The sequence below is a fragment of the Hordeum vulgare genome, chromosome 4H, assembly GCF_904849725.1.
Source record: "Hordeum vulgare subsp. vulgare chromosome 4H, MorexV3_pseudomolecules_assembly, whole genome shotgun sequence".
Classification (NCBI taxonomy): domain Eukaryota; kingdom Viridiplantae; phylum Streptophyta; class Magnoliopsida; order Poales; family Poaceae; genus Hordeum; species Hordeum vulgare.
Window position 1 is genome coordinate 604,169,011 of NC_058521.1, and position 72,089 is coordinate 604,241,099.

Consider the following 72,089-nt stretch of genomic DNA (forward strand, 5'->3'; position numbering starts at 1 on the left):
AAGGAGGAGAGGGAGACGATCTATCTTTTGATTGGAACAACACTCAAAGGGACTCACAAATGCTCTTGGGATCTAGGATTTGGTGTAGACAAGAGTGAGTGAGAAGAAAGGTGTTCTTGGATGTATTCTAGCTGTGTTGAACACCCTCTCACGAGGTGGGAGAAGAGTATATATAGTGGGGAGTGAAAAACAACCGTTGGGGACACTTTAAGTCACACAGGGTCCGGACGTCCGACAGTTTCTGGAAGTCCGGGCGTCCTCGAGGGGTCGGACGTCCGACAGGGGTCGGTCGTCCGAGGCCTATATATATGACTGAAAATACTGTGAATTGAACAGCGACCGGACGTCCGGAGAGGACCGGAAATCCGAGTTATTCGACTCAACTTCTTCTGGTGGGAGGTTCCGGATTTCCGAAGGGGGGCGGACGTCCGGCCCTCGGACGTCCGGAGGGAGCCGGAAATCCGAGTTATAGAGCTCATGTTCTTCTGGTGCAGGGCTCCGGATTTCCGAGGCTGGTCGGACGTCCGGCCCTCGGATGTCCGGAGGGAGCCAGAAATCCGAGTTATATGACTCAAATACTTCTGGTGGAGGGCTCCGGATTTCCGAAGCCTGCCGGTCGTCCGGCCCTCGGACGTCCGGAGGGAGCCGGATGTCCGAGGCAATAGACCTGTTTTGAGATAGGAACAGAGTGGAGAATATGTGGTATTGGGTATGATAGTGAAGATGTGGTATGAGCAAGTTCATCGCAAAACCTGTGATCCCCTCTTAATAGTGCGGATCCCTATACTCAATATCAGTAAACTCAAAAGAATAGTCTAGATCATCTTTTCTTAATCCCGACCCTTCTCGAAATATAAATCCCGATCTTTTCAGACCACCTTTGACACATAATTCTCAATCTACTAAAGTACTTGCCATCCTGAGATACACTCAACAAATAGGATTAGTTTCCTATGTATGTGTTGTCATTAACACCAAAAGTCGATTAGGGGCATAGCATGCACTTTCACTTAGTCACCAAACAACTTCAATGCATCATCAAGTCTAAGTAAGAGCTCCACATACTCAATTATCATATAGTCTTCTATGATTGGTAATACTCAAGGCATATTTTTAGAACAAACAACATCCATTGAGTACAGAAATATACGGGCTTAAAGTTTTGCCTCACAACATACTTATCATAAAGATAATTGTCAATAATAATGAATCACAATCAATATATTTGACTGGTTATATATGTTTGGATGCTTGCCAACAAATAGGTTGAGGTTGGAATAGAAAGTTGATTCAACATGGAAAGTAAATAACACAAAAATAAATAGATTGTCCCTTCACACAGGGGAAGCAGGGATTTACAGAGGTGCCAGAGCTCATTGTTATAAAACAGAGATAAATATGTAATTTTGGGTGGTGTGTGATTCCTCACAATGTTATGACAACAGATTTCAATATCTTCCATACTAATCACATTATTGGCGTTCCCAAACTGAATTGAATTTTACCCCCCCTTCACCATTCAAACACATTCCATGGCTAGCCGTATCCACGGGTACCATGCAAACAATCAACTTTCTAGGAGGAGTTCTTGTTTATTTATTTTTGTATTATGCATGATCGTGCATTGTTTTTACCAGTCACTCTCGTACAATGACAAGTGAATAAATACTCATCTTCAGAATAACTCGCTTAGCATGGAAGATAATGATTGCGTCGTCGTTCCATGAGCGGTAAGAGCACACAAAACATATGTTTATTTGAATGTTTAAAGGTGGCACATGCAAATTTACTTGGAATGACAGTGAAATACCATATATAGGTAGGTATGGTGGACTCTCATGGAAAAAACTTGGCTCAAGGATTTGAATGCACAAGTAGTATCTCTACTTAGTACGAAGTTTTGGCTAGGAAAATGTTCTAAATAAGCACCACATGTTGGACATGTTGGAGGATCCTTAACAATATAACTTCTATGTAAATATACCCAAACACAACCATTATGTTGTCTTCCTTGTCCAACTTCAACTATTTAATCAAGGTTGAAAATAATTATAAAGGATGTCCAAGATACTATATTTGTATGTCAAAGTTCTCTTGCTTATACTAATCATTCACGAATTGCTTGTATGACCAATATTGTGAGTGTCAAACTTTAATAGTTTTTAGTTTTTAAACAAATGCGAAACTACTACTAAGGATATAGCACATCGGTAATTTCATATTTATGATATTTAATTCAATCATAATTTACTCTTAGGATAAAAGTGAAGCACAAGAGTAAACAACAAACTACTCTCAAAAGATACAAATGAGTAATCAAACAATTAAGTAGTTATGTGAGGATTCTCTCTTAATAAAGACTTTAAGATCTGAGATTTATTCAAACAACAAAGAAAACAAAATATTCTCCAAGAATTGCACACATCATGTGAACAAAATAAAACTCACGACCAACATAGGCTAACTGATATTTGTCGATAAAAAAAGGTGGAATGCTAGCATCCCCAAGCTTAGATGCTTGGGACTTCTTGTAATATTTGTTTGGGGTGACTTTTACAACTTATTTACCATTTTTTAATGAATTTACTGTTTATCTTGGTCCATCTGTGCTCGCAAGCAGATAGCCCGCACCCTGACACGAATAGTTAGTTTCAAACAGTGTAGAGAGTTGCAATTTGGTACGTTTCCTCATGGTGATTTTCGATATGCATCTGCCTAGGAAATAGGATTCCTGAATACACCATCTTGCATTCAAATCTTTCATGTTTCGGATAAATTTTCTAGCGGTACCAGTAAAATGTTACTTGAAATTCAGACCATGACATCTTCCTCAAGCTCTCTGAACTACCTGCATTCCCGAAAAATAAATTCCATTTCCAGCACGAAATGCAAACTCTAAACCGGAAAAAACAGCTACTCCTACAGTGCAACTAAACCAGCTCTACGCTTGGCCCCATCGACCAATGGCTTCTCCTACCCTAATCCTATCACCAGCCTTGACGCAGAAGCCGAAATCTGGAGAGAACGTTCCGTTCCCACTGGCCTTGGACAGAGGCGCTTCAAATACGATGACCACAGTCGACCCCATGTTGAATCCTGCTACCTGGGAAAGGCGGGGATGGACATCAGCACTTGCTCTTGAGATGCAGCACATCAGTAAACAGCTCAAGTAACAAGCAATTTATCAAGTATGGCATCAGTAAAACTAGGGCTTCGGTTACCTCTTGTCCCTTTTTAACCATCATGCCACTGCCTTCGGGTTCATAAACTCGCTCATCGTAAGGCTGGGAATGAAGCATCATTGACCCTGGACCATTTGTCCTCAGCTCTGGTTCAATGAGCAGCTGAAAACAGGAAAATCGTTAGTAATATATATAGAAATCCATTTGATGCATAATTCAAACTGGTACAGATTTAAATAGATGTTGTACAGAAGAGATACTTTGATAGAGCCAACATTAGTAGCACCAACTGCTGCAATTGCAACAAATCCTTCTTTCCATTGACCTTCGAGTACCACCTATCGTTAACAGTGACAGGTTCAGTAAGAACAGTAGTGTCAATGAAAGATTGAAAATAAACAGCTCTGCTATAGTTCGCCAGCATTTATGACATAATGCTAAAATAAGTAAGATAGTGATATCACCCTTTCATTTTCGACATATAGGTTTCTGATGGTCCGCACAGCACGTTCATTTGTTGGGAAAAGATTACCTGAAAGTGCAACATGTTTGTAATATTCAAGTTCTACAAAGTTTCACAGGTACATTGCAGAACAAAATAAACGCAAACCTGAGAAATGTCGACGTTTGAAAATATTCCAATCAACAGGAGAGTGAACTCGATGATAGTCACCAGGGTGTAAATACAGGACACAATAAAAGATTCCTCTCTTTGGGCTGACAAGCAGGAGTTGAAGTTAATATCTACTATTAGTTGAAATGAGCACGTTCCAGTAACATGTGCTGAGAGACATTTAAAAGAAACACATCAACTTGAAGACACAAAGAGTACACAAAAGAGAAATAAGTTTTGTAAAAAAAATCTGAACAATGACAGAAAAAATTTCTTGTTAGTGAGACTCTGGAAAAGAACAATGCTGGTACTAGGATTGCAGCTTTAGAGCAGTATGTTGCATTACTTGCAGGTAGATTTCTCTTCAAAAATGTCATGGGCAATCCCACAAGAACAGACCCCATGCATGTACTAAAGCAAATTTCAAAATGAAAAGGGTATTACTGGAACATAAGTACATGACAGTAAATCAAACATGACTTCATATATGTACTTGGAAGCATCAATTAACAGGGCAGCAAATACATCTCAGATACAATAATCATTATTTACTTTGTGAGGACGCAAGTGTGCCAGACTGCTAAATTGTTTTATTATTCCCACAATATAAACTAGGGGATATAGGGGGTAACACTGTCCCTATAAATTCCTTTTTTCCTTTTCTTTTTTGTCCAGAATTAAATTATTTTTCCTTAAATGGGAGCAGAGCAGGTTTGAAAAAGGATCTTAGAGTGTCTAGGGTTGGGCCAGGAGGGTCTCTTAACGCCTTCCTTTTTCTGTGCACTTGTAAAAGGGCTTGTACTAGGGCTAAAGCAGGCCTGGTAGTTGCAATACTCAGGATGCCAAAATATCCAAAAGGTAGGCAAAACATCCCTATAAACCGAAGGGTTTCTATGATGCTTGCCTTTCCTAAACCAGCTTATACAATTATCTCAGATATTTCACTTTTAAATCTAATTATGAATACCTCAGCAGTGTTCGATCTCGTAGTTTAGGTGAAGCCACAGATACTCGCCACCATGATTTCGCACTCGAGTTCTCAGACACATTTTGTTCTGTTTGCTCTCCAGAAATATCTTTTTCTGCGGTATCATGCAGCGATGAAGTAGCACCCAGAAGAGAAGAAACAGGATAAGAAAAGCCTTTGACTTGCTCAATCATGGTTCCTGGACCCCTGAGTTGTCCAAGCCGCAGCACTTTCCCATCGACAGGACTCACCTAATTACAGAATTACACACACAGATCAGATAAGTGTCGACTCTATAACCCATCACAACATTAGACATATAGCCATACAGAATAATATCTTGTTACCAGTTACCAGGCAGTTTGGATCTGGATCGATAGGCCTTGATCCTTGTTTGAGACTGCGGATGAAGAATGCCTGTAAAGAAGGATATTCTTCCAGGGGCAGAGCAGGTTCTTGCAAATCTACAGTATGGAACAGTCAATATCCGATTTCAAAGATGAAAATGAAGTTTCTCAAATATAAGCATAATAAATATCAAGACTTCATACACAGTACAGAAGAGAGAAGAAAAGCAGATATATGCTATATAGGCATTAATAAATGTCAAGATTTCATACACAGCACAGACGAGAGAAGAAAACCAGATAAATGCCATTAAGCGCTAGTAGTTGCTTAAAGTTTTCTGAAGAACTTGTTTTGTTGGAACTGCTACATATCAGGCTCCTTGTACATTATTCATTTGAGCAAAACAAACTAATATTGGATGATATATTGCAAGAACCATATGCTTGCTAAGTCAACTCAACCAGAGGCTGGAGAACTAAATTTTCCTAAAAGCCTGTAGAATTAAGTATTCATCAAGCATGAAGATACATACTAGAGTGAAATGCTCTGGCCCATGCTTTATAGATAGCAGGACGCATGAACACCGGAACCTCCTGCAAGAAATTGAATCAAATCATCAATCGAGCAGCGAAAGAATATAGAAACAACTTCTGTAGCCACAGAGAATACACACCACTTCCATCAAGGATCCCCAGACGCGCGACATGGAACGCAGTGGCAGAAGCCTCAGAAACGAAGCCTGGATTAAAAACGGCGTCAGTTCGCAGCCACACGTCAAATTTCCAGACAAAAACAACCAGTTCTAGCATAACAATAACTAGAGTGCCTTAAGATCTGGCGAGAATTCCGGTTCGATTCCTTGCTCCTTCCTTTCGACAAGCTAAGTCATGAAAGAAAGAAAGCGTCACAAGCATTGAACAAATATGCTGTGTTAAAGCTTGGCTTGCATACATCAACCAACAGCCCGCGCACATTTCGAAGCCCGCGCAGGTTACCTACCTGTTTGTCGTCGTACATTCGCTTGGCGTGTAGGACGCCAAGCATGAGAAGGACCGCCGCCGAGGCGCCGGGCAGAAGGAACTTGCCTGAAAACCGACAGGGGCAAAGCAGAAGCAATTTCACACGCTGATATGGAGGGGGAAACAAAAGGAGCACAAGTGCTTGTGTGCAGAGCAAGAAAATAAACAAGGGCAGTACGCAGATTACAAACGATGGTTAGCATACATCCCGATGTCAAACATGAGAAGATGAGCATCAGAGAGATAGATAGACTAACGAGCATGCGTGTTTCAGTTGTAATAGGCAATTACTAGAACGCAGTAGCAGATCAGTGATGCAGAAGTTGGCCGCCCAAACCACTGTCCAAGCCCAAAAAAAAGGCAAATGAGAGGCTATAGAAGAGCAGGGCTGGTGGTGGAGCAGGAGCGCGGTGGGGCAGCGGCAGCGCAGAATCCGCGGGAGGCGTCCAGCCCAGTGGAACATGGCCCGCCCGCCCGAGCACTAGCACTAGCACTAGCAGCGGCGTCGCATTCGTGGGTGCCCCGAATCGGCGGCGGCAGTGCAGAATCCGCGGAGAGCATGAGAAGTTGTGGGTGGGGGGGTGGACGGATGGATACCTTGGCCGGCGCCGGCGCCGGAGTTGGCGGCGGAGGCGTGGAGGCGGCGGGAGAGGTGGAGGAGGCGGTTGGGGTCGGGGAGCCGCCATGGGAGCTGAACTCTAAACCTCCGCATCTTCTCTTCTTCCCTTACCCAGATTGTGGGGGTGGGGGAGGGAGCGGCTGCTTTCTCTCTTGTTTCTTTCGTGCAGAGGAAGAAGAAGAAAGGGGGTAGGTGTGAACAAAATCCAAAACCCCGTCCATTTTTCTTTTAAAACATAAAGTCCAAATCCATGGCGGGTCACATGAAAAATACTAAATAAACAAATAAAAAAACTTCGGTTTTGCTAAAATTGTATTCACGTCATAGTCACTATTCTAGTTCATCCCATCCCCTTTCCTCGACGGTCCTGAGCTATCCACCCCCGCCGCCAGATTCAGTGCATTCGACGGCCAGATTAGGAACGGATTCGATCGGATTTTAGCTCACACAGGATGCCGGAGGCCGCGTCGTGCCATGGACTGGTCGGGTATCGGTCCACACATCCCCGGCAACGCCCCAGGCTGCATGCAGGTACTGACTCCCTCTTTAGCCGTTCGGATCTACCTCGTCGCCGTTCACCGGCAAATACACCAACAGCCGTCGTCCGGACTCGGTGCTGGTCCAAATGCTCGTCGGCGCGTCGATGCCGTTCATAAAGTGCGACAACTGTCCATGGAAGGTCTTGCCCGCTAGTCTACAATGTCGGAACATCCCAGATGGGTGTTTATCAATTGCAAAAATGATGGGGTATATGCTAGTTTAGCTTCGGTTGTGCTCCCAGATGGGTGTTTGTCAAGTGAAAAAAAAGATGAGGTATGTGGTAGTTTAGCTTCGGTTACGCTCCCGGATTCGGCTCGTTTTTGCTTACGCTCAAATATTTATTGTGTAGGATGGATGCAACTTTTGGTTTTAGAAACAAGAATACATTGATCTATTGACAGTGTGTTTTAATAGATGTTCGTGCACTTCTCGTCGATGAGACTAGATGTGAAGAAGCAAGGTCTACTTCTTTTGACTCGAAGAAGAAAGAAGCATGCAAGATCGAGACTCAACAAATCAACATAAATGCATCGAAAAGGCACTAATCCAACTTAAACAGTTATGAAAGTTGGATATATTTTTTTTTATAGTTCTTATTTTTTAATCTTGTTATTCTAGTAAAAATTTGATGATGTGCTCCAATATATATAAAAAATTTATTGATGAAAATAATAAAAGACGTGTTGCAAAAATTGTATGCGAACGAGATGCGTCTAAAATGCGGTTGCACGTTGGACAGATGGCCCACGCATCTATAAATTCAAATGAACGCGGCTTTATTGCCATCCTCAAACGAACGAAAAATGGGCCAAACGATCATTCGTTTGTGATCGTGCATTGGAGTTGACCTTAGAAATAGGGAAGGGTGGGTCAGAGTTAGCCTTAGACCGTGCTTGGGATTGTTGTATTTCAATACCGGGATGTTTAATTTATAGTTGTATCTTGCTGTCAGCTAAACAATTTCCGATAGGAAACAAAACGATCATCCGAGGTCCGTATCTTTACAGTGGTAGTATTTGGTAAGGGAATGACAATCCAAACAAGACCTTAGGGATAGGAAAGGGTGCAAGGGATCGTCAGATGTTTTCTCTACGGCCTTGTTTGGTTAATCCCTCCCACAAGGGGATTGAAGTGGATTGAAAGGGATTAAGGTAAATTTTGACTTGTAGAAGATTTCAATCCCCTTTAAATTTTGAAAAACCAAACAAGACCTAATGGGGTGGGGCTTAGAGGGATTGGCAGTGGCCAGCAACGACGGTGGTTGAGGGGAGGGCGGGGCGGTGTGCGGTAGCGCTCGCCGGCCACAGGGCGCGGAGGCAAGCGGATGGGACGGAGTAGGCTGCGGGGAGAGGATCTGCCACCAGGAGGAAGAAGATGAACAATCCACATCATGATGGAGACCGTTGGATGTTGGATCAGGATCCAACGGTCAGGAAATAAAGTGACTGATGAAAACGCTTTTTTTTTTTGTTCAGGCACCAGTTAAATAGACGGCCCCATCATCTCTAAATTGGATCTCACCGGCCTATGCTCATTTCTTCAGCAACAAGATGGAGATTTACACAACAACGAGCAAAACGCCGGCAGCTCAAGATGCTTGTAACCAAACAGCACCCGCAGCAAAATGCTCACCGTAGCATTTTTGCACAGTGTTCCGTCAGTCAGTCAGTCGGAGGAAGATCCGCGGCCGCATTCTTGGTTTTCTCCACCTCTTCATTTGCTAAGCCTCCTCGCGCTACCCCGCGTAGTCGGAATCATCGTCGTCGTCGTCCGTGTCGCTGCTGAGGTCCTGCTGCAGAGGAGTGGAGACCGGGGACGCAGCCTCATCCTCCTCATCGCAGGGCATGAAGTGATCAGCATTCTCCTCAAACTGCTGCGCGCAAGAGAAGCAAAAAATTTCATGAATCAGGCATCAGGAAGCACACACATTTGGCATACAAGGAAAGAAAGAGCAGAGTCAATGTTCATATATATACATGCCACCAAACTGACCTCATCTGCAGGCGTCTCCATTCCTCTTCCACTTCCTTGAGCAGCAGCAGCTTCTTCCTCCTCCATCTGCATGGTGAACGATTTCGCCTCGTCTTCGTAAGGCCTGCACCGGTCATCCTGCACGCTCTTAAAAAGAGCGAACGAAGAGCGGAGGTGGAACGTGGCCTTCTGCAGATGGTCGAGGAGCGCCGCTTCCTTCGAGAGGCCCTCCTTTGCGGCCTCGGCATCAAAACCATGTCCGGGCGGAAGGATGCCCTCAGTATGGCTGAGCCGGGCGCTTGTGGTGGGCACCTGGCGTGATAAATCGCATGCCCTTGCCAGCAGCACGTCGATCTGACTCAAGGCTGTGGCTGCGACATTCTCGTTGCTTCTTTCGGACTCAGGAGCGACCCCGTTGCTGCTGCCCGCCACGGCTGGAGCTGGATCATCATCAGCCACTGCCCCATGGGGGTCCATGGCATTCTTTGGCGTTGAACGCCGGAGCCGGGCACTTCTTGCAATTGGCGGGACAGAATAGATTGGCTCGACAAAAAGTTCATAGTACACTATGTCCTTATGAGCCTTCCACTGCAAAAAAAAAAAGAAACAATATAAGGTTACTTAGAACCAAACAAAACAAAAGGATGATGATGAACAAGGGAAGCACAGACTGCTAATACGAGAAGAAGTCCAAAAGCACATCAAGTAAGTAAACTCACGGGTAATTTCCCGTAAAGCCAGGTCTGGGGGTCAGGACCCCCCTTTTGAATCAAGTCAGCGATGGCTATCTTCCTAAGGTTATCAGCAGTCATGAAATGGGTTCGGGGGGTCCGCGTATCCAACTCAGAAACTTTCCTCAAGTTGCAGCAATCAAGGTAGATCAAGAGGGGCGCAACAGCGCAGCCCGTGATACCCTGCCACAAAGAATTGCCGCTTTGACACCTCACCACCGCTCTCTGCAGCTCATCGACAAGCAGCTGGCAGAAATCCATGTCCGCCATCTTATCAAAATCCAGATCTTCCAGCATTGCCGCCTCCCTAGAGACGCGCGCGGAGGCCCCCGGGCAGATCACCTTCATGAAAACAACCAAGAAAAAAACCTTGAGCGCCAGCTCGTCTTTCTCCTCGTCCTCCACCAGCCGCTTAAGCAGACCCCGCAGATCCCTCGTCATGATGATATCAGACCTTTTAAACCCGAGCTCTTGCTTCAGCTTCATCACCGCCTCGTCGTAGCCGCTTTCTGAGGGCCTCGGCGCCGTGTGCCCTCCTTGAGGCAGGCCGAAAAGGTGGTGAATTGCGTCGCTAGTGATAGTGATGACCTTTGATTCCCCGAGCTTCATTGTCATGGTTGCTGGGTCTATCTTGCCCATGAGGAAGCCCATGAGAGGCCGGCTAATGAGCCCCCTGACCTTGCCGTCCAACATGGCGCCGAACCCCGCCTTGCGGACCCTCGCCAGGTGCCGGTCCTTGAGCAGCTCCGCGCACTCAAAAAACTCCTTGAGCGAGCACCTGACGGTCTTGTTGAATCCCCGTTTAAGCTTCGTATCAGCTTCATTTTCATATGCAGTACTACGAGCTCTCTTCCTCTTGGTGGATCTCTTCACGAACTTGTACTGCAAAAACAAGAGCGGTCACAAGAGGAAGTTCAGGACCTGTACATGTGAAAGTGCGAGGAAAGCCAATGCAACACTGTAGCCAGACCCAATCATGTTTTTATGAGAAATGTATCTTATTGATGTGCTTTGAACATGAAAACACGCTCCAGGTAGAGACGGTCCACCATCAGGAATCCGCGAAGATTTGCAGCCAAACTAGTGATGTGTGAGTACAGAGGTTTGACCGTTCGACTAGTAGCATACCTGTGTGGCCGCCGGCGCCTCCAGCCGCCGCAGGCGCGCACTCGAACGGCGCTGGGGGTACGGGGGCGTCCCCAGCTCACCGCATGCCCGCGCGAGCTCCATCATCCTGTCCTCTGCCTCCGGTCGCCGGCGGTCGACGTCCTCCTCCCCCACCGTCTCCGAGCTCAGAGACGGCATCCTCTCGGCGGCGCGGGGATCCGGCGAGGCCTCGGTGCCTGGGTAGAGAAGTGCTGCTTCCTTCGAGAGGCCCTCCTTCACGGCTTCATCATCAAAACCGTGCCCGGGTGGAAGAATGCCCTCAGTGTGGCTGAGTCGGGCACTTGAAATAGACACTTGGGGTGATAAATCGCACGCCCTTGCCAGCAGCACGTCGATCTGATTCAGGGCGGCACCTGCAACATTACCATTGCTCCTCTCGGACTCGGGACTGATGCCATTACTGCTGCCCGCCACGGCTGGAACTGGAGCGTCATCAGCTACTTCCCCTTGGGGGTTAATGGCATTCTTCGACGGCGAACGTCGGAGCTGGGCACCTCTTGCAATTGGTGGCACCAAACAAATTGGTTCGGCAATTAATTCATAGTACACTATGTCCTTATGAGCCTTCCACTGAGAAAACAGCAACGATATAAGGTTACTTATAACCAAACAAAACAAAAAGGGAAGTATAAGGCTGCCAATGATAGAAGTCCACCAGCATATCAAGTAAACTCACTGGTAATTTGCCGTAAAGCCAGGTTTGGGTATCAGGAGAGCCCTTTTGAACCAAGTCAGCGCTGGCTATCTTCTTAAGGTTATCAACAGTCATGAAATGGGTTCGAGGGGTCCGCGTATCCAACTCAGAAACTTCCATCAAGTTGCAGCAATCAAGGTAGATCAAGAGGGGCGCGACGGCGCAGCCCGTGATACCCTGCCACAAAGAATTGCCGCTTTGATACCTCACCACCCCTCTCTGCAGCTCATCGACAAGCAGCTGGCAGAAATCCATGTCCGCCATCTTATCGAAATCCAGATCTTCCAGCATTGCCGCTTCCCTAGAGACGCGTGCGGAGGCCCCTGGGCAAATCACCTTCATGAAGACAACCAAGAAAAAAACCTTGAGCGCCAGCTCATCTTTCTCCTCGTCCTCCACTAGCCGCTTAAGCAGACCCCGCAGACCCCTCGTCATGATGATATCAGACCTTTTAAACCCGAGCTCTTGCTTCAGCTTCATCACCGCCTTGTCGTAGCCGCTTTCCGAGGGCCTCGGAGCCGTGTGCCTTCCTTGAGGCAGGCCGAAAAGGTGGTGAATTGCGTTGCTAGTGATAGTGACGACCTTTGATTCCCCGAGCTTCATTGTCATGGTTGTTGGGTCTATCTGGCCCATGAGGAAGCCCATGAGAGGCCGGCTAACGAGCCCTCTGACCTTGCCGTCCAACATGGCGCCGAACCCCGCCTTGCGGACCCTTGCCAGGTGCCGGTCCTTGAGAAGCTCCGCGCACTCAAAAAATTCTTTGAGCGAGCACCTGACGGCCTTGTTGAATCCCCGTTTAAGCTTCGTATCGGCTTCGTTTTCATATGCAGTACTACGAGCTCTCTTCCTCTTGGTGGATCTCTTCACGAACTTGTACTGCAAAAACAAGAGCGATCACAAGAGGAAATTCAGGACCTGTACATGTGAAAGTGCGAGGAAAACCAATGCAACACTGTAGCCAGCCCCAATCATGTTTTTATGAGAAATATATCTTATCGATGTGCATTGAACATGAAAACACGCTCCAGGTAGAGACGGTCCACCGTCAGGCTAGCGATGTGTGAGTACAGAGGTTTGACCGTTCGAGTAGTAGCATACCTGTGTGGCCGCCGGCGGCTCCGGCCGCCGCAGCTGCGCACTCGAACTGCGCTGGGGGTACGGGGGCGTCCCCAGCTCGCCGCATGCCCGCGCGAGCTCCATCATCCTGTCCTCCGCCTCCGGTCGCCGGCGGTCGACCTCCTCCTCCCCCACCATCTCCGAGCTCAAAGATGACATCCTCTCGACGGTGCGTGGATGCGGCGAGGCCTCGGTGCCTGGATAGAGAAGTGTCGCTTCCTTCGAGAGGCCCTCCTTCACGGCTTCAGCATCAAAACCGTGCCCTGGTGGAAGAATGCCCTTGGTGTGGCTGAGTCGGGCACTTGAAATAGACACTTGGGGTGATAAATCGCATGCCCTTGCAAGAAGCACGTCCATCTGATTCAGGGCGGTACATGCAACATTACCATTGCTCCTCTCGGACTCGGGACCGATGCCATTACTGCTGCCCGCCACGTCTGGAACTGGAGCGTCATCAGCCACTGCTCCTTGGGGGTTAATGGTCTTCTTCGACGGCGGACGTCGGAGCGGGGCACCTCTTGCAATTGGTGGCACCAAACAAATTGGTTCGACAATTAATTCGTAGTACACTATGTCCTTGTGAGCCTTCCACTTCAAAAAAAAACCATAATGTTACTTAGAACCAAATAAAATAAAAAGGGAAGTACAACAACATATCAAATAAACTCACAGGTAATTTGCCGTAAAGCCGGGTCCGGGTATCAGGACCCCCCTTTTGAATCAAGTCAGCGCTGGCTATCTTCTTAAGGTTATCATCAGTCATGAAATGGGTTCGAGGGATCCGTGTATCCAACTCAGAAACTGTCCTCAAGTTACAGCAATCAAGGTAGATCAAGAGGGGCGCGGCGGCGCAGCCCGTGATAGCCTGCCACAAAGCCTTGCCGCTTTGATACCTCACCACCCCTCTCTGCAGCTCATCGACAAGCAGCTGGCAGAAATCCATGTCCGCCATCTCATCAAAATCCAGATCTTCTAGCATTGCCGCCTCCCTAGAGACCCGCGCGGAGGCCCCCGGGCAGATCACCTTCATGAAAACAACCAGGAAGAAAACCTTGAGTGCCAGCTCGTCTTTCTCCTCGTCCTCCACCAGTCGCTTAAGCAGACCCCGCAGATCCGTCGTCATGACGTTATCAGACCTTTTAAACCCGAGCTCTTGCTTCAGCTTCATCACCGCCCTGTCGTGGCCGCTTTCCGAGGGCCTCGGGGCCGTGCGCCCTCCTTTAGGCAGGCCGAAAAGGTGGTGGATGGCATCGCTGGTGATAGCGACGACCTTTGATTCCCCGAGCTTCATTGTCATGGTCGCCGGGTCTATCCTGCCCATGAGGAAGCCGATGAGAGGCCGGCTAATGAGCCCCCTGACCTTGCTGTCCAGCATGGCGCCGAACCCCGCCTTGCGGACCCTCGCGACGTGCCGGTCCTTGAGAAGCTCCGCGCACTCGAAGAACTCCTTGAGCGAGCACCTGACGGTCTGGTTGAATTCCCGCTTGGGCTTCCCATCAGGTCTCTTCCTCTTGGCGGGTCTCTTGACCAACTCGTACTGCAAAAACATTGGAGCGGTCAGGAGAGGAAGTTCAGGGCCTGCACAGATGGAAGTTCAGATGAGGAAACACCAATGCAACCACTGTATACTGTAGCACCAATCATGTTTTTATGAGAAATGTATCTTCTTTTCAGTGTGATTTGAGCATGCTCCGGGTTGGGACGGCCCGCCGGTAGGAGGAATCAGCAAAGATTCCAGGTGAACTGGCGATGTGGGGGTAGAGAGGTTGAGAGTGGCAGCACAGCATACCTGGGTCTGGGTGGCCGCCGGCGCCTCCCGCGGCCGCAGGCGCGCGCTCGCGCGGCGCTGGGAGGACGGGGGCGTCCCCAGCTCGCCGCACGCGCGCGCGAGCTCCATCATCCTCCCTCGCCGGCGGTCGGCCTCCTCCTCCTCCTCTTCCCCCGTCGTCTCCGAGCCGAGAGACGGCATCGTCCCGGCGGCGTGGGGATCCGGCGAGGCCTCGCTGCCTGGGGGGGGGGGGGGGGGGGAAGGGCGGAAGGGAGGGAGGCGGCGGCGGGGACGGCCGGCCGGCGTCCGGTGCGACGGATTTGGGGATGGAAGACGGCCGACCTGGTCGAGTCCAGTCTCGAGTGTAGCTCTGCTCTGATTTTTTTTTATTCCAGCAGCTCTGTTTTTCTCTGCTCTGCTGGACCGGTGGGCCTGGGTGCGAATCCATTAGTACGTGTACTGAGCCGTGGATATGTAGTGGCCCAACCAATTAGTATGTAGCGGGCCTGTGCTACAATCCACATGATTTGATATGTATTAAAAAAAACATGATTTACTCAAAAACATTTTTCTTTGATAGACCCCTCCACAAAACATAAAAAGGGAAACATATATCCATTTTGTATTGTACACTACAGACTGCCATACATATACAATACATACATATACAATACGAGGTGTGTTTATATTATATACGTATGACGGCATGTAGTACACCCCACTCAGAGAACATCACATCTTTCTAACAAAAAAAACCTCCAAAAAACCACATGGAAACTCATCATGTATTTGTGAATGAATTTGAAGTAGTCGATTCAGCAGACAAATAATTAGCTCTGGCTATCTTCTTCGATTGTACACATAAAAACCACCTTCATCAGAAGATAACAAACTAACGACCTCGTTGAGTTACAGTAATGGTTCAAGATTGGAGACGAGAACATTGATCAGCGATTCCACTAACAAGTTCACGGACGGACAATCTTTCCTTTCTCATGCCTCGCTCGCTCCAGCCATCATGCTATCCTAACATTCTTCTGTATATCGAAACTCCGTTGGCTTTATTTTTCTTTCTTTGGTTGGTCTATAGAGGGATGACCTCGACGTCGTCGTGGTTGCTCTTGCGCGCTTCGAGCTCAGCCTTGTTGGATGATCCGTTCTCCGGGTTGGCAGGGGCAGGGGCGTCGCGGTTCTCTGACATGCTCATCTCCTGGACCGGGGGCGGGTTGACAACAGTCATGGGCACAGCGCTGTGGTCGGCCAGGCGGCCCCTCCTCTCGCGGTGCTCCTGGCAGTTGGCGCACCAGTGCAGGCAGCAGTGAGCCATGCATGGGTCGCACGGGGAGTTCTGGTGGAAGACACAAGCAGGAGCATCAAACCACAGATTTATTAACTTATTAAGTGCATAAAGCTACATTTACCCGCAAAAAAAGTGCATACAGCTACAGATCAAAGTGGGTTCGAAACTTAGACCTACAGAAGAAGACCAGACTGAATGCAGTTTATAAGACCATGCGCACAGAGCTAGCATGCTATGCTGGTGACTGGTGACAAGAAAAAACTAGCAGTCAATCACAACAGCAACAGATACAGAGATCACTAAGTAGATCAACTAAGTAGGTACAGAGATCTATCAGGAGGTTGGTGACACAGGTTGGCGTGCGACAATACACACAGCGATCACTAAGTAGATCAACTACACAACCAGCTTTTGGGGACAAATGATGGAACTTAAAGCTAGTCAACAACTACAAGCATTGTTTTTTTCTTGAGAATTCTCAAGAGGTCCCTATTCTGGGCATGCTAATTCAGGATGCTACCAACTGATGGCACAAAGTCTAGTAATCCCTATTTAAGAATGGTACTTTGATATGCATATTGACGCAAGAGTAGGTGATACAGGAAAGGTAGCAGTGCAGGTATTTCATATTCTAACCTTGAGATGATATCTCTTCTGGAGTTCCTGACGGAAAATGCCAGTATAGGTACCACACAACCACCAACTAAACACCAGGCCTTCTCCAATAAGAAACGATGATCTTGGGTCAACACCATGAAATATTGCTGTCAGGATTGCAAGTGTAATCCCTCCTTCCACAAAGATGGCATGGCAAACACAAGGCGTTGTCCAAGGTATATCCTCTCTGAGGGCCTCAACGTTGCGCCCAAACAGTACACAAGGACAGAACAATCCAGTGCGACCTGGCATGACAAGAAGGCACAGTCTGACAGTTAGATATTATTTCATCAGCAAGCTTTATCAGAACAGAATATTCTAGATATGGCAATCATCCAAATGAACACAATGAATAATAAAGTGCAGAGTCAATAAGTAATCTATACGTTCAGCTTCCAATGTACCATTAAGCCAGATGTATATGAAATTGCTGAGAACTACTCCCATGACATAGTATATTCAACAGATAGAGCATAGACTCAGTTAACAATTAAGTAAATGGTAAAAAAATACACTAAAAGGCATGGCAAGTTTCGCAGAAGTAAGCTAATACCTCTCTTGCTTAGCCTAAGATATTACAGTATAGGAGGTTCTCTTATGTTCAAGATGGGTGTGGATATGAATACAACAGCAGGAGTACGACAAGTACTAACCAAGCAACAAAGGAACACAAAAGTACACATCCAAGAACTCAAGCAAAAGTATGAACTCTAAAGTACAGAACATATATTGAAAATTAGGCATGCGTTTAACATGGACTTTGTGTCGTAGTGTGCAGTAATCAAAGGAACCAGTCTAGTGGTAAAGAGCTAGGTGGGAAGCTCTACAGAACAAAATCAAAACCATGTACTGCTCGCAGTTGCTGAGAAATAGTTTCTGCCAAAAAAGAGAATACTGGAATCCATCATTAGACATGTGATTTATCAGAAATTAGCACCATTTATTCCTATTTATTCCCGGCACACAAGGAAAGCACAAAGCAGGACTGTAGAGTCCAACGGCCAAATCAGACACAGGAAGAGTGCCCATATTAAAGAATGGTGGTAACAGAATGTGCAACTGCTCCCTTAGTCATTTGACACACAACAGCAACAATAAAAAAGGTTTCTTCAGTTCTATAATTTCGAAAGGTAGATGTACATTTTTCCTGGTGCATTGATTTCGCTAGAATTGTAAAGCACTGATTATAGTAAGTGAAGTGTTGTGTGGAAGAATCAAATAGCAGTTAATGAGGTTCAGAACTTGCAGGTTACTGTTCCACTATACGATTTCCTTACGACTGCAGGTAAAGGATAAGTGTAGCAGGTCATAAAAACAAACATATTAACCAATCAATGGATACGAGAGTATTTTGATTGTATATATACGGAGATACAAAAGGATTGCTCTAAAAATCACCATGTCAACCAGCAAACCAATGTAGATCCACCGACCATTTTGGCATATCTGATCTGATGCTGACAAGTGACACGCATGCACTTAAGCAGCAGGTACATACAGTTCGGCGATCCCAGGACTATAAGCCTTACTGTAATAAATTCCAGCGCCATTAACCGCAGCACAAAGTCAGGCATAACCCCAATTCGGCAATTCAGCAGCCAAAAAATAGACAGAGTTACAAGGTAGTGAGCTAGATCCATTGATCCCTATGTTTGATCCATTAACAGCATGTCTAAATTATTCACGGCATCGCCTCAAACAGCATGGATTGAGGGCAGGACAAGGAACCAATACACTAGTAGTACATGTTCTCAAACCCAATGAACTCAGTCCATACAAGATACAATGTATCGATGAAATCATACTGTACGAGATCTCAGGCAAGCATGATCCATTCCATCCTAAGAAGTCGAGACGTACGAGATCTCAGGCAAGCATGATCCATTCCATTCTAAGAACTCGAGACACGAATCTGGCGCGGGCAGACCCGGACCAACGGCCAGAGGCCGCAAGGAATCAAAGCAGCGTGGTTGACTTGCTGGAGTGGAGTAGGCGTGAAGGACGGGCGGAGGAGGGGGGGAAAGGGGAAGGGGTAAGGGTGGCGGGAACACGTACAGCTCTCGGGGTCGTCGGTGCAGCCGAAGATCCCGGTGGTCCACGGCTCGTCGGCGGGCGGCTCGTAGCTCTCCGGGAGGACCTGGCCGCACTCGCCGCACCTCCTGCCCTCGAGCTGCGGATCGGATCGGGCGACGGTGTGAGACGAGCCGAGAGGAGACGAGAGGAGCGGGAGAAGGAAAGGGGGGAAGGGACGCACCTGGGGGACATGGACGGGCTGGTTGAGCTCGCCGGGGCGGATGTCCTCGCTGGGAGCGTCCTGGTCCTTGGTGAGCTTGACGTAGCGGGACGGGTGGCCCTCCTCCGCCATTGCTTGCCGGCGGCGGCGACCCGGCGGACACTGCTAAGACTGGCCGCAGCGGGGGGCGGCTGCCAGATCTGACCTGACTCCACCGGGGCGAGGACGCGCTTCCCTCTTGGCTTTGGGTTTCGGGGCCGGGGGGTTTCGCAACATACGCCTTACATATACGGGTATAAAAATATGTATGTATGCATCAAAATGCCGAAGTGAAAATAAATATCGAAAAGGATAAGACTAAAATCCCGAAGTGAAAATAAATAAATATCACAAAAGAATGAGGCTGCAAAAAATTACGCGCGCCCCACTCCGGCAAACGCTCTAAACTACAGCGCGTGCGAGCAGCCGACGCTTACAATATGTTCATTTTAAATACGATATGATGATATTTCAAACATCAAAACAAGACATAGCATAGTTTAAAATCACCCAACTAAGTTCATGACATAAAAATTCAAAATCATGCCAAAATCAAGACCATGTCGCGGAGGCGCAGCCAAAGCTCCCCGTGCTAGGGTTTGCACTGGCGACGACGACGACGGAGGGGTCGCAAGTGTAGGAAGGGATAAGGGGGATGCCGGTGCGGCCGTCCATCGGGCGAATTCGTCGGCGACGGCGCGGTCGGGGCAAAAGCGGCGTGGGCGGAGCGAAAGCAGCACGGCCCGAAGAGGGTGCGACGCGAGCGCTCGAGTGTGCAGCGCGCGGGAGCAGGCGCGCGATGCCGTTTTGCCCCGCACGCTGAACCACTTATGTCGCACGTCCGTTTTTTACGCCTCCGCTGGAGCGTCCGGAGCGGTTGCTTATATCACGCGGCAGTTGGAGATGCTTTAACGAGCTACATCGATTCCCGTAGAGTAAGGGGGCTTGCGGATGAAGAAGACGACGGAGAAGTTAAGGTGATGGGAGGAGAAGAAGGTGAGGTTGTCGAAGGTGGAGGATGAGGAGGGAGGGGAGCAGCCTGTAGGATGGTTCAGGAGGAGCGCACATCGCTTGATGTGATGCGTCGACGAGGCGGGGCATCGGGTGAAGTTGGAGGTTTTTTTTTTGAAATCGAAGTTGGAGGTGCGGTAGTGGGTGGATGGTGACCTCCGCGACCTGATTCGAGCAGTGCGGGACACATGCTCGCCGACGTCGAGGTGAGAGGGTGCATGCTCACCCATCCTTAAGGCGTCCCTCTATCGTTGGGGCCGGTGGAGCTGCGTCATGTGGTGCGTGTCGACGTACTTCAGTCATCCATGACGTAGGGTGTGTTTGGTAGAGTGCATAGAGAATGCACGAGCTCAACAGTTTCCTTCTTAATCCATTTTTGAATGTTTGGTAGCCTGCACATAACCTCCTTAGAATGCATGAGCTCAATCTAAATACTCTTTTAGCATGCATGAAGAGTAAACACCCCAACAACCATTTCTCTAGTCAGCATGCATGCATGAGTGTAGCGTGCTACAATGAGTTTAAAAAGATGTTTAAAATTTCTAACAAATACTCCCTCCGTACCTAAATATAAGTCTTTTAAAATATTTTACTAGATGTCCACATACGGAGTAAAATGAATGAATCTATATTTTAAAGTATGTCTATATACATCCGTATGTAGTTCATTAGTTGAACCTCTAGAAAGACTTATATTTAGGAACGGAGGGAGTAATTTCATTCTCAGAAAATGTTCAGAATACAAAAAATTATCCAGATTTAAAATGTCCCGATTTTTACAAATTGTTAATTTTTTCAAAAAATATCCAAATTTTCAAAAAATGTACTCCCTCCGTCCCAAAATAAGTATTCATAAGTGACATGATATGGCCATCATCACGTGCTTCTTGATCTCCATCACCAAAGCACCGGCACGATCTTCTTGTCACCGGCGCCACACCATGATCATCCATCAACGTGTTGCCATCGGGGTTGTCGTGCTACTTATGCTATTACTACTAAGGCTACATCCTAGCAAAATAGTAAACGCATCTGCAAGCACAAACGTTAGTATAAAGACAACCCTATGGCTCCTGCCGGTTGCCGTACCATCGACGTGCAAGTCGATATTTCTATTACAACATGATCATCTCATACATCCAATATATCACATCACATCATTGGCCATATCACATCACAATCATACCCTGCAAAAACAAGTTAGACGTCCTCTAATTTTGTTGTTGCATGTTTTACGTGGTGACCAAGGGTATCTAGTAGGATCGCATCTTACTTAAGCAAACACCACAACGGAGATATATGAGTTGCTATTTAACCTCATCCAAGGACCTCCCCGGTCAAATCCGATTCAACTAAAGTTGGAGAAACCGTCACTTGCCAGTCATCTTTGAGCAAAGGGGGTTACTCGTAACGATGAAACCAGTCTCTCGTAAGCGTACGAGTAATGTCGGTCCAAGCCGCTTCAATCCAACAATACCGCGGAATCAAGAAAAAACTAAGGAGGGCAGCAAAACGCACATCACCGCCCACAAAAACTTTTGTGTTCGACTCGAGAAGACATCTACGCATGAACCTGGCTCTGATATCACTGTTGGGGAACATCGCATGGGAAACAAAAAATTTCCTACGCGCACGAAGACCTATCATGGTGATGTCCATCTACGAGAGGGGATGAGTGATCTACGTACCCTTGTAGATCGTACATCAGAAGCGTTAGAGAACGCGGTTGATGTAGTGGAACATCCTCACGTCCCTCAATCCGCCCCGCGAACAATCCCGCGATCAGTCCCACGATCTAGTACCGAACGGACGGCACCTCCGCGTTCAGCACACGTACAGCTCGACGATGATCTCGGCCTTCTTGATCCAGCAAGAGAGACGGAGAGGTAGAAGAGTTCTCCGGCAGCGTGACGGCGCTCCGGAGGTTGGTGATGACCTTGTCTCAGCAGGGCTCCGCCCGAGCTCCGCAGAAACGCGATCTAGAGGAAAAACCGTGGAGGTATGTGGTCGGGCAGCCGTGGGAAAGTCGTCTCAAATCTGCCCTAAAACCTCCGTATATATAGGTGGGAGGGAGGGGGGCCTTGCCTTGGGGTCCAAGGACCCCCAAGGAGTCGGCCGAGCCAAAGGGGGGGAGGACTCCCCCCCCAAACCGAGTTGGACTTGGTTTGGTGGGAGGAGTCCCCCTTCCTTCCCACCTCCTTCCTTTTTTTTTCTTTCCTCTTGATTTTTCTTCTCTTGGCGCATTGGGCACTTGTGGGCTGTCCCACCAGCCCACTAAGGGCTGGTGTGGCTCCCCCAATGCCTATGGGCTTCCCCGGGGTGGGTTGTCCCCCCCCCCCCCGGTGAACTCCCGGAACCCATTCGTCATTCCCGGTACATTCCCGGTAACTCCGAAAACCTTCCGGTAATCAAATGAGGTCATCCTATATATCAATCTTCGTTTCCGGACCATTCCGGAAACCCTCGTGACGTCCGTGATCTCATCCGGGACTCCAAACAACATTCGGTAACCAACCATATAACTCAAATACGCATAAAACAACGTCGAACCTTAAGTGTGCAGACCCTGCGGGTTCGAGAACTATGTAGACATGACCCGAGAGACTCCTCGGTCAATATCCAATAGCGGGACCTGGATGCCCATATTGGATCCTACATATTCTACGAAGATCTTATCGTTTGAACCTCAGTGCCAAGGATTCATACAATCCCGTATGTCATTCCCTTTGTCCTTCGGTATGTTACTTGCCCGAGATTCGATCGTCAGTATCCGCATACCTATTTCAATCTCGTTTTACCGGCAAGTCTCTTTACTCGTTCCGTAATACAAGATCCCGCAACTTACACTAAGTTACATTGCTTGCAAGGCTTGTGTGTGATGTTGTATTACCGAGTGGGCCCCGAGATACCTCTCCGTCACACGGAGTGACAAATCCCAGTCTTGATCCATACTAACCCAACTAACACCTTCGGAGATACCTGTAGAGCATCTTTATAGTCACCCAGTTACGTTGCGACGTTTGATACACAAAAAGCATTCCTCCGGTGTCAGTAAGTTATATGATCTCATGGTCATAGGAATAAATACTTGACACGCAGAAAACAGTAGCAACAAAATGACACGATCAACATGCTACGTCTATTAGTTTGGGTCTAGTCCATCACGTGATTCTCCCAATGACGTGATCCAGTTATCAAGCAACAACACCTTGTTCATAATCAGAAGACACTGACTATCATTGATCAACTGGCTAGCCAACTAGAGGCATGCTAGGGACGGTGTTTTGTCTATGTATCCACACATGTAAATGAGTCTTCATTCAATACAATTATAGCATGGATAATAAACCATTATCTTGATACAGGAATTATAATAATAACTATATATTTATTATTGCCTCTAGGGCATAATTCCAACAAGTAAGGTCATCCTTCTTCCATAGAATCAAATTTATTATTGAAAATGGTGAGGGTACTAGATTCTGGGAGGATTCGTGGTTGGGGAGACACCTTTAGCCACGCAATATCCAGCCCTTTATAATATTGCGCAACGCAAGGATGCGTATGTAGCCACAATCTTACAGTCAAATCCTCTAAATATACAATTCAGGCGGTCACTGATTGGACATAGATGGGCTGATTGGTTACACCTTGTTAGGAGACTCATGGATATCCATTTATCGGACGAAACTGATAGGGTGCAATGGAAGCTTACGAATAGCGGAATTTTTACAGTCAAATTGATGTATCTAAATTTTATTGACACTATTACTATCCCCAAGTCAAGGAATATTTGGAAAGTCAAAGTACCCTTAAGGATCAAAGTATTCTGTGGTTTGTGCACAAGAAGGTGATTCTAACTAAGGATAACTTGGCTAAACGAAACTGGGGGTAGTACTCGGTGTAGCTTCTGTGATAACGAGGAAAACATCTCACACCTCATTCTCCACTGTCCACTTGCGAGAGTTCTTTGGCACACGGTTCGTATAGCTTTTAATATTATACCTTCGGACAGTATTGACATGTTATTTGGAACGTGGCTAGATGGAGTGGATAAGATTATAGCTAGACACATTCGTATTGGAGTTTGTGCACTATTTTGGGCCATATGGAACTGTAGGAATGATTTGGTTTTTGACAGACATACAAACATACATCTTTTGCAGGTACTACACAGAGCTGCGGCATTGATCCATACATGGTCATTACTCACTCCTGCGGAAATCAGGGAGCCTTTGGTTACTGGGTCTACCCGATGGGAGACGGTAGCGCGGGATATCTTCAACCGGTTTGGATGGCAGTCCAGTAATAGGATAGATGAGTAGACATCTAGGCCTATTTTGCCGGTTGTGGCACTTTTATATTTACGTTTCATTCTGATTTATTTTGCGGAGACTATGTTTGAACCGTAATTTATTTGCCTTATTATTAATAAAGTGGTCGTATGCATCGTGCTGATGCAGAGGCCGGAGGTAATCCTCCTTTTTCTAAAAAAAATCTATCGTGTATGTGTGGAGCACATGAAAAGGAGCGAAATCAAGAACGAAGCAACCATTAGCTAGCACACCTCAATCCGGATAGACATCTTGTCGATCTTTCTGGGTGGCAAAAAGCGCAATAAGCAGCGGAAATCTGGAGCCATGGAGCCCTGGAATCCGCGCCTTTTCCTACTTTGCATAAAATGAGACCAGAAGGTCCACACAATCCTGAGCTCGCCGGAGTACCGCGCGTGGGCGGCCTCATCAGCACCACACCCTGCAGGCCGGACCACACAGATCCATGCATCTGAGCTACCTCCGAGCACCACACAGATGATCCATCTTCTTCTGCCCTGAAGTGGAAGCAAACGCTATGCTACAAAAAGAAAGAAAAGCCGAGTATTCTTTGTTCTGATGGGTATATATATTTATAGATGCTGGCCAGCAAGTCCATGTGAAGTAGCTAGGTAGAGAATATTTTTTATGCAGACTGCCACACACACAGCACAATCCGTTACATGTGTGTTCTTTTGGGCCTGGCTATCTAGCTACATCGCACACATTATGCATTGCCTTCTCTCATCGTAGCTAGCTATCAACAAGATCGATCATGAAAATCACACAGAAAAAAAATACATACAGTAAATAGGTAATTACTTTTGGTTAAAGAATATGGAATTTCTTGTAAACTGAAAAACTGTACTATCTAATCTGTTGTATTAAAATATAATGCATTTTTTGCAGTCCAAGAGTACTATTTTGCAGTGGCGTGACAGGAACAGAAGTCTGTGAATTCATTTCAAATCGACGATGTCAAAGACATGTGTTTTAAGTAAATTCATAAAAAAGTACATGGTTTCTACTTGTGTACAAAGAATTTAGCAAAAATTTGTGTGGTCAATAGACCACACTCCTCTCAACGTGGCTTGGCCAGCATTTTGATGATAAGTTGAGTTTGGAACCACTACTGATACGTTGCCCCTTGGCGCGCCTGGCCTCGCCACCGGTGCTTCTCCTCTGCTCGCTGCCGTCTTCGCACTGCCGCACGTCGGTTCCTCTTCGCTGGGCGCACGTGTTTTGCCTATCCAAGATCCACGCTGCTACGAGCTCCGCCACACGTTGCCCATCCTCCCCGCTTGCCCTGCTCCACGTCTGCTACCATCCCGCCGTCGTCATCGCCATGTGCTGCTGCTACCTCGCTCTCATCCCTCGGTGTCTCACGCAGGTAGCACGACGCAGCACACAGCGGCGGCAGTGCCTCGCGCCTCCCACGAGCAGCGGGACGCGCTCACATGCACTCCCTAGCGTCGATCGTCCTCCATGCATGGTGCTCCTCTACTCGGATGGCCTCCTCTGCCTTCGCCTCCCCTGCTCCGGAGCTGCTCTCTCTCTCTCTCTCTATATACATATACATATGTATATATATATATATATATATATTCCCCGATATGCAGGGGAGTTCGGGCTCCAGATTGGATGGACCAATAAAACGGCGAGGAAATCGGAGCGCCGCTGAAAGAATTTTTCGCTTTTCTACCCCAAGACAATGACCGGCGGAGGGAGCCGGGATGCTGCTGGACTCGCCCTCACCTACGGACCCCCGCGGGAAAAAAAGAGAGGAAGCTCCGCTTACCTGAAGCTGCGTCGACGAACTGCCCATTGATGAAGAGCTTGGTGAACTTGATGTCCCAAAACACGAGGTTCTTTTTTAACAACAAAACGTTTTCCTGGTTAATTACTTGAAAAGGCAGGGACGTTTTTGCAAAAGGAATGTACGAGTACTGTTCTTAACCCAAATCAAAGAAAACAACATAAATACTCCATCTGTGTTTCTATTTATCCTTCTTTCCACTCTCGTCAACGCCGGCTTCAGCGTTCGCATCATTACAACACATTTGAATGTTGTCAATCTTAAGACGTTTCCCACTCCAAATAGATGATAAATCTTTTTAATTTGGTTTTGACGAGGCATGCATGCATAGTTATATACTAGCAAAAGGGCCCGTGCGTTGCAACGGAAGAAAAAAATACCACACGCTCTTAATTTTTTTTTAATCATTTTGATTTATTAAATAATAAGCTAACTAACTAATGTAGTCAGTCCTATCCTATTTTGTTGAGAAATCAACCCGTCCATTGTTAATTCCACCATGATGAGAAATTGAGCGGGACAAGCAAAACAAAACAAAGAGGCTACGTGAATTGATCAATGGACTGTTATCTTATTTCACTCATGGGGTAGAGAATGTGGGATCAGATGACAAACTGAAGGTGTTGTTCCATTCTCTCTCTCTACAACAGTGCAATCTTACATTCAATACATTCATTCATCAGCAAACAAATTCCCACAAAACAAAATTTCTTGTCGGTGCTTGGCACACGGTTGGAGGCATGGGGAGGGGATCTCACCAGATGACGAGTTCTTGCCGGAGGAGGGGATACGATGAGGGGAGCAAGGGTTAGGCACCTCTATCTGGCCATAAGGAGTCGCCGTTGCCGCGCCATAACCTCGGAGTTCCCCGTGTGAGCCATGGAGGCCCGCCTCCACCTGCAAGTACTTCGCGCCGACGCGCCTTATCCGCGCGTTGCCGCCTTTCTGCATCGAGCAGACGCATCATCCCAAGTCGTTGTAGCTGTCGCGTTATTTGATCCAGAAGTTGTGCTCGAGCGCCGAAACGGGGGCAGCAAGCGGGCAGAGGTACGGCCGCGGAGGCGGATGGGTTGAGATCGACAGCAGTGGTGGTTGAGGTCGGTCGGGGCGGCGAGTGGTATGGCAGCGGCCTGGGCACATGCCAGGGTGGACCAGGGTCGATGCGATGCGCTCGCGCGCCGCAATGGGGGCAGTGAGCAAGGAGAGGTACAACTGCGGAGGCGGGCGAGTTGAGATCGGCAGTGGTGGCGGTTGAGGTCGGCCGCGGCGGCGAGTGGTGTGGCGGCAGCCTGGGCACAGGCCAGGGTGGCCCAGAGTCGACGGGAGGAGGCGATGCGTACGGCTATAATTTTTTGCAGCGAATCGTTTTTTCCTTTTGCGTTGCAGATAAATGATGAAGCGCGGGTTGAATAACAAAAATTACAGGGGCTTTTTTATTAAAATGATGTGGTGAGTTTTCCGACGGAAGCAATAGCCGCTTTATTATTAGGTAGGTATAGCAAATATGCCCGTGCGTTGCCACGGGAAAGAAATTTGGTGTGTATTTTAAAGAAAATAGCAAAAGGACTCGTGCGTTGTAACGAGAGACAAAAATTCATAATTTCAATTGTCATGATCATATTTCGCTGCATCACGAAGATACAATATCATTTTTAGTTTTGCAAAATCATGAACATTTTTAGAAATTGCGAGAGGAAAGCCACATCTCATCCACACATGCAACTTTGCTTGTCCGCTCTACGTGGGGTACAATCATAGACCGTGCGTGTCTGTCAGGCGAACGGGTGATACAAATAGATAAAAAACAGACAATATTATTATCCATTTGAATCGGTGCGTTGGAGTTGTTCTAATGCAGCTTTCGGGGCCATTTCTATGTTCAAAAGAAAACTCCTATACGTGCCATTTGGTGTATGTGGCGCTGAGCGTGTGAAAAAAAACTGAACGTGATAGTTGCGGTGCGTGGGACCCAACTCGTAAATATAGAGCGAAGCCCACATCTCCTCCTGATTCACTCTCCCCGTGCCTCCTCTAATCACGCAAGCAGGAAAATGTGATGCTCCGCCGGATCCACACCGGACTCCCCTGCCTCCTTCAATGTCCTTCACGGGACCCGCCGGGAGCACCCATGGAGGTCGCTGCTTCTCCGTCTCGATCCGTCCGTCGCCGGAGCCAGGACGGAGCAGCTGGATCCCGCCGCGTGGCCTCGCAGGACGCCCCTCTCATGTCCTCCACGGGACCCGCCGGGAGCACCCATGGAGGTCGCTGCTTCTCCGTCTCGATCCGCCCGTCGCCGGAGCCAGGACGGAGCAGCTGGATCCCGCCGCTTGGGCCATCCAGGACGCCCCTCTCATGTCCTCCACGGGACCCGCCGGGAGCACCCATGGAGGTCGCTGCTTCTCCGTCTCGATCCGTCCGTCGCCTGAGCCAGGACGGAGCAGCTGGATCCGCCGCGTGGCCACGCAGGGCACCTTTGGCGTCCTCCATGCGCCTCTCCGTCTCGATCCGTCCGCCGCCGGAGCCACGGCGGAGCAGCTGGATCCGCCGCGTGGGCCGTGTTCTTCCAGCTCTAGTGTCGGAGCTCTTCTTACTCGATTTCTCAAGGGAAAATATGACCCATATATCTCATCCTCGTGTCTTGGCTTGCTTGATTCTTGCAACCGGAGGACATATATAAGTCAGTAGGATTTGATTTAATTTAGCAATGTGGGACTATTCTATATACCTGCATATATAAGTTGGTAAATTAGAAATTTGTGGAGAGAGTCCTGACGCTCCTGGCCAGACCCACTTGAGCGATGGGCGAACCAGAAAATCGAACGTAACGGAGGACCAGAACCGAATTTGGAGTGCGGGTTGATTACCATAAAATAGGTGGGGTTTTTTATAAAAACGGCGGTGATGGGTTTTCCGACAGAAACGATAGCTTCTTTATTATTAGGTAAAGATATTGTTTTTATTTTCCATCTTGGTTTTGCCGAAGTGTTCCTTTTCAATTCAGAAAGGTTGATCATGCGTTATTGATTAATGTTTCATCATAAAATAGCATTTTTTAGAATGATATATATATAGTTATTCATCACCCTGAATGAGGAATAATTATTCTCCCCCCCTCCATGTATTTTAACATCATTGTACCGTAATTTTACGTTCCGTAAATTTTTCCTTATTTTATATGTAAAAAGAGACCGTAAAAAAAATAATCACCATAAAAATATTTTATGTCAAGTAAGATTAAGAACATACAAAAATAGCGCAAAAATACAAAAAAATATTTTTTTTCTGATCTTGTGACCTATATTATTGTTTTTTCTTTTGTCAAATTTTACGTACTGATTCAATATGAATGTAACTATTTGTATTTCAAATGTTATTTATTTTTAAAATTGATCGTAAGATTATCTCGGGTGAAAAATAAATTATTCTGCACCCCTGGTGATAAATATATATATAAAGTCTATTCATGTAAAATAAGTTATTCTTCATCCGAGGTAATCTTACAATCGTTTCATAAATAAATTATATTTTAAATGTAAATGGTTACATTTATATTAATTAATTACGTAAAGTTTATCATAAGAAAACGAAAATATAGGTCATAAGACCAGAAAAATCATATTTTATGCATATTTTACACTATGTTTTTGTTTTTGTAATTTTACATGATATAAAATATATTTTTTGGTGACTATATATTTTGTTACGGTCTCTTTTTACGTATGAAATAAAAAAATTTATGTAACATAAAATTACGATGCATTGATATGAAAATAGTGGGGGTGAAGAATAACTATTCCTCACCCAGGGTGATGAATAGTCAATCCATATATATATATATATATATATATATATATATATATATATATATATATATATATATATATATATATATATATGCGTGTGTGTGTGTGTGTATAATAGGTATTGGTATAGATAATAATAATGCACGCCCTTTTGAGTTCCTTTTAGGTTAACTAGTAATTGAGCACGTGGAAATGCATGTTTTGATTAATATTACAAATATACATGCGAATCAACATACACTTCAAGATATTTTAATTCCTGCATATGCAACGCACATCTAGGCTAATGTATAAATCTAAAATTTGCTATTGATAATTGCAAATAACTCATATTTAATTATCAAGCAAATATTGATGTGTAAATATGCTTTTAGAAAGCCAAATAATCACATATTTATGAATTACTTTCATCTAGCTTGTCGGAAAATATTACTCCCTTCTCCACAAATTCAGTTTGGAACTACTTTGATGTTAGCAAGACACTTGTGCTAATTAAAATATCGTTTTCAGAAGATCGCTTGCATAGTGTTATGGGTTCTGAGAGCTCAAAAGTCATAGTGGTCAACTATCGAACATACGGTGCATAGACAAACATCAGAAAGGTTGGCCTTCAATGCTTGATATGCAGGCCACTCTGTCCGGGTAAAAAATCATTCGGAAATGTCAACCTCATTAGTGAAATCCCGAAGAAGAAAAATTGCACCACATGACCCAACATATATCACAGAAATCAAATAATCATTTTGCATGCTTAGAACAGAGCACAATTTAATTGCTTTAGCTAAAAGATTGCAAAAACATGAACATGTTGACAGAAACTAACACATCAAAAAGAAGTTCTATGGTATGCTTTATAAGTCACAACAATGTGTGAATAAAACTTACAAAGTTAAAAATGTCTTTTCACTAATCAAAGTTCAAGTCCAGTAGACAAGTTCATCTATGAATCCGTAATGTTGACTACCTCAAACTTAACTTTCTGGGAAACTGCATACATATCCATCTTGAGTGATTGAAAAAGTGGATGTATTTCGTTTCCTAAAAACCATGATACAGGTTAGAAGTTCAGAACTAAAGTGGATGTTTTATTTTGTAGAAACCATGAAACCAATGAGAATTCGACAAAGTATTCTTGAAACAAACTGAGATTTAAGTTAAGTAAGATAACAGTACAAGTATGAAACTGCATAAGTGATAATCCTGCATCATACTCGTAAATGAAACTATAATCTTTCATATTTCAAGGCATATATTCAAATATTGCACACGAAAACAAAACAAACAAAAAACTGTAAGCATCATGCCACCATGGAAATCATGAACCATGCATACTCCCCGAAATGACCAACCTTTCCAATATTTTCATGGGAAGACATTGGAGAAAACATCAAAAGGTTGGAATATCACGAAGTGCTAGCAGTTAAATTTTGAGGAAGAAAATACTAATGACCATGGATCTAAGTGGACAAGCCAAAGGCAACCAAAGATGATAGAGAATCAAATCATACCTTCCAAATCACAACTCTTGCTCAACAATAACAACCTGAACATAAATAACCAGATTTTTAAAAGGCAGCTAAATTCCAATTAATGTAAGTAATGTCGTTTCACATTCCGTATAGTATTTAGGACATCATTGTGGGAGAAACGATATGATAGGCTCCGAGACAATATAAGCATGTCTCAACATCTCCTTCCACACACATGTCCACACTCTCAACTTTAGCATGCACTACAGGAATCACCTTCTTTGCCGTCTGCCATCACAGACGGCAAAGACAAAATTCCGGACGGTAAAGACAAAACAACAGACGGCAAAGAATCTCACTCCAAATAGATGATAAATCTTTTCATTTTGGTTTTGATGAGGCATGCATGCATGGTTATATATATTGTTTTTATTTTCCATCTTGGTTTTGCCGAAGTGTTCCTTTCAATTCGGAAAGGTTGATCATGCGTTATTGATTAATGTTTCATCATAAATAGCATTTTTTAGAATGATATATATATATAGTTATTCGTCATCCTGGGTGAGGAATAGTTATTCTTCACCCCCTGTATTTTAACATCATTGCATCGTAATTTTACGTTCCAGAAATTTTGCCTTATTTTATATGTAAAAAGAAACCGTAAAAAAATATAATCACCATAAAAATATTTTATGTCAAGTACAATTAAGAACATACAAAAATAGTGCAAAAAATACAGAAAATTCATTTTTTTCTGATCTTGTGACCTATATTATTGTTTTTCTTTTGTCAAATTTTACGTAGTGATTCAATATAAATGTAACTATTTATATTTCAAATGTAATTTATTTATAAATTGATCGTAAGATTATCTCAGGTGAAGAATAAACTATTCTGCACCCCGGGTGATAAATAGAGTTTATATATATAAAGTCTATTCATATAAAATAAGTTATTCTTCACCCGAGGTAATCTTACGATCGTTTCATAAATAAATTATATTTTGAATGTAAATAGTTATATTTATATTAATTCATTACGTAAAGTTTAACATAAGAAAACAAAAATATAGGTCATAAGACCAGAAAAATCATATTTTATGCATATTTTACACTATGTTTTTGTGTTTGTAATTTTACATGATATAAAATATATTTTTTGGTGACTATATATTTTGTTACGGTCTCTTTTTACGTATGAAATAAAAAAATTATGTAACATAAAATTACGATGCATTGATATAAAAATAGTAAAGGTGAAGAATAACTATTTTTCATCCAGGGTGACGAATAGTCAATCCTGATATATATATATATATATATATATATATATATATATATATATATATATATATATATATATATATATGTATACATACTCCCCCGTTCCTAAATATAAGTCTTTTAAGCGATTTCACTATATGTCTACATACGAAGCAAAATGATTGAATGTACACTCTAAAATATGTCTATATACATCCGTATATGGTCCACTAGTGAAATCTCTACAAAGACTTATATTTAGGAACGGAGGGAGTATATGTGTATATAGGTATAGGTATAGATAATAATAATGCGCGCCCTTTTGACTTCTTTTTAGCGAGAAACGGGCCGATGCCGGGCTGGGCCGGGCCGTGTCCAAAACGCTGACTCTCGTAGCCAGCCTTCTCGTCTCTTCTCTTCCAGGTCACTCCGGCTATTCCCCCACATCCATTTCCCTCTTTCTTTTTTTCACGAGTTCCCGCCGCTCCTCCCCATGGCGGCCACCGCCTACGAGCGCCGCCTGCTCGCCGCCGCCGACCTCGTCCTCTCCGCCGACGGGAAGTCCCAGCTCCCCCGCCTCTCCTCCGCCGACCTCGGGGTCACTGCCGACCTCAAGCCGCACCAGCTCGACGGCGTCCACTGGCTCATCCGCCGCTACCACCTCGGCGTCAACGTCCTGCTCGGTCCGTACCCGCTCCTCCTCCTCCTCCTCCTCCCAATCAGTCGCCCCCGTTGACCGCATCCCCCTCCACATACATCCGACCTTCTCCATTACCGCTCTGCTGTCGCGATTAATTAATCGAATCCGTTTCGTTTTGCAGGCGACGAGGTGAGCCCCTTGATTCCGGCCGTTCTTCGGCACGCGGTTAGCTGGGATTCGTCCACCAGCGTCGGCTGCTGCGCGTTGAAACCGGGCGCTGCCAACACCTTCAGAGCCACATTTTGATGTTTGTGTCTGAAAGTCTGAAAGTCTGAGTCTGACCAATAATGTGCAGATGGGGCTGGGGAAGACCCTGCAGGCAATTTCTCTGCTGAGCTACCTGAAGATCAAATCCATCGCCCCCGGGCCGTTCCGTGTGTACTCTACCTTGCGTAACCTCATTCCTCTTTTGAGCTAAACAGCTAACCGTGCTATTGTTTCCATTTCATCTCACAAGGGTATGATTTTTCTTTCAGTGGTGTTATGCCCTCTGAGCGTGACGGATGGCTGGTTGTCGGAGTTCGGTAAATTCTGCCCTACATTGAAGGTCATCCAGTATGTCGGTGATAAGGCGCATCGTCGTCATATACGGAGAACGATGCATGACGATGTCCAAAAATCTTCACATTCAAATGTATGCTGTGCTCTTACAAGTTTGCCTACTTCGTGTCTAAATCTCCCTAAATGTGGGCAACAACACCCACTGGATGTTATATTTGTTGTTCCTACATATCCCAAAATAGCTTTGTTTGCTTGTTTTAGAGCATTGTTTCTCACTGTACTTCTGTAGGAATTTATGTGCATGGCCTATAACTTCTTTATTTTTTCACCACCGCAAATAGGAATTGCCATTTGATGTGATGCTGACGAGCTATGACATAGCCTTAATGGATCAAGATTTTCTTTCACAAATTCCTTGGCTCTATGTGGTCATTGATGAGGCACAACGTCTTAAAAATCCTTCAAGTGTATGTAAAACCGCTACTTCACTATGATAATAGGAGTTGCGGGCTCTGATTAGGAGTTGTATGACACTAGTTCTGCTTTTTTTTTTTCAGGTACTGTATAATGTTCTTGAAGAACGCTTTATGATGCCAAGGCGTCTACTACTAACAGGCACTCCTGTCCAGAATAACCTTTCTGAACTATGGGCGTTAATGCACTTCTGCATGCCTTCAGTTTTCGGGCCCCTAGATGAATTTCTTTCTACTTTCAAGGAAGCAGGGAATTTGTTATCAGGTATTTATCTTAATGATATAAAGTGATTCGCTAGGTGAGATTTTTTGTTTTGTTAGAAATAACATCTACGCAACTTGGATGTGAGCACCATATACCTCATGCACTACTGTGTTTAATGTTCTTCATTAAGCGTCCACCTTGTGTGCAAACATGTGTAGTCTCTTCTTGCTTCATGTTTTATTATACTCCCTCCGTCCGGAATTATTTGTCATAGAAATGGATGTATCTAGACGTATTTTAGTTCTAGATACATCCATTTCTTTCCATTTTGACGACAAGTACTTCCGGACGGAGGGAGTATTTAGGTACGGACATGGCGATGTGTTTGCTAAATACTGGTACTCTTTCATCAATGGCCTGGTTATTTTTGGGGAACACATACAATCAGAATATACCTTATAATGATTTTTTGTTTGAAGACAGTGGTTTGATTGGCAGTCCGCTCTTTTTTTTTTTTTAGAAAAGGAGGCATAGCCCTGGCCTCTGCATCGAGTGATGCATACAGCCAAATATTAAAATCAAAAGCAAGTCTCAGCCGAGTACATAAAGTTTGATGTAAAATCAGTAAAAAACAAAGATACAAGGCATCTCTCATGCCCAAGCCGGTGATGACCAAAAAGAAAATAGATGACTAAACACCTATCCTATTAATATGCCGCCATCCAAACCGGTTGAAGATACCCTGTGCTACCATCTTCCATCGGACACACCCAGTAACCATAGGCTCCCTGGCTTCCACAGGAGTGAGTAATGACCACGTGCGGTAGCCTTGTAGATAACCTGCAAAAAGTGCAAATCGCGTTTTCTGTTAAAGACCAAGTCATTTCTGCAATTCCATATTGCCCACAAGAGAGCACAGGAACCCACGCGAATAAGTTTAGCAAACTGCACATCAACCCCATTTAGCCACATCCCAAATACGTGGTCATGCTATTAGGAGGAGTGATGTTAAAGGCAATCTGAAGCGAGCGCCAAACAAGTTTAGCCATAGGACAATCGAGAAAAAGGTGCTGAATGGTCTCTTTATCTGGACAAAAGCTGCATCTAACATTACCATTCCAGTTTCGCTTGGCAAGATTATCCTTTGTTAGAATTACCCCTTTATGAACAAACCACATAAAGATTTTAATTCTAAGTGGGACTTTGATCTTCCAAATATTAGCCGATTTTGGAATAGGTGTGTAATTTATGAGATGCATATACATCGACTTAACCGTGAATATGCCATTACTAGTCAACTTCCAACACACACTGTCCGGGTTATGGGAAAGGTTGACGTCCATCAACCTCCCCACAAGATGCAGCCAACTAAGCCATCTATCCCCAATGAGAGATCTACGGAATTGAATATTGAGAGGACTCTCATTAAGTATTGACGCAACGGATGCCTGTCTCCGTTGTGCAATATGATACAGCTGCGGATATTGAAATGCAAGAGGCGAGTCCCCTAACCAAGTGTCTTTCCAGAAACTAGTGGATTCACCATTACCTATGATGAACCTAGTTCTACTGAAGAAAGCATTTTTCGTCCGCATCAACCCCTTCCAGAAGGGAGAGTCCGATGGGCGAGCTGTAACCTGAGATAAGGATTTGCTCTGTAAGTACTTGTTCTTCAAAATTTGTACCCACATACCTTCTGTGTCAGAAGATAGTCTAGCCAGCCATCTGTTGAGTAGACATCTATTCTTGATCTCTAAATTTTCAATTCCTAAACCTCCTTGCTCCTTTGGTCTACAGACAATATCCCACCTAGTGAGCCTGTACTTAGTCTTGACCTCATCACTTTGCCAAAAGAAACGAGATCGAAAGAAGTCTAATCTTTTCCGAACCCCAACGGGAATTTCGAAAAAAGATAAGAGAAACATAGGCATGCTCGTTAATACTGAATTAACTAGCACCAGCCGTCCTCCATAAGACAGAAGTTTGCCTTTCCAGCAACTCAACTTTTTTTCAAACCTATCTTCAATACATTTCCATTCCTTGTTTGATAGTTTTCGATGATGAATTGGAATCCCTAAATTCGTAAAGGGCAAGTTCCCAGTTTCACAACCAATAACTGATTGTAAGCATGTTGTTCATTTTTGGCTCTTCCAAAACAGAACACCTCGCTTTTATTAAAATTAATCTTCAGCCCAGAGAGCTGCTCAAACAAGCAAAGTATGAGTTTCAAATTCCTAGCCTTAACCAGATCATGTTCCATAAAAAGAATGGTGTCATCGGCATATTGCAGTATAGAAACTCCTCCATCCACAAGGTGCGGAATGAGGCCCCCTATCAGGTCCTTATTCTTGGCCCTTTTAGTCATCAGGGCCAACATGTCTGCAACAATGTTGAATAAAATAGGAGACATGGGGTCCCCTTGTCTAAGACCCTTGAGAGTCTGGAAAAAATGACCTATGTCATCATTAACCTTAATCCCAACACTCCCTTTTTTTATAAAACAATTGACATGCTTTCGCCAAAGTTCGTCGAACCCCTTCATACGTAGGGTTTGCTGCAAAAAGGACCATTTAACTTTGTCATATGCCTTTTCGAAATCCACCTTGAAGATAACGCCATCAAGTTTCTTCGAATGGATTTCATGCATTGTTTCATGCAAAACAACAACACCTTCAAGAATATTCCGCCCAGGCATAAAAGCTGTTTGCGTAGATTGCACCACCGAATGTGCCATCTTTGTTAATCTATATGTTCCCACCTTTGTGAAAATCTTGAAACTAACGTTAAGCAAACAAATTGGACGGAACTGCTCAATACGCGTCGCCCCCTCTTTCTTTGGTAGCAACGTGATGGTACCAAAATTCAAATGAAATAGTTGGAGCTGACCATCATAAAGATCCTGAAACATTGCCATAAGATCCTTCTTGATAATATGCCAACATTTCGTGTAAAATTCTGCCGGAAACCTGTCTGGCCCGGGAGCTTTACCATTCTTCATCTCCTCTATTGCCTCCAGCACCTCTTTCTCCGAGAATGGGGCGGATAATAACTCATTGTCAGTCTCTCCAACTTGAGGAATATCCGCCACTTGGTGCTCATCCATAGTTACATAACTATTATCAGACGCACCAAATAATTGTTTATAGTAATTAGATATGTATAATTTTAGGTTCTCATGACCTACAATTGTTCCCTCATCTTGCTCGAGCTGGATAATTCTCTTCTTCCTATGCTTGCCATTTGCAATCAAATGGAAGAATTTAGTATTATTATACCCCTGAACAACCGCCCTAACTTTAGCTCTGTACGCCCATTTCGATTCCTCCTCTCTAAGGAGTATCCGAAGACGGTGTTCAGCTTCATTCTTCACAGATCTCTCATTGCAATCTAGACTAGTCGTCTCAGCCTGACGGTCCAGATCATCAATGAGTTTAATAAGCCTTTCCTGCTCATCTTTATAGATCCTTGACATATTCTTAGCCCAACCACGAAGGTGTTGTCTAAGATGCCTGATCTTATTTTGCCATCGATCAACGTTGGATGTCCCACCCAAGTCTCGATTCCATTCCCGCGCAACCGGATGCCGATGACGGGTGCTGATGCGATGACGGCGTCCACAACCGCGGGTCCTACCGGATCAGAGCTGGCTAGTGGGGACGGGGTGGCCTCAGCTAAGCTGGCGGGGGGTGACGGCGCGTGTCCCGCCCTCTCCTCAAAAGCGCGCAAGAGGAGCCGCGGAGGTTGGTCAAGGACCGTCTTCGGCGGTGCAGGAGCGGCAAAGGAGGGATGCGGCTCCTTTTGTCCCGACCGGGGCGCAGGCGGTGCAGCGGCCGACCTGACGCGCTGCTCGGCGGGGCCCAGGCGCAACAGGCAGCGATCCCGACAGGGTCTAGGATCAGCCACTGCAGGCGTGGGTCCGTCCGGATCCGCCTCGGACGTGCGCGACGTCGACGCCCCATCTTTGTCATGGCCCCGGGCAGCGAACGGGAGGCCGCCAACTGTCCCAAAGCGAACGGCCGCACCGTCCTCCTCGCATGCATCTGCCACTTTGCGCGATGGGCCCGTCGGCAAAGCCGCTTTGGTCGTCACAACGTGCGCTTGCTGCTTCCCTTTTCTGATGCCGTGACGAGGGCGAGCTGGGCCCTGCTGACCAGGCCATGTCAGCATGCCAGCCCGCTTGGGGCACATCCCTTGCCACAGCACGGCCAGGGAGCCACTGCGCCTGCGCCGTCTGAACGGCCGGAGCGGCCATGAGTGCGCGCAGGCAACGCGAGCGCGTCCACAGCCATGCCATCAGCCCGGCCGTTCTGTGCCTCGCCCGTGCGACGGCGTTTGCGACCGCGCCGATGAGCGCGCCCAGGACCAGGGCCAGGACCGTGACCATGCCCCTTGCCGGGGCCATGTCGGCCGTCCGCGCCACCGTCCTCGCCGTCTCCGGCACTGCCCGCGGCGTCCTGGACAACTGCCGGAGCAGCCCTGATCATCTCCGCCTTGGTGAGAGCAATGGACACGGGAAAGGTGAGAGTCCTGATGGCTGGGGCCTCCGACGGGACACGGCCGGGCAGCTGCTCGATAATCTCCAGGGTGGCGGCGCGCCGGATGTCTGCCGGGTCGTGCGCGCGCCCAGTGACACGGAAGACTGCCATGTTCTCGCGGGAGCGCGTACGCGGGTGTAGACGCTCAATCCAGCAGCTGCCGCCCAACACATGCTCCGCGGTGGAGAGCAGCCAGGCGTGGGCGGGGATGCCGCGGAGCTCCAGCTCGACGCGGTACTCAAGCTCGCCGGCGCCGACGTGGGCGAGCTTGCACCAGGGCCGGAGTGACAGCGCGAAGCGCGACGAGCTGATGAAGTGCTCGCCGCGGAACCGTCTCATGATCGCCAGGGAGGAAAACAGGATCAGAAAGTCCTCCGGGTGATGCTGATGGACCGAGAAGTCTCCCTCTTCCAGCTCCAGGGAAGACAGGATGAGTTCGGTCACCTCGGCCATGGACACAGATGGCCGGGTGCCTGTGACGGTGGCCACCATCGCGCGGCCGAGCACCTGCTCCGCCTCGTCCATTTCTTCGGTTTGGGCCAGGAACACGCGGGCGGGGACGTCTTCGAGCGGGCGAGTCCGCGGTAGGGGAAGAACCACAGCAGGGAGGGCCGGGGCGGGCGGACGCGTCGTCGGGGGAGAGGCCCTGGCAGGGGCGCCGCGTAGGAGCCTGGGCTGCTGGTCCACGGCGGCGTGCGGGGAGCGCTGGGGCGCGGCCGCGACCGCCGGCCGCCGACCACCGCAGTCGCGGGAGGCATGGCCGGAAGCGAGGCAGCGCCGGCATCGGATGTCGTTCGGGCAGTCCCTGACGCAGTGGCGGTGATCGAGGCACCGGAAGCAGAGGCCCGCGAGCTCCTCGGGGGAGGGACTGCGGCGGCGCGCAGGCGAGGGCGTGGCCGGTGCGACATGGCGCGGGCGACGGGGCCGCTCTCTGCGGCGAGCCTGCTGGAAGCCGTCTGCGTCGAGCACTGGGCCGCCCGAGACGCGGTGGACCTCCGAGCGGGGGCCGAGACGCGCCTTGGCGGGGGGACGAGCTGCAGGCGCGAGGCGGCCTGGAGCGAGGGCGGCCGGCGGCGCGGCAGCGGCCGGCGGGGTGCGGGCGACGTCGCTGTACGAATGAGCAACTCCTTTAGCACGGGTAAACACCATGTCTACCTTTTCTGTCTTGCCAATAAGAGATCCCAAACTCCATGTAAGCAAAAAATCATTCACTGCCTTGGACGGTGCCCCAGAGAAATGAACCCAGATCTGAGGAAGGGCCACACCTTGAGGCTCTTCGCTGGTCCATGCATCAAATTCTAACACGCACGAAGTACTTGGAACTCTACACATCCCAAATTTAAGCAAGCGAGTTAGGTCCTCCTTGGTAGGAAATACCACTTTGAACACATTATCCGCAATCTGAATTGGCTCCCAGCGAAAAGTTGAGGAAACAAGCTCTCTTAGTTGCCCCACCACCTGCTCGACAGTCATAGTCCCACGGACCACAGTTACCGTCCCCGTGGATGCCACATCAGGTGCGTGACTCGCAGTCAAAACCGCCGGTGACTCAAAGAACATCAGCTCCTGACAGCACACACCATAGATATTCACCACAGGCATTGGTCCAACTGTGAGAGGACACTGAGCATCGCCGTGCTTCGGCTTAAGACAAAACTCGCAGAGATCAGCCTTGCATTCCGACACAAAGTGACCTGCCCCCCCCCCCCCCCCCAACGAAAGCATGTCATCTTCTCCTTCTTTCTCGCCCACTTGGAAGGTCTATCCCCACCCTCGGATTTACTAAGAGAGTTCGACTTGTCCCCCTCTCCTGCTGCTGCAGATGTAGGCTCTTTAGGAGGTGCCGAACTAGCCACCACATCCGGCTGGGCACTCTTAGATGGCGCTGTAGTCTCAGGCCCAGCCGCTGCAGGGACAACCGAAGGTGGTACTGGAGGCCTTTGCTTCCTACCGCCACCCCTAGCTCCCCAACCATGACGACCCCCTCTTCTATGTGGAGGACCCGAGACCCCTGGTACAAAGTTTCCTGGAGGCCCGGCAAAACCTCCGTTGTTGCCACCACCAGACTGCCAGGCGTATCCCCGCCCGCCGCCCGCCGACGACGAGCCTCGATGCTGTCCTGCACCGTAAGCGTCGAACCCATCATCACCCCACCGACCGCGAGGAGGTAGCCTCTCCCCCGCCTCAGGCCCTCCAGAAGCAGCTGGTGCCGCCGCGACAGCAGGAGGACGAGTCGTGGAGCGATCGGAAGGGTTTAGAGTATTCTTCCTAGAGCCCTTCGCCATAGCACCGGAGGCGCTGGAGCCCCTCCCCGCCATCTCGCCCTTCGCCAAGGCACTGGAGGCGCTGGAGCCCCGCCTCGCCATCTCGGTTAACAGCCGCGAAGGAACCACTCAGGGCGCCCTTCCCGTTCCCAGACGTGGGAATCTCGACGTAGGCGCGCGACGAACCCTAGGGCAAGACGGTAGCGCCCCGTCTAATACCGCTGACGGTGCTGCCAGCTCAGTCCCACCCTGGGCCTTATACCCAGGTGAAACCGGTGCTAATGACGCCGCAAGCTCGGACTCTCCCTAGGCCGTATACCCAGTTGATACGGAGGTAGAGTCCAAACCAGTTGCCGAATTACCGTGCTGGGCCTTATACCCATCCGACCCAATCATCCCAGCCTCTGACAGAGCTGAATTCAAAAAACAGGCCCTGAAATCACGCGCTTCAGTTCTCATCGTCGGCACCGCCGGCGATGAGCCGCGGCGGCCGAGCCGCTTGCTCCTGGTAGAGCTCTTCCACGCATCAGGTTTAAAAAAATCCGACAGAGATAGAGGCGGAAGACTAACCTTTGGAATCGGGCCGATCCATGGCTTCAAAGAATTGGAAGATCTCACCTTTGCGTTGAGGCAGAAATCTGCTCTACTCCTCCGCTCGAACGTTTTCATCGCCGGCATCAATGGAGAGACTTCCCTCTTGATCACCGGCTGAGGACTCATCAGGGGCTCCACCTCTGCTGACGCTGGATCTTCATCCTCTTCGTCATCCAATTCTGCAAGAGCCCAAAAACGGCCTCCCACCCGATTAGTCGACGAGGTGAGATCAATACACGGCACCGATTCCACCCTAGCCGCAGCCAAGCATAGCTTCTTCACAGTCACCCTATACCCATCAATTTCCAGCTCCTGTCCTACAAGAGGGCAACGTTGATCGATCAAATAACAACCAGCCAAGATGTCATCTTCCACATCTCTAACCGTAACCCAGAAAGACACCAAATTGAGATGAATAAACCCCTGAAGAATGGAAGACTCGGCAATGGTGGTATCCACGAAAGAAACCGCCCATCGACGATGGTTAGCAGAAGGCAGATCGGTCTCGATGATGACCGAGTCTGCATTTCGATCCTGCGCCTCCGAAATCTGGAGATCCCGAACGCGAGCAAGGCCAGAACCCCCGGCTGTTGTGGACGCCCTAGAGACGTCTGGATCTGGATCGCCGATGAGGTTCGAACCCTTCGCTGGGGGGAACACCCCGGCCTGGCCCGGATCTGCCTCGCCGATGATCGCCTCTAGCCCCACCTCCTTGACGCCAACGATCGCCTCTAGCCCCGCCTCCTCGTCGCCGCAGGACCCCCCTTTCGCCTTCGGAGCCATCCTAAAAAATGGGAGAGATTTTCCTTGCATCACAAGGATGCACACAGCCAATTAGCTCTCCGAAGCAGTCCGCTCTTTATGGCAACAAAATGTATTTGTGCTTTTACAAAGAGAAAATTATCACAGTACCGTTGAAAACTGGTACAGATCAGAAACCATATCCATTGTGGGCCCTGGGCCACATGTCATTGATACATTAGATGATATTTCCCTGTTCCCAGATATTGTATAATGTGATACTGTTGGCTAGTATAATCGTGTTAAGGATCACAACAAACAAGTAACAAGTTCAAATCACTTGAAACCTTTGTGGAGTTTCCATAAGAATAACACAGCCAACCATGGTTGGTGGGGAACTAGAAATCAAGCTTTGGTCCTTTTCATTTTATTTGTCTGAGATCTTCACATAAGTACAGGGCCATCTGCCCTGCTCAGCATTTTTTTTTTCTTTTTTTTGCAAAAATGAGAACATGCACCATTCCTTACAATATCTTATTTTTCAGTTTTATTAAGTCAGCTTCTTTTGGGTTTCAAAACGGGAATATGTTTCTCAACAGGTAGTGAAGCTAACCAAGCAAACAGACAATTCAAGATCCTTAAACATATACTCAGAGCATTTATGCTGCGACGAACAAAGGCTTTACTAATTGAGAGCGGAATTCTGGAATTGCCTCCATTGACTGAGCTGACAGTGTCAGTATGACATTTATCTAAGCTTCAGCATAACCTTCTTGGATTTTTGCCCCCTAACCTTTCTAAAGTTCATACGGTCTTTACAGGATGGTACCTCTGGCACCCTTACAGAAGAAGATATACTTATCAGTGTTGAGAAAAGAGCTGCAAACACTTCTTTCATTTACTGGTGGATCTTCTCGTCATCAATCTCTGCAAAACATTGTAATAGTTCTCTTTTTTTTCTGCCTATCAGCATCTTGTGTATATGTTTAGCTCCACAATACGAAGTTGTATAGATTTCAATAGGTGTATCCTCATTGTAATTTTTTATGCTTGCACTCATGCTCTTGTAAATGCAATTAGGCTACTTGTTTTTAGCTGGCATAGTTTTACAGTTCATCCTCGTGTCTTGCTTTGTGAACTCATTATTTATTAACTGCTTATTGGAACTATGATTATTTATTTATTAAATACTAGTTTGACTGTAGCAAAAATAAATATTTTATCGAGCATGACATAACAAACAAGATTACATCTCAGTAAATTATACTTTGATGCATCTTTATATACCATTTACAGTTTATTTGGTTTAGAGTAGTTAGTTCATATAAGAGTGCTGGGATGTGGGATCTTCCATTTTTATCAAGTCATGCTTCTTTGAACTTGTTTTGCCTTTTGACAGTTAAGCACATTGGAGGCTCTGTATAAATTTAAGTTCCGTGTTTTGTTTTTGCAACTCCTATCAGGTAGTACAACTGCGGAAAGCTTGCAGTCATCCATATCTATTCAGTGGTATTGAGCCTGAGCCTTATGAGGAAGGGGAGCATTTGGTTCAGGTCAGTTCTAATTTATTTTTGAACAGGACAACTAAGAGCATGTTTAAATTGTGCCTTTTAAACATGGGACTTTAAGAGGGACTATGCAGACCGGTTGTTCAATGATATTTTTTGTGTGATATTTATTCAGGCTAGTGGAAAGCTCATTGTGCTAGACCTTGTTCTTGAGAAGCTCCACAGGTTAGGTCATCGTGTTGTGCTATTTGCTCAGATGACTCAGACGCTGGACATTCTGCAGGTTTTGTTTTTCTTGAACCATGCTGGCATATAGTGACTTATTTCTCTTATGGTTACGCATGTTCCTGCGCTGTAAATAATTGCTTTTGCATCATCCCTTAAACAGGATTTCCTTGAACTGCGTAATTACACATACGAGCGCCTAGATGGTTCGGTGCGTGCCGAGGAACGGTTTGCGGCAATAAGAAATTTCAGTTCTCAACCTACCAAAGGTGTTGTAAGAGATGACAATAATCCAAGTGGGGCTTTTATTTTCATGATATCAACTAGAGCGGGGGGTGTTGGGCTCAATCTCATTGGCGCTGACACTGTGAGTGTAACTCAAGCTAAAACTATAGCTAATCAAATCCAGTTCTCTTATTTATGGATTCCGGAGATGGCTTCTTTATCCTAAATGTGTATTTAGTGACCAGCAGACAGTTCCAGACTGATGATCATTCGTCCTTTTTTAAAACTTTATGCTATTGATCAGTTTTGCTGCTCATTGACATGATTGGTTGCAGGTTATTTTTTATGAACAAGACTGGAATCCTCAGGCTGACAAACAGGCTTTGCAGCGTACTCACCGCATTGGACAGTTGAATCATGTACTATCAATAAATTTGGTATCACAGCGCACAATTGAAGAGGTAAAAACTCTGAATTGCGATGTACAGTACTTTCTTGATTATGTCACTCCTGACTTTTTCTCTTTGATTTGAAATGGTTGCAGGTCATCATGCGAAGAGCAGAGAGAAAACTTAAGCTTAGCCACAACATTTTTGGAGATAAGGATGCCACTGATGGGAAAGGGAAAGATTTCGGAAATGAAGCTAATGACATGCGTTCGATTATATTAGGCTTACACCAGTTTGATCCCGCGGATACAGCTGCAGAAACGATTAATGAGGAGACACTAGCAAAATTGAAATCAATGTCAGAAAATGTTATCAAAATGCGTACTCATGAACCTTCAGAAAAGGATGACCGGGCATTTGAAATCAATCCAGATTTGACTGACGGCAGCGGGGCTATGATTACAAGGGCTTGTGATTCTATTAGCATTGATCCAGGGGTTGACGAAGCTGCATACCTATCCTGGGTAGAGAGGTTTAAGGAGGCCTCACATTCTATTGAAGATGTCCCAGTTGAATTAGAAAGGCAAAGACCTGCACCTGAAGATAAGCTCCTGAAACGTGAAGCTAATAAGAAAAAGGCTGAAGAAAAGAGATTAGCCAAGTGGAAAGATTTGGGTTACCAGACATTAGGGGTCAAAGTTCCTGATAACATACCAAATCAGAATATTTCTGACTCGGGATCCGTCCAACTTGTATATGGAGATTGCACTGATCCATCAAAAGTTTGCGCTGCAAAGCCTGCCATTATATTCAGGTATATTTTTTCAGGGAAGAAGTGTGATTAGATTATTTGGTGAAAGTCCACTACCCCTTACTAGAAATCCTGATGGAACTGTAGTATGTTATACACTATCATTTTTAGATGGCTCTGAAATTTAAGATCAGGTTTTAAACTGCTTAACTTGAAATGTGCAGTCTAAATTTCTTTGAATTCCTTCCAACACTCCTTAGTTTCTTCTGAACCACACTTTGCACTAACGAATAAAATGCTGGTGCAGTTGCGTAGATAATTCTGGGACATGGGGACATGGAGGAATGTTTGATGCTTTGACTAGTCTCTCAACATACATTCCAGATGCTTATCATCGTGCTTCTGAAGTCGACGATCTTCACATGGGGGATCTTCATTTGATTGAGCTAGATGGTTGGTGCTTACGCTAGCTCCGCTTAATTTTGCTTCTTTATGACAAGCATATCATACTTAATTGGTACTTGAATGCCTGAAAATATCATTGGTACTGATGTTTCTATGCTCAGAGTACTGCTCGCATTGATGATGCACAGTTATCTTCCTCTAACCTTGTCAGGATTACTAATGCAAATCAAATCCAAGTTGTGCCATTTCTTATATGCCAAACATAATCACATTAACTAGTTACTAATTGACCATCAGAGATTTGGCATTATATTTTCAACAAGTGACAGCCCTTGGACTCAGTTGTTACTAGTGCTCTATATCTTCTCTGTTTGAATGCTTGCTGAAATACATCAAGCATACTGCAGTGTTGCTGTCCATAATAGATCACATATCTAGTTATGAATTTTACATAGCACCACAAAATTATATGATTTAAAGACCGAATCATGTACAACACTTTTTCATGTATAGCAGTTCTGTCTTATTTGGTTACTCTGCAAGTCCACTGTAGGGGGTTTACATTGAAGTAACAATGATACAATCCTGCAAAAGCCATGGTAACCTGCATTAGGTGGACTTTGGATGTATTTGCAGTCCACATAGGTTTTTGTGGGGAGTATGCCATAGGCCACGAGCAGCTTATTTTATATAAAGTAAATCTGATTTCATTCATTCTCAGTCTAATGTGAGTTTAGACTATATTTGTCTGCTTGTATTTGAAATGCATTGAAATTCCGTCGCTATATTAAAAATATGCCTTTTAAAATGTTTGTGCATCTATGTAAGCTTCACCTTCAAGTGTGTTGACCTTTTTAAATGTAGCCCACAGTTACTTGAGCTAGTTTTTTTTTCACTGCCTCTGTATCCCCTGTAGAATTTACATTACTTTTATAAATCATCATAGTATATAGTGAGTCCAAACCGTTGTATTTCACTGCATTTGTATCCTCTCTGCAGAAGCCAACTGTAGCCGGAGTTTGGATGCACCTCTATGGGTTGCACTAGCTGTTGTGCAGTCTTATAATCCGAAACGTAAGATTCCAAGAAGTGAAATCTCAATGTCTGACTTGGAGCTGTGTTTGTCAAAGGCGGCCTTCTCAGCTGCTCAGCGTTCTGGTATCAATTCCTTCTTGACTTATTAACATTAGAAACTTGAGGTGTATCTTTGAATCATGACATTAGAATGCTACCTTTTGTTTTCACCCATTCAAATTTGCTGTTAACATCTTAAATAATTTGAACGATTACTCCGTAGCATGACATATTGGGTTGAATTGTTTGTGGAGCAAATTTGGTTTAGTTCTGAAACCAGCTCAATTCAGTTGGACCAAATTTATTCAGTAGCTCATGAGGTGGTGTGACTGGTGATAATAGACTAATAGTTACAGCATTACCGATTAACTACTTTCATCTTCTCGAGCAGTAACAAGGTCTACATCATCTAAAAAACAAGCTCCACATTTGTGTTTTCCAATGTGATTTAGCCTAGTTAGTTTATCAAGCTCACCTTAATTTGTTTCCGTTTATTTACCTGAAGCGAGTATCCATATGCCCCGGATTGGTCAGAGAAGTGGCTCCCAGCGATCAGAGTGGTATACCATAGAACGCCTGCTCAGGAAATACGCATCGCTTCATGGCATCGACATTTTCGTGTATGCGACAGTCTCACTTCATTTTTGTTGTTAGTTTTTCATTGGTAAATGCTTGCTACTGAATGAATAATCATCACTGTTTTCTGGTAACAGGTACTACTTCCGGCGACCAAGCAGGCAACAGCCAGACTCAGATTAATCCTTGTCCGTTTTAACAACTCAGCCTAGCTACATGTAGCCGTGTATGTAGGGATGTTCCTCGTGTAACCTGGCCACAAAAACAATCAGCGACCATGGATGTAGCATATATGTAATCTTTGCTTGTTCTGTAGCTTGATCAACTATGGATAGCTGAACCGAATGGACTTGCTACGCAGTTTTATCCGGCTGTTGATCAAAGGGTACCTTGTATGCGTCACGTGAGAAATATTGGAACCTTTAACTTCAGTTTGTAGCCGTTGTTGTTTCTCTATAATGCAGCATTCATTTTTCATTTCCTCTGAAGTATATATTGAATGAATATTCAACATTCAGGTAATTATAATTATTTTACGAGCAAAAGCTCTTGTTGTTTATTTCTTGTATCATTGAGGCATTTTGCGAGCTGACCCTGTTTGCATCCTTTTCAGTAGTTGGGTCCAGACCAGACCATTGTGTTTGTGCTGCCATGGTGATGAGGCAAGTAAGCAAAAAGACGCCTGTTGCTGCATATCTTATGATCTGGCACGAATGCTGTTTCAGGTCGATGCAAATCGGATTATGTGATGTTTCTCGCGACAACAGGTACCTCACTGTTTATCCATTAGTTAGTGGCGTTTCAGTTAAGAGTTTCTAGCTAATCTTATGTAAACCCTGCAGAAAATAAATAATCAAAACTACAAATATATCTCTAGCTAATAACATAACAATAATGTACCCACTGCAGAAAATAAATAATCAAAACTAAAACCGCATTACCAAGGTTCGTTCCAGATGACTGACAGTCATAAATTACATTTGTTGTTGCTATGGAACTCGTCTACCCAACATGGCGTGTACGGAAAATATTCGTAATTTTGTTCGGTACATGGGAAGCCTTCAAAAAGATTATAACATGCTGGGCGCATGTTGCCTAAGCATTCAACCCTCGAGCTATTCAAATGGTAGGCATGTACCGTAGCATCCCATATATCTTTCGTGGAGCTGCTCAAGAATATAATCTCTTTGAACGGGTGAAATCCGAGTACAACACATCCATGGCAACGCTCTTCAGCCATGTCTATGACGTTGTCTACACCGTCATTATCAGAGTCCCATACAGTTTTTTCTTGGACCATTGCTTTCTTCTTGACTTCTGGAAGTTGAGAACGAAAGAATTCATAGTTAATGTCTTGTAAGACCCATGGACCCTGAACACGCTGATCAGACGCTCGCACACACTTGAGGTCATATTCACCCTTCATCATCCACTTCATCTGACCATATGTTTCATCCAGGATCCAAACTCGAAAGAGGTCCTTAATGAACGATGCATAGTACACACCTTTTTTTGATCTTCCTAGATAACCCATGGTTTCCTCGTCGGTTGGTAGTTTAATCACACGGTACTTGTCATCGGAAAGAGATATCCTGCAAGGTTAAATCATTGACAGAAACTGTAAATGACTCCATAGAATCGAATGATCCTCTGAGATCGTGGTAAAACAAGTGGTTGTCTCAAATCGGTAACGGAATGACCGAGTATATATATATACGTATGTATACCTCATCACAGCATTAGGCTGGCAGTGCACATAAAGTGCTTGTTGCCAGTAGGCAGCGCCACGTTTGGCCGATGACCATCCGCAGGGGTGATCTTGTCGTGCCTCGGCGACAATCCCTGCAAAGTTACCTTGTCTAACAAAAGGCCTCTCCTCCCAACGATCCGACTTCGACGAGAAGACATCCAGGATGTATGTAGATGGCGGCCATTCGGATTTCTCCACTAAGGGGTCTAACTGGATGTATGTAGACGGCGACAAATAGGGAATGTTGAACACTTGGTAGCTGGACGACACGGTGGGATCGAAGGCTAGGTACTCGTTGAACCAAAATTTGTTCCGTTTTGGATCGGCCAGGGAGCGATGCAGAGGCAAAAGATCCCAGCGTCGCGTGGCGGGGTTGACCACGTACAGTCTGGTCAGGAGGAGGCCATTGCAGTGGTCTCGAACAAAGTAGTCTTCGTCGAACCCACCGCCTACCTCGTCAAAGGGGTACCTTGGAGGAGGCAAGAAGTCGAGCTTGGTGTTCACCGGCGGCGAGGGAGAGGGCCGGGCGAAGAACTCCGGGAACGCGTGGCAGTCGAACTGGATGAGGATGCCGGCGAACGAGAGCGGGAGCAGGTCCGGGCGCAGGAGGCGGCCCTCGTCGACGGTGCGGCGCCAGGCCTTGCCGACGCAACGCGACACGGCGAGCCAGCGTGGTGGAAGACGGCGGAGTACATCGCCGAGAGCGTCGTCCGGTAGGTCGTCCATTGATTTCTCGGGCAGGAGCTGCATGTGCTGACGGTAGTATGTAGTAACACCGGAACAGCTTCTGATGGGAAAACGATGTACGTATATAAGTATGCAGGAAGCCCGGTATGTCGTACACAAGCAAATTTCCTCACGGCCTAATTAAACGTTTCAAGAGTCGTGCTCTAGCTGTAATTTTTTGGAGGCACCAAAAATTATATTTTGGCACTGCTTCTATAGAGGCAAAAGTCACCAGAAATTTGTAGCGCTCCATCCAAACATCCTTTTTTTTTAATAAAAAAACACACCATATTTTTGCATTCCCATTATTATTTTTACTTATGTTGTTTATTTGTGGCCGAGATTATTTTGCCCATTTCATTTGTTTTGTTGTACCCGAAATTATTTTTCTCATCCTTGTTTGTTCAGTGACAGTTTAGTTCTAGAGATCTCTAGGCATCGGTTTTAGGTGAAACTAGCAAAACATGCCCGTACGTTGCATCGGGAGAAAAAATTATCCCTCATACACACACCCGATGTCATCAAGGAATTATCCCTCATACACACACCCGATGTCATCAAGGAATCATGAAATATTTCTCGATGTTGCATACCAAACAACATGATAAGGGGCGATTTTTGAAGTGTACTCAAGGTGTTTCTAATTTAATTTAGTTGCAAACATGCATATTAGACTGCTCCAATGAAAAGAGTCAATCTATAAGGACATGCACACCCAATGTTCAAGGTTGCATATCGACATCGATTTGGTTACCCCTGCAAAAAACGTCGATATTGTTAAAAAAACTTTATAGGCAGAATTTAAAACAATATGAAAATCAACATTAATCCTCTTGTTAACATATAAGCTCGTATCAATAGTTTAAGTACAATCATCGTACAGAGGTCGGTTATTGTGCACTGTGCGATCTAGAAAGGATGATCATATGCATGTTGTAAACTTTAACATATGGTAGCTGGTAGATACATCCGTATTTACAAAATCTAAACCAACATTTTTGTGATGAAGGTAATATATATTAATCATTTCCAAAATACCCCATGTAAAGAAGGTACTAGTTAACGTTGCACTCCAAACCTAATTTTAGAAATTATTAACATACAAGATCATGGCATATTTGAAATCTACACATTTTCTGACGAATTTTCATATGTAACTTGTTAAATTTCGAGTTAGGATTTAAAAGGTATGAATATTTTAAAAAGTATTTGAATATGTCGTATAAAAGAAAAATTAAACTAAGGAAGAAGAAAATTGTGACACCCAGGGATCAAACTCAGGTGTTTTCGATGAAAACGTGAGGCTCTAGCCACTGGAGTGTCCGTTTGATAGTATCAATATAGCAGACCGTTTTTTCTGACTTACGAGTGGCATGATGGGTGATTTATGCCAACTTTAGGGGCAATATAAATGACGGACGATTAGAAACCGTATTTGCTTTATTATTAGAGAGAGATGTCATATGCTATGTATGGTTTCATTTGGATGGTGAAAAACAATATACAGTCTGGAGGTGAAAATTGTACAAATGGTCCATGATACTAAGGTTCTAAATTTATTTATTTTCTTTTTTCCCTTTTTGGGATTGATTATTTCGTTAGTAGATCATCTATGGTGGTTGATGTACATTCTAGTTGAGTGCTTAAAATATGTTGCATCCTGAGTGGAATCATCGACGACGTTGCTCGTAGGCCTAGTAAAGTGGATCAAAGAACTGCCACTTTGTTCGAATGGTTAGTGACATGATAGGAGTGACTGTGGAACCGATCAAGGAGCGGAAACTGACTTAAGGTCCTGTTTGAGACTGCTCTGCTCCTTAAAATTCAGCTCCGTTTTAAAAAAAACAAGTCGAATGGGGTAGCTCATGATATGCCGCTTCATAAAAATCTAAATTTGAAGTACAACTTCGAAGTTTTTATGAAGCTCTTCGGAGGGTGCTTCAAAAAACTCTAGAAGCTGGAGTTGGAAGAAATTACCTATCATTGTCATCAGTAAGTGGATACCCCTCCATTTCTCCCACCTCAACCAATCAAATAGATCTTTTTTCACCAAATTTTCTATTCTTAATTGTTCAAAAAAAAATCTATTCTTAAAGCTGGAACTAGATTTTTTTTTGCAGGTAACTTGGAGAGCTTTATTTCATATGAAAGTCAACCCAGGACAGTCCGCCAAGAGACTGGTCACAAGGAAGCTAGGAGTTACATCGAGCCAACTGTCAATCACATTCGAAGTGCAAGCATGTTTTGCACAAAGATGAGCCGGAATGTTAGCTGACCTATTAACATGAAGTAAGCTAAATGAAGAGAAAATTTTACTGAGCTCTCCTATTTCTAGAAGGATAGGAGCCACAATTGAGCGAGAATTGTGACGAGTGTTCCAGAGTTTAACCACTTCCTTGGATACATGAGAGAAACCCCTTAGAGCAGCGAAGCGGACACCATCCCGCAGCGCGAAGGCTTCAGTGTTCAGGGGATTCGAGACCCCCATGTATGGTTTGCACCAAGATCCTAGAAGGCTTGTCGATGAACGGGCAACGCCTCCTGCACCGCCCTTTGCTTCAGTGAAATTGAGCGCACCATCTGTGTTGATCTTCACAACACCTTCATCAGGTGCCCGCCAACCAAAACCTAGAAGGCTGGTGAAGGAGGTGGAGGGCTAGAGGCGTTAGGGGTTGGATGAGGTAGGGTAGGCGGTGGTGGGAATGATGTGCGGCGAAGTGGCTGGCTTGGGGAGGAGGTGAGGCACGCTGCAGCGGGGTCGAGGTAGGAGGGTCGTCACGCGGTTGTGGTGGATCGAGATGGGGTGAGGAGGAGAAGAGGAATAATGTGTGAAAAAATGGACAGTTCGATGTTGCAAGTGAGGAGAGAAAACTGATGACACATTGGCGGTTTTTTCCTCTAACATGATTTTGGACTAATTGTCTCTGGTTTTCAGAGACATGGGGAACAAAATGTTGAGGGACCAGATATTGATTTTTGGTAAACTTTAGGTACCAAAAATATACTTTTCTCTTTTATCAATAGAACATTGAGATTTCTGTGGCACAAGGTGGGGCCTTTTTTTTAGGGGGAGGCCTTAAAGGCTAGATTTATTACTCAATAAGACTTATATCATCTGCACAAGGTGGGCCCTTTGTTGTCCTTCATGTATCTTTCCTTTTCAATTGGGTCATATTACGCTCTTCCTTGTGTTGTGTCCTCAGTAGGACAACGTTTTTTTCCTTTTTGCTACTTTTTTACGTTGTTGTTCTTATTTGATAGTTTATTTTATTTATAAAATTGGACAATGACACAATTGTTCTCATGCATCATACAGAGCCACTTATGGGCATGGGCAAGGGCAGGATCCAAATCACCACCGGGGACACTCGTGGAGCGCCAGGTGAGACAACAACTAAGATTAAGCCTTTGAGAAAGAAACAATGCAGCCCAGCACACACAAGATTGACAAAATGTCATTCCGTGGCGCCAAATTCACCTACTGGAGGATCAAAGGATGCATCGACCCGACTCGATATCCTATTTCGTTAAACGGGGGTAGGGGTTGGGGGGGGGGCAGTTATGCTCCAGACAGCAAGCACCAAACCAAATGATTGGAGAAAGAAGGAACCAACAGAGATGCACAAGACAGGGAGAGAAAATAATGTCATCTCTGCTAACTCCATACCACCAACCCGTTCACTCAAGGGCCAATCTCCCGAAAAACAAACTCCGGGGAACAACACACAAACCTAGCTATGGTAATAAAATGTATGGTGTACCGTTTCTTGAGTCTTATGGTGCTCTATCCAGGTATTTATCCATAAATCAAGAGCGCATTTCAGTTAAGAGTTTGAGCCCGTATTTCTTGAATTCCTTTTGTAGTGTTCAAAACGCTGCTCAGTATGTTCATCTCTGGCTTTGTCATGCAAACCTTGCGCATACTGATCTACTTGTTCATGCTTGCTAGTTGCTGAATTGATTCAAACTCACATGCATGATTCACACGAGAATCTAGCTATTTTGTAACAACAACTGTGTACCGTCAGCTAACATCACAACTAACAGTAACGATCAATTTGTTTCTAGGAAATAAGCACCATAAGACAACACCAATAATAAAACATGCAACTCAAACCAATCATGATCATCAATCTACCCATAGGACAAAACGTATCTACTCAAACATCTTAGGATAGCCATACATCATTGAAAAATAATATATAGCGTTGAGCACCATGTTTAAGTAGATATTATAGCGGGGATAAGGGGTGTCACACCGCTGTATAGAAGGGGGAGAGTTGGTGATGACGGCGCCGAAGTTGTTGGTGTAGATCACCGTCACGATGAAGGCCCCGGCGGCGTTCCAGTGCCACCGGGAGAGAGAGGGAGATAGCCCCCCTCCTTCTTATTCATCCTTGGCCTACCCCCTAGATGGGAGGAGGGTTTCCCCTCTCGTCCTTGGCCTCCATGGCGACGGAGGGGCGAGAGCCCCTCCGAGATTGGGTCTCTCTCCATGTTTCTTTCTGTTTCTGCGTTTTTCTGCCTTCCAGATTCTGGCGTTTCACCGTTTCTTATATTCCCGGAGATCCGTAACTCCGATTGGGCTGAAATTTTAACACGATTTTTATCCAGATATTAAATTTCTTGCGACGAAATAAGGGCACCAACCGGCTTACGGGGTGGCCACAAGACAGCTTGGAGCGCCCTACCCCCCAGGCCGCACCCCTCTGGATTGTGGGCCCCTCGGGCACCGCCTTCTGTCGATTCCACTTCCCAAAATTCACATATATTCCAAAGAAAATATCCGTAAGTTTTTATCACATTTGGACTTCGTTTGATATATATTTTCTGCAAAATAAAAAACATGCAACAAACAGGAACTGACACTCGGCACTACATCAATATGTTAGTCCCAAAAATAGTATAAAAAGTTGCCAAAAGTATATGAAAGTTGTAGAATATTGACATGAAACAATAAAAAATTATAGATACGACGGAGACGTATCAGTGATCTATGATGAAATTTTGCAAGATATGAAAACATTTGTCAAAGTTTCACACATAAAAAAATGGATTTTTTTATTTTTTATGATTTTACTATTCACCCGAGCTCACGTGAGCTCGGGATTAGAACATCACTTTCGCTTTTCCTTATGCTTCCCTTGTCTTCCTCCTCCCGCATTCCGCCTCTTTGCATCTTCCGTCACTGCCATACTTCTGTAGCTCTCACCTTCCCCCTTCCCGTTCCATCTTCATGTCTCTGACTAGATGGCCAAGACCAAGGGGGTCAAGGAAGCGCCCATGCTCATGGCGCCGCTCAGGCCACCGTCATCGTAGAGCAATGGGAAGAAGAAGAAGCATTGGACGACCAATGACACCACGAGGAAGTGGTTCCCGTCGGCCCTCTCTGCCGAAGAGCTCGAGCAACTTGTGGCTGAGAAGTCCATGGCGGCGGATCTGATCCGCATACTACTTGGAACTGAGGTCCTTCCATCCCTGACCATGGCGGCAAGGATGTGCTCCACCAAGAGTACTTCGGTCGGGGCTCGCCTTCTCGCTGCACAACTCTGTGTGCGGTATGCTCTTCTTCTTTGATTGCCAGTTGCACTATCTTTCATCCGATGAAGTCCTCCACATTACCAACTTCATCACATTTTGTGAGTGCCTTCTAGGAACAACTCCCAACTTTGAGGTTTTTGCTATTTTTTGTGTCAGAGTGCAAATGAACGACAACGCCCTCTGTGACCTCGGGGGGGCGCTTCCAGCCTCGTCGACAGCCTTCCACCCTTCAACAACGAGACCCCAAGGAAGTTGCATTCATGAGCTCCTCTTGGCCGCATGTCTCCATACACTTGATTGCTAGCCGACGCCATGGCTCGCCTGAAGACTTGGGTGGAGTGTCCCATCCTTCCGCTAAGAACATGGGAGACTCCTAAGTGAAGAAATCCAAATTCTCACCATCTACATGCATCTTGAATGTCTTCTGGTCAAGAGTGGGTCATTGGGTGAAAGAGAGAGAGAGGGGGGGGGCTATCATTGAGCTGCGCCTCGGTTGGCCCAATCGTCGCGCCATCTATGATCAACGTGCACCTTACGTGTATTATCAAACAAGGAATCTATTTGACCTGATCTATCCAATCCGTCACTAGTTTAATATCGAACAATTACTATTGTCCCTAAATAATCTAAGACATCTCTAGATTGTACGGTTCTCTTACGAATTTTGGACAATTCCATTCATTAATATTCTTTACTACACAAGACATTATAGTATTTAGTAGCATATTGGTAGAATAAATATTATTTACTAGCACAAAATCTGGTTGCCAATTTGGAAAAACATGCAAGTGGTCTATAATAAAAGTGTAACACTCCAAACAAAACAGAAAAAATGTACAAGTATAACTTCAAAAATCAAATGTAAGAGTAGAGATCAAATGAACCAGTTGCACATTACAAGTACATGGTTGCCACATCTTCAAAATGTGCAACTGATGTACGTATATTAGAAGTGCCACAAACCAAGCAGAGTTTTTTTTTAAAATTTCTGATAAATGGCGCTTTTATTAACTCAAAATGTAGCATCAAGTGGATAGAATCAACGTGATCTCAAAAACAAAAAAAGAATCAACTAAATAGAGTTGCACATTACAAGTACAATATTTACTGTATTACACACTTCAGAAAATGTGCAACTGGTGTAGACTAAAAGTGCAGCTGCAAATAAAAAGACATAAGGGACAAAAGATTACAATTCCCGAAAGTAATCGTTGCAACCTGAATATAGCAGAAAAAATAGAAGAAAAGGCATATGCATGATCAAAAGGTCCAACCAGGACCTCCAGTAGTTCTAAAGTGTGAACTGATCCAAGCTATAGCAGCGTACATGCACGCTCAGGGGTTCAGGCCCAGCTGTGCTCTGTCTGTAGTGTGTTATATTCTTTCCGAAAAATAAGTTTGCTTCTTAGTAGGAGGACCATGCATACAGTCAATCTAATATCATACCAGGATTGCACACATTCCTCGGTATGATCAACATTTTATTCGTTATAAGCGGGAACATCATACAGCGTTTCAAACACCATATATACGAGAGCACTCATTTGTTCTCGTTAAGGCTCTTGGCTATGTCGGCCGGAACATTATTCAGAGACGCGAATCGATGACGGATTCAAGCTCCTGCACCCTGTCGCACTGCGCACGGACCCATCCGAGCTGCTTTTTCTCGTTGTCGTATATCACAAACAGATCCTGCATCGTCACAGCTGCAGAACAGAGGATCAAAACAGAAATCTATTGAAGAAACCAGGCAAGGTTTATACTAGTTTCATCTGCATCTGAATCGTACCTCCGATCAAGATGAAGTTGAGTTCCTTGAGAACAGGATCCAACGAGGCATCGAGGATAGCCAGGCACGTTTCCCCGTCTTCCTGCCATGCCAACAAACGTACACGAGACATGTTAGCCATCAAATTAATTGTGCAGCGATGCTTATCGGTTGGGTCGTCGAATGCTCGCCTTCACGAAGAGGTAGTTTTGAGGAGGGATGTCGAGGTTGTTGGTGCCGCGGGCGTGGGTAATTTTTAGTGACAGTGCCTTGAATTGGTTCTTCACATCATTGACAGATCCGAATGGCTTCTTCCCTTTCCAGCATAGAGGCAGAGCACGACCCTTCACCTCTTCAAGTGACGATTCGCTGAGAGTGCCTCTAACCTGAAACACTCAAATGACATGAGTACCATTTTGTTTATTTATTATCTCTGTTCAAAATTATACGTGTATTATGGCATCAGAAATTCAGAACGCACCGTGGTGCTCTTGAAATTTATTTACGTACCTTTGAAACAATCTCGTTGTATATCTGGGCAGGTACGTGGGTGTAGGTGGAACCGCTGTCAAACACAGCCTCGAATGTTGGATTCCCTCTTATCGGCTGCTTGTCAATGAACACCTCTGCTAGGCCAGGTGAGTAGTAAAACCTGGGGAGAAACGATGCTATAATAAATGTTTGGAACCAAATGAAAAGAAGAAAACAAGCAATAATGATACCCTTCTCTAACTGTGCATGTTAGAACCAAAAAAAAACTGAGAGCGAAAGCCATGATCACAAAGCAATTCTTACAAGGATTCTCTCATGGGTGCCCAGGTTACGCCGCGGGTGGGCGGATTGAAGTCCCCGACGTAGAGGACGCCCTTTCCTTTGCTGCTGAGGCAATGCCCAATGACGTTCTCTTTTATCATCTTATGCCCTTTGAGTTGCGCGGCGAAGCCTGCCTTTCCCATCCCGAGTCCAAGGATGCCATCTACCGGCGAGGGCGGTGAGTCTGCTGGCTCCTCCTGCTTGTACCCACATCTGTGCAAAATGGAAGTGACCGTGCATGCATCATCAACATCCAAATACAGTCAGGCACTCAACATGTAACACTAGTATAGTACTCCCTCCGTTCCTAAATATAAGTCTTTTAAGCGATTTCACTAAGGGATTACATACAGAGCAAAATGAGTGAATCTACACTCTAAAGTATGTCTATATACATCCGTACGTAGTCCTCTAGTGCAATCTCTAAAAAGACTTATATTATGGAACGGAGGGAGTAGTATATTTCAGTTAGCGCCGTACCCGAAAGCGATTCTTTTCTTGTCTCTCCCATTGACAGAAATGATGTCGGTGGCGAGGTCACCTTCTGACTTCCCGGTGACATACTGAATCTCGTAGTGGCACCGATGTGGATCATTCCTGGAGCACTCAGGGATCCCAGGCACGTCTCTGCGCACTGCAACACATAGCGGGCTGCCACATACCACCTTCAAGTTGCCGTCTGCTGGCGTGTAGTATGGGTGTGGTGGCCTCTGTGGTAAAATTAAACGAAGCATATATCAAAAGCAAAGAGCGATCATACCAAACATTTTTCAGAACCATCTTGGAATGAACATGTGGCATCAAACACAAAGTATTGCAAATTGAACGGCAATATGTGGTATTGCAGAACCGAGTGTTGTTAGTTGTTTTTACCGGGTGGCAGCCCTTGCAGCCGTGGACCGGGTGGTGGCACTCCAGCCAGGTGAGGTTGCTGCCAGTGTCGACGTCCAGGAAGTAGGGCTTCGCGGGTTCACCAATGTTCAACGTAGCATAGAAGTGGCTGCAGAGATACAGAAAAGGCGCGTCAAATATACAGAGAAAAACCTCAAAGCCTGAGAAGGCCATGAAGAGTTCAGAGAAACATACCCAACAGGGTACACATTGCCTTCGAGCGGGAACTTGATGGCGGAGGAGGGCCCGAGTGGGAGCAGGAGCAGGAGGAGACCGATGATCGGTGACCACATGGCAGCCATGGTGGGGGAAGAAGGAAGACCTCTGGTTTGCACTCTGCTGGGGTCTCACTTCTCTGCTGAAACTCTGTGTTTCTTTCGGTGGTGCCAAGGGGGTATTTATAGCCGCTGGCTTCGGAGCTTCATTTCCTCTGATGCTTTCTTTTCATTATGCATTTTCTGTGAGTTTTAATATTGAAGTGATGCATAATTCCACTCGAGTTCCCTGGATGCTAAGTCCTTGTTTGGAGCAAATGATTTTTGTCCCCAATTTCCACCAGGAATGAAAGAAATTTCTGCTGACTAGATGCAAATTTCACGTGTTCTGAATCAGACCTGGTGAGATTAAGGCAGAAAAGAAGATTTAGACACCACAAAATATTATTTGGATTTACGTAACTGTATGCTGTGCGCGACATTCAGATATTAGTGATAGATAATACCTATTCTTAGGAAAATAAATATAATGGCATTCCAAATTAATGATACATGCCTAGCAAAATAACAAGGCATCATATTTTTGCAGCTCAATTTTGACTTTGGAAATTCGAAAGTCAATTTATTCTGTTCTGCTTGGCTGTACATGATACACGTATATGCAACGTCTTCCAGATATGTGTATGCTATATTTTATTTACTGCAGAAACTCTCTAATTGTGTGCGCATATGTAGTGTAGGTTCATTTCCAGTGACTTAACTGCAAAACTTGTATAACAATGTTTTCCCAGAATGTTAAGAGTAGAAAGGTTCCCATTTCTGCCTTGGTCATTCTTCAAGCACACGTTTCACGGTTGTGTCCACCCCACGACGAAAGAGATATGCATATTACTAGCCAAATATGTACTGATGACTCATCTTGGAAACCACAAAAATAGACAGAGGCAGTTTCAATCTCCACTCCATCAAGCAACCATTATTACGAAAATTGGAAGCAAGCATCATACTATGAAAAGGGAAAATATGATGCATGAACTGACAACAAATACTGTTGCTACTCATGCCTATCAAAGCTAATGCTCATCATGTCCCAAGTGTAACTGCTCAGCTGTGATCTGAAAATTTTGTACGCGGTGCGTTGCAGACACGCAAGCATTTTGTCTTCATATAACATTACAAAAGGGCTCTTACTATATATAAAGCATCAGTCAGTACTTAGGAATCAGAATTTTTTTCAAGTTTCTCAAATTTTAGAAGTAACCCATATTTAAAACAATGCAATTTCGGTGTACTACTCACCCTCGAAACTAGATTTATCGTGCCTACGCGAACGCATCTGATCAAGAAAATATACGGTTACATAAGGCCTACTCACAGTGTTACCTATCCGATCCAGTGGAGCATTCAGTTTTGAGAATGAAGCATAACAATCTTTCAGAAAAAAAAGCACATCATGTATTGAAAATTTTAGAGCTTCGAGTGGACGGGATGCCAGAGCAAGGACCCTATCTTATTATGAACAAGAAGATCATAAAGGTTAGTGACTTACTATTTGTCTCTACTACATTCCTCCTTATCAAAAAAAAAAAATTTGTCTCTACTACATGATCATCCTTATCTCCATTCATCCCTCATTTTGGCCAGGCAAGTTAAGACAGTACAGACTTTATTTGGATGGCAACAGAAGCATTCAATTAGATCATAACAACTGGTTTTATTTGTAGTATCGATCTCATTGCAAAACAAAATGTAGTAATCACACCTCGGATAATTCATTATGTTTAGAAAGATTCCCACTTTTCTGAAGAAAAAAATCTCTCTTTTTTTCCAATTAGGTTCACACAGACAAGTAGACCAAAATAAATTGATACACATATATGCAATGTAATGTAATGCATCTTCCAGATATGTGTAAGCATATGTAGCATGCATGAAGAGTAATGAGAACAGCGGCTCATTTCCAGTGAGATAACCGCAAAACTTATAATAATGTTTTCCCAGAATGTTAAGAGTAGAAAGGTTTCCATTTATTTATTGGTTTCTTCAAGCACAGCCGTGTTCACAGCGAAAGGATATGCACGTAACATAATTCTACTTGCCAGAGCATTACGCCTCGCTCCAGGACTGGTGGCTTCGGGCGAGGGATGCCACGCCACACACGCTTCGCAAGGCGCTGATCCCTGTAGCGCTCTTGATGCCTTGGATGATATGGAAGCATAGAAACGCGTGTGTTTTTTATCATATAACCCCATCGCTTGATGAGCTTGTCGACAGGATCAAGGATGAGTCCAGATGTTGGGCAAGGGCCGGGGCCAAAGGGCTCAGGGTAGCCTCGCCACCATCCTGGGACGTCCACTGATCTTCATGTAATGCTGCAGAACTAGCCTCTTAGGACGATGTAACCCCCCCCCCCCCCCCCTCTCTTTTCAATACAATGAAACGCAAAGGCTTTTTGCGTTTTCTCGAAAAAAAATTGTTAAGAGTAGAAAGGTTTCCATTTATTTCTTGGTTTCTTCAAGCACAGCCGTGTTCACAGCGAAAGGATATGCAGGTAACATTGTAAAATATGTACTAATGACTCGTCCTGGAAACCACAGAAATAGACAAGGGGCGTGGAGGCGGTTTCAATCGCCACACCATCAAGCAACAATTATTTCGAAAATAGAAAGACGGGGAAGCAAGCATCATATACTATGAAAAAGACAAGAACTGACAACCAACAGTTGTGCAACTCACTATATATGCATCATCAGTCAACAATCAGGATTGGTTTTACAGTTTCTCAGATTTGAGAAGTAATCGACATTTACAAGAATGCAATTTTAGCGTACTACTTACTCTTGAAACTGGAGTCATCCTGTCTATGCGAACGCCTCTGAGCGGGAAAATATATAGTTACAGAAGGCCAAGTAACAATGTTACCTGGCTGATCCAGTGGAAGATTCAGTTCTGAGCTCGAGATAAAGCATAACAATCTTCCAAAAAAAAAACTGAAAAGAACACAAGCATCGGATAGTATATGTATTGTGATTTTTTTTACGACTTCAAGTAAGTGGGACACAAGAGCAAAGACTCCATCTTTTACTATGAAGAGGCCGAGCATGCACGTTAATAACTTACCATTTGACTCCATTTTATTATCCTTGTCTCCATTTGTCCCTCGTTTTGGCCAGGCATGTTAAGACAGTACAAATTTTATTTGGAAGGCAACAGCAGCATTCACTTGGATAGTAACAACCGACTCTATTTGTAGTATTTCTTTCCCTAATAATAAAGCACCTAACGCTTCTGTCGACCGTCGTGGCATTTTCGCAAAAAACCCCTGATGTCTTGGGTATTCAACCCGCAGTCCTCGTCGTAATTCAACCCCAAGAAAAAAAAGCCCACCCACGCGCACAAGCAAGACTCTGCCTCCCCGATCCCATCTCGACCTCCACCACGCCGACCGCCGCCGCCGCACGCCGACCGCCTCACCACGACACCATCCGCCGCCGCACGCCGTCCCCAGCCACTTCTCCGACAAATCCCACCGACACGCAACAAAGAGAATCACTAGGTGTGCGACGCGACGTGATGCTCTCGTGGCCTCAAGTCCAAGCACCCCCGACGACGTCGGCGACTCACCGCCGGCGAGCCGATCCACGCCGACGCCCCATTTCCCACCGGTGTCGTGCATGTGATCTGGCGCCCTCTTCGGATCCTCTTCTTCCATGGGATTGGGGGGCATGAGAGGCGGCAACGGGGGAGGGGGCACCGGCTCGGGCGAGAGATGGAGGTGGATCCTCTTCCTCACGCTGGTCTCCGTCTCGTTCCTCTTCCTCTTCATCTCCGCCTACTCCTCCCCGACACGCCTCCGTCTCCCTAGGCTCACCATCGCCCGCGCCGCCGCCGGAGTCCGCCGCGGCCCGGACGCGCTCCCCTGCCTCGCCTACCTCCTCATCGGCGCACGGGGCGACAGGCACCGCCTCCTACGGCTCCTCCTCCACCTCTCTGCCGACGCCTCCCACGATGAGCGTCGGGACCTTGCTGCTGGGGTCGCCGCGGCCGCGCCCGCCGCTGTCTCTTTCGACAACGTCGCTCTTGTGGGCACGCCTACCGCGGGGACACCCGTTGGGTCGTCGGGCCTCGCCGGCACGTTACGCGCCGCTGCTGTCCAGCTACGCCTCCACCCCGACTGGGACTGGTTCCTCAGCCTCAACGCCGCCGATTATCCCTCGTTACCCAGGACGGTACGGCATCCTGATTTGTCTTCCCACTCATGGCTTTGCATGATGGTATCTCATTGACCCGAAATACATTTTGGTCTTTCGTTTCTCAACAGTACTAGAACCGAAGTTAATTTCGGCAGGTACAATGTCATATACATCTTCTAAGTTCTAACTAACACCAAATTGCCGAGTTTTCATGTTGAATTGTGTCATGAGCATAGTAACAATGGTTTACAGCTTACCCACCCTGGGAATTTGTTAGGAACCACCTGCCTGTTATCACGGATGTAGTTTTTTCTTTAATTACACAGATGTACTGTTTATTGAAGTTGTCCACAGAATAGAGCTCCACTATTGTGTGTTTAAAAATCAAGGAGTTGAAGTTGTCCACAGAATAGAGCTCCACTATTGACACCATCCGCCGCACACCGTCCCGCCTCACTGCACGCCGCCTATCGCCGCCACGCCTCACCGCACGTCGTCTGCCGCCGCCCCGCCTCACTGTGCCCCGCCCTAACTCACTTCACCTCACTGCGTGGAGTTTGCCGCCCGCCGCCACCTACCTGGCCGGTGTGCCTACCCCTACCTCAAGTGCCCCCACACCCACGACCTTCTACATACGGCGACCCTGCATATTTGGTTGTTGCTAAATCCTTTCTACCGTAGTTTTAATCAGTGATCATGAGTAACAAAATAAATTTCTGTTTTTTTGCTATTCAGTACATGTGAGATTCGTTTGTGGACTTCACAACAAGAGTAAAATGTATTGATTTCACTTCTATGCAGGTTGTATCTTGTTCGGGGGAGAATCAAAAAATTGATTGAGCATGATGTGCCATCTTATTTCATTTTCCTGTAAGCTCTACTGTACCTAATGCTAACCTGTTCTATGTGATCTCAAGAGCCCAACCAAGATCATGATTATGTGGTTTATCTAATCTTTCAAGTATGGCAGCGAACACGAGCATCCATTCGGGATTTTTCAAGTTTTGGTAGAGTTATGAACCTTTCGCCAGATGCCTCATCCCTAGGTTGCTGGAGGATCAAGATGGTGGCATCAGGGTTCCCATGACCATGCTCGCCACGTTTGAGCTCCTCAAGCATGCCCCGAAGCTCGTAAGCTTCTCATATCTTGAGTCTCTTTCTTTAGTTGTTGCAATTTCGCCTTCAGTTTATAATGCCAGAAGAACACTAACCCTGTCTAGCATCAAGTCATTATTGTTATGGACACAACGAAGTATAGGTATTTTCATAGGTAGTATCTCAGCATTATTGTCTTGTGACACTGGCCAAGCATAGACTGACATAACGACATCTTTCAGCAATTTCCCATATTACTTCAAGTAGTGTGTTGCAACATTGTATTTTGTTTTATAGGAACCGAGTCACACACAAAAGGGCCAGATTTTCTGGCACATAGTCCATGATTTGTAAGTAACCACCTGTAAATCTTAATTTAGTTGTAATGGAAAAGACGGTTGCTTTTGAACCTTCCATGTCGAGAAACTAGAAATAGTATGAATGTGCCTTTCCCTGGCTCCCACATAAGACTGTTGCTCTAATTTTTATTCCAGGTTGAGAATTGCAAGAAGATGCTTATTCTCCATCGTACGAAGACTAGCGTAGTTTTGAACTTCATGCTGTCAGATCTTCACCTGAAGCGTGATCATTTTGTGAAGTACGCCAAAATAACGATAACATCAGATCATTTGAGAGTGGGGGTTAAAATTCCCCGGAGTTCTTCTCCCTTAAATCTTACTACAGACTTTTATTCACATTTACCATTTTGTAGTTGCCGACAACGAGGAATTGTTATCTGCTTGAGAAAATAGAGATTAAATCGGTGACACTCTCAAAAGTAAAATGACTTTTTGACCTAGATAGCGACTTTGTGAGCACAAATATAAAACTTATAAACGTTTTCCATGTTTGTTATATTGATCTTTTCATTTTTTCTTCATCTGTTACTTTTTATGTGTTTGCAGTAGGACTATATGGTTCTCACTCAAAGTAGAGGCCAACAAACTCCTTTTGGAAGGACTTACGACCACCACATATATGATCTTATTGAAGTAGGAGTCAAAAACTACAAATCGTCTATTCCTAGAATGGAGCTGGCTGAAGTTGTGCTTTCAATGGAGCGGATAGTTCAGGGGCGCTGACATCAAGTTGAAAGTTTACACAAAGTTTATAGGAGGGTTAGTAAAGAAAATCTGTTCACGAGGAAATGCACCAGCAAAAATTTAATAGAAGTTAGTCCACAATGTAGCTTGATGTGTATCTTTGACACCACTCACTTTGTGCCACCAGATAATAGAAGTTGTTCGATTGGTAAATTATTTTTCAGGTTTCCAAATACACGCTTATTTGTTTTGTATTCCTTGTAACACATGGCATTTCTTGTTTTTACAAAATATCAAACCATTAGGACTAAACTTTGTATGCCCCGTTGCAACGCACGGGCCTTGTGCTAGTCAATGAAAAAAAATGTATCGACGTAGGTGTAGCAATCTCACCTTGAATAATTCATGATGTTCTCATATTCTGAAGAAGAGAAAATATTCTCCTTTTCCTCTCATCTCTATTTTTTTTTCTCAATTAGGTGCACACTGAAAGGAGTATTACATTGCAAAATGCTAAATACGTAGTGAGGGCACAAACAGTTTCAACATCCACTCTGTGAAGCAAGCGTTATATATATGAGAGAGATTTTTTACAGTGTGATTTGGCAGAGTAGTAACAGATCAGATCAGCCGTCCAATCATTGGCATTTTAGGATTTTTATTTACATTCATGAATTTGATTTTGATTTTATTTATTCAGGGTTAATATGCTCCAAGTTACCTAAGTCTATTTTCTTTTATCCTGATTCTCTCTTTTATATCAGAATGAGAAATGCCTGTCAAGTCATGTCCACTTGATTCTCTCTTTACTGTCAGCAAAAATTACTCAGATTCTTCTATGCAGCATCCAGTTGTATTTAGCTATCACACTTTTTTAACTTCGGCAATTACACTTTATTTATTCCTCAACATGTCATCATGTTTCATTATAACCTAGAGCATCATACAACCTTCTGAATACCATACATGAGCACTCTTTTGTTCTTGCTAAGGTTTTTGTCTATGTCGATTCGAACTTTATTCAGAGACGTGAATCGATGACAGACTCAACGTCCTGCATCCTGTCGCACTGTGCGCGGACCCATCCGAGGCGGTTGTCCTCATTGCCATATATCCGCCAACCGCCGCGCGTCCGCACTGTTAGATCTTCATGCAATATTTTTTTTCCCGACGCAGCAAAATTTTGGCACGATGCAGCAATTTTCGTCAACGGTTGCAACAAGAAAAATTGTAGCAAAAAAATGTCTACGTGATAGTAGCAAAAAAACGAAGCTGATGATGCGTGGTAGCAAAAGTCAAACGCCGGTTGTAGCAAATATCTACGTGAACGTGTATGCAACTTTTTTAGTGAACGGTTGCAGCAAAAAATGATGTCGGTTGTAGCAAAAATTAACACGGTTGTAGCAAAAGTCAAAACACCGATTGTAGCAAAAATCCAACGAACTCGAGTTGCAACCAACCGTGGATGCAGCTTTTTGAATCGACAAAATGTAGCAAAATGACAAACGTTTACATCAAAATTAAACGTGGTTGCAGCAAATCTGAGCGGAAAAATGTTGCATGGCATGACCAGCGAAGCACGCGCGCGCGAAAAATGTTGCATGGCCCACGCGAGACAGCGAGCGACCGGCGAACCGACGCGCTGAAGGGAAACGTCTCCGTTCACATAATCCTCCACATCCAACCCCTTTTTTGTTGCGAGTGCCTCCGCATCCAACTTCATGCCACGTAAAGAAAAGATATGCAAGAAGGGGCGCAGAGGATAGATGCCCCCTTGTCACGCCCAAGATGCGACCCTATCCTCAATTTGGCACGAGGGCCTCGTCAGGGATAAAACCGCATCTCGTGGTGTCGCAAGAATGGATATCGTTACAAGTACATGTACTGAAAAGATGAGATATATCAAGAGTTGGCTTACACTCGCCACAAGCTACATCAGAGTCACATCAGTACATTACATAATCATCAAGAGTAAGAGCAGGGTCCGACTACGGACGAAAACAAACGACAAAAGAAGAACGACGTCCATCCTTGCTATCCCAGGCTGCCGGCCTGGAACCCATCCTAGATCGATGATGATGAAGAAGAAGAAGCAACTTCAAATGAACAATCAACGCGCTCACGTCAAATAACCTTTACCTGTACCTGCAACTGGTGTTGTAGTAATCGGTGAGCCACAGGGGACTCAGCAATCTCATTTCCAAAGGTATCAAGACTAGCAAAGCTTAATGGGTGAGGCATGGTTAAGTGGTGAGGTTGCAGCAGCGGCTAAGCATATATTTGGTGGCTAAACTTACGAGTACAAGAAATAAGAGGGGGGAAGATCTACGCATAGCGGGCGTGACTACTGATGATCAAATGACTGATCCTGAACACATACCTACGTCAGACATAACCCCACCGTGTCCTCGATCGGAGAAAGAACTCACGAAAGAGACAGTCACGGTTACGCACAAAGTTGGCATATTTTAATTACGTTAACTTCAAGTCATCTAGAACCAATGTTAAACAAAGCTTCCACGTTGCCACATAACCGCGGGCACGGCTTTCCGAAAGATTTAACCCTGCAGGGGTGCTCCAACTAGTCCATCACAAATTACCACAAGCCGCATAGAAATCCTCAATCACGAAGCTCGCGATCTCGTCGGATTCCCTAGTGGAAAACCTCAACTTTGAGATTACTCAAAGCATCACCGGAATCCCGATGCACAAGATATTTCGTCAAAGGTAAAACTAATCCAGCAAGGCCGCCCGGCGTGTCGAGGATCCCGATAGGAGCCGCGTATCTCGTTCTCAGGACACGACGGATAAGCACAGCGTACGGTGGCCTGATAGAGATCTCCCGAGTTGCCCCGAGTTGGCGCCGCAAACGGCTCTAGTTTTGGACCAGCACCAGCAGCACTGGCCCCCCTGTATTATGTAGAATTACTCCTCGGGTAGCGCTAACTCCCTATGCATTTCAATATTAACAAGTTATTATGTTGGGCAAAAGTAGTACCAATGTTGGGCCTTGCCAGACCAGCTTTAATCTAAAACGAATTATCAAGGGGGTCCCCATAACAACCCCGATCGTGTTAGGAGCGCTCAATTATGGAACATAACACCGGTAGCCGAAACTAAGGGGGCAAAGGTGGAACAAAACACCAGGCTAGAAAGGCCGAGCCTTCCACCTTTTACCAAGTATATAGGTGCATTAAATTAAATAGCATTTAAATATGGTGATATAACAAGGAACCCATGTTTTCACATGGAAGCATCTGCACCTGCAACTAGCAACGCTATCAACAGGGTTAAGCAAGCGGTAACATAGCCAATCAGTGGTTTGCTAGGTTGAACAGGTTGAGGGTTTCATGGCATTGTTGAGAGGCTGGTATTTAACATGTGGTAGGCAACGAGACATAACGATAGAGACGGTAAAAACTAGCATGGCAATGATAGTAATGGTATCTAGGAAAATGATCATCTTGCCTGAGATCCCGCCTGGAAGAAGAACAACTCCGTGAAGCAGACGAACCGACGTAGTCGAACGGGTCCTCACAATCCGGCACGCTGCGGAACTCTATCGAGACGAAGCAAACCGGAAACACAAATCAACACACGATATACACCACACGACGCACAACACATATGATGCATGAGCAGTTGAAAACATGCACGTCACGGCATGACAATCCACACAATCAAACACTACACATTAAGTGAAGTTCAATATGCAACGAGTTGCATATTTCGAAACTCCACGTTAATTTATTTGGTTCTATCCCGATTAGTTACACGGCAATATTAAATATGATTAAACATGGCAAGAGGTGAAGCGTAGTTAATCTACCTATCTAGGCATTTTAAATGAGGTCGGAAATGACATATAGCACCTCCAAGACGACCTCACATGTTAATTTACAATTCTGTCCAGATCTGAACTAATGCATTTAATTGGTTGTTAAACAGCAAAACAAATAGGTTCACGTGATTCTACGCGTCATTTCAAGCAACCTACACATGAAGAACATCTCCAACGGAGCTATGGATCAAAAGTTACAAGCACCGCAAGATATGATGACATGAATGCAAAATGTGTGCAGCGGCGGCTACGAGCACTTCAAAGCATCCAACCAGCAAGGGAAAATGAAACTACACGAGATTCTAAGCAAGTTTCATGTAGGACACGATCACAACGGAGCTACGGATCCACATCTACGAGCAAAACGAGAAATCACTACAACCTGCCAAGAACAGCCACATAGCTTCTCCTACGCCCCACAACTACGGATGCACAACTCCGATATGCTCAAACAAGGCATGGCACGGAAGAGGGCAAGAAGCACTACTACAAGCAACTAACAACAACTAGTGTGGCAGCAAGGAGCACTAGGGAAAGAAGACACAAAATGGCATCTCACACACTATTTCAGACTTAGTGAAAATTACACCTCATGAAAGTGCAGTTTTTGATCTGAAGCAATATTGACAGCAGCAAAACCTATAGCTATAGGACTCCAAATGGCATGAAACTTCACAGCATGCTAGAGAAACACAAGGGCTACAACTTACTCCATTGGACCAACCTCAAAAGAGCTACAGATCAAAAGATACAAGCAAGACAAGACAACAACAAAATATAACAGATTCCAGACTTAGAAATATTTCAGCTTCTCCAAATCAGCACTATTTCTAGCAACTTGTGAGCAAACAAAACACACCTAAACATGCATTTCTATTGCAACTAAAAATACCAGGGGCTAATGTAAACACCCAAGAACAACTCTCTAGTTGACGACTCCTTCAAACGAAGCACGGAATAAATTCTACAAAATAATCAAGAGTGCAACATGGCAAAATATCTCGTGAACTAACTTACTTGAAAACTAAAACTAATTGCACAGAAAAATCCATGGAATTTTTCTACCCCAGAAACATATAAAATATGTGGGGTTTGTAACACAAAATAATGCCACACATTAATGCGGGAGAATAACCTATATACGGGAAAATAAACTAGAGGCAATTCCCTACATGCAAAAATACAAATGACCGCTCTAAAATGCATGGAAAAATGGTCCCTAAAACATGGGCATTTATACTATGGTATACGGGCAGTCCGGACACACACGAGAAATAAATACGGGCACTAACCTAATGGGACAGCACGGTAAACAGTGTATTTGGCACGTTAAACTACGTCAAATAAATGTGCAAGTTCTATAAACGGGTTCTGCGCGCAAATCTACACGAAAAGCATATAAAAATTATCGCGATCCGACTTACGGATTAAAAGTTATGGGTGAAACAATATACGTTTTTTTCCTGAAATGCAACTAATCGAAAAGAAAAGCTATTAAGCTCTAACGGGCCGAACCTGAGGCGCAACAGAAAAAAAAACAGGGCGAGGATTAGACCTCACCTCGGGGTGGCCTCTTGGGCCGGATCTGGACGGGAGGAGGCAGCTGGGGAGATAGCCGACTCGGCCTTGGTGGCCTTCTGGCGCAGGGGAGCAGCCCACGCGGTGCTGGGCCGGCTCGGGAGCCTCCTGGCGAGGCCCAACTGGGGTTCGCGGGGAGCCGGTCGAGCGGCTCGCCTCGTCTCCCTCCCGCACGAGCAGAGGCGGCCGCCGGCGGTCGAGGATCACGAGATCTGGCCGGGACCCGACGAGGTTGCACTCCAAGCGGCGGGATCCGGCGAGGCAGGTCCTCGCGACGGGATTCGACGGGTACGGGCACCCGAGGGCGGCGGCCTCCGGCCTGCTGCGGACTAGCTGCTGGCGGCGGAGCGGACTGGTGCACGCGGCGCGTGGCTCCGGCAAGCCTGAACTACGGCGGCGGGCGTGACCGGCTCCGGCAGCTGGGGTGCAAGGTGGCGGCGCGAGGGAGCCGCTCCGGCTGCCGGCGTGGCACAGGGGCACGGGAGCACGGGAGGGATGGGCGGAGAGGCGGCGGCGGATCTGGGCCCAAGGCGGGCCTGGATCGGGCCGGCGGCGCTGGTGGGAGAGAGAGGCTGCGGGAGGAGGCTAGGGTTAGGGTTAGGGGCGCGGATCCCGAGGTGGAAGGGGGGCTGTCTAAAATAATGACAAGAGGGCCTATATATAGACAAACGGGGGGGCTCGGTTAACCGAAATCGCGTTCCGGATCCAACCACGGTGTCAGATTCGGACGATTCCGAACGCGGGTATGGGTACGCGGTCGTGTAGAGGGAATATCCAGAGACGAGAGGGAGAACGGGCGGCGTGGCACGAATTTTAAAACACCGACAGACG

General features: G+C 45.6%; 3 protein-coding genes across 3 annotated transcripts; 1 reads left to right on the top strand and 2 right to left on the bottom strand.

The window, feature by feature from the left end:
* Positions 1-2,726: 2,726 nt before the first annotated feature.
* LOC123449997 lies at positions 2,727-19,202 on the bottom strand. Its single transcript, XM_045127391.1, is given in 24 exon segments — positions 2,727-3,103; positions 3,222-3,344; positions 3,443-3,520; positions 3,647-3,714; positions 3,793-3,899; positions 4,763-5,013; positions 5,117-5,226; positions 5,643-5,703; positions 5,784-5,849; positions 5,937-5,990; positions 6,110-6,235; positions 8,870-8,915; positions 9,010-9,161; positions 9,281-9,847; positions 9,979-10,872; positions 11,119-11,727; positions 11,834-12,727; positions 12,950-13,558; positions 13,638-14,504; positions 14,772-14,915; positions 15,787-16,083; positions 16,672-16,937; positions 18,748-18,862; positions 18,947-19,202. Coding segments are annotated over 24 exon segments (6,777 nt in total). The 5' UTR covers positions 19,058-19,202; the 3' UTR covers positions 2,727-2,941.
* A 13,883-nt stretch (positions 19,203-33,085) lies between these two features.
* Positions 33,086-48,242, top strand: LOC123449998 (probable helicase CHR10). Its single transcript, XM_045127392.1, has 17 exons — positions 33,086-33,321; positions 33,460-33,467; positions 33,634-33,712; positions 33,815-33,972; positions 34,181-34,306; positions 34,397-34,577; positions 43,251-43,386; positions 43,473-43,590; positions 44,115-44,204; positions 44,335-44,442; positions 44,548-44,751; positions 44,945-45,070; positions 45,154-45,812; positions 46,057-46,202; positions 47,154-47,312; positions 47,734-47,848; positions 47,942-48,242. The coding sequence occupies exons 1-17, from the start codon at positions 33,132-33,134 to the stop codon at positions 47,985-47,987; spliced, it is 2,649 nt and encodes an 882-aa protein (XP_044983327.1). The 5' UTR covers positions 33,086-33,131; the 3' UTR covers positions 47,988-48,242.
* A 9,047-nt stretch (positions 48,243-57,289) lies between these two features.
* LOC123447528 (aspartic proteinase Asp1-like) lies at positions 57,290-59,678 on the bottom strand. The gene is made up of 8 exons (XM_045124137.1): positions 59,489-59,678; positions 59,276-59,402; positions 58,883-59,112; positions 58,385-58,615; positions 58,100-58,241; positions 57,781-57,975; positions 57,611-57,692; positions 57,290-57,527 (listed from the first exon to the last, which is right to left on the bottom strand). The coding sequence occupies exons 1-8, from the start codon at positions 59,593-59,595 to the stop codon at positions 57,409-57,411; spliced, it is 1,233 nt and encodes a 410-aa protein (XP_044980072.1). The 5' UTR covers positions 59,596-59,678; the 3' UTR covers positions 57,290-57,408.
* Positions 59,679-72,089: the final 12,411 nt, after the last annotated feature.

Coding starts and splice junctions, on each gene's coding strand:
- LOC123449998 (XM_045127392.1), top strand. CDS start 33,132: ATGGCGGCCACCGCCTACGAGCGCCGCCTGCTCGCCGCCGCCGACCTC. Junction 34,578..43,250: donor AGCAGGGAATTTGTTATCAG/GTATTTATCTTA, acceptor GTTTCTCAACAG/GTAGTGAAGCTAACCAAGCA. Junction 43,591..44,114: donor ATCAATCTCTGCAAAACATT/GTAATAGTTCTC, acceptor AACTCCTATCAG/GTAGTACAACTGCGGAAAGC.
- LOC123447528 (XM_045124137.1), bottom strand. CDS start 59,595: ATGGCTGCCATGTGGTCACCGATCATCGGTCTCCTCCTGCTCCTGCTC. Junction 59,403..59,488: donor GGCAATGTGTACCCTGTTGG/GTATGTTTCTCT, acceptor GTATCTCTGCAG/CCACTTCTATGCTACGTTGA. Junction 59,113..59,275: donor GCTGCAAGGGCTGCCACCCG/GTAAAAACAACT, acceptor ATTTTACCACAG/AGGCCACCACACCCATACTA.